General features: G+C 42.2%; 6 protein-coding genes across 8 annotated transcripts; 1 reads left to right on the top strand and 5 right to left on the bottom strand.

The window, feature by feature from the left end:
• Nucleotides 1-19,308: 19,308 nt before the first annotated feature.
• Nucleotides 19,309-22,245, bottom strand: LOC109206840. The gene is made up of 6 exons (XM_019369703.1): nt 21,325-22,245; nt 21,008-21,178; nt 20,578-20,703; nt 19,995-20,481; nt 19,878-19,937; nt 19,309-19,430 (listed from the first exon to the last, which is right to left on the bottom strand). Exons 1-6 carry the CDS (start codon nt 22,243-22,245, stop codon nt 19,309-19,311), a joined length of 1,887 nt encoding a protein of 628 aa, XP_019225248.1.
• Nucleotides 22,246-23,503: 1,258 nt separating this feature from the next.
• Nucleotides 23,504-40,191, bottom strand: LOC109206843 (ATP synthase mitochondrial F1 complex assembly factor 1). Of its 3 annotated transcripts, none has more exons than XM_019369705.1 (6): nt 40,085-40,191; nt 38,576-38,908; nt 37,710-37,789; nt 37,538-37,596; nt 23,957-24,721; nt 23,504-23,850 (listed from the first exon to the last, which is right to left on the bottom strand). In XM_019369705.1, the coding sequence occupies exons 2-5, from the start codon at nt 38,888-38,890 to the stop codon at nt 24,417-24,419; spliced, it is 759 nt and encodes a 252-aa protein (XP_019225250.1). In that variant the 5' UTR covers nt 38,891-38,908; nt 40,085-40,191; the 3' UTR covers nt 23,504-23,850; nt 23,957-24,416. The 3 variants fall into 3 exon arrangements, with proteins under 3 accessions (XP_019225250.1, XP_019225253.1, XP_019225251.1); XM_019369708.1 differs by having other exon boundaries at nt 38,576-38,897; nt 40,085-40,189; XM_019369706.1 differs by lacking the exon at nt 40,085-40,191 and adding an exon at nt 40,001-40,079.
• A 6,398-nt stretch (nt 40,192-46,589) lies between these two features.
• LOC109206839 lies at nt 46,590-47,099 on the top strand. Its single transcript, XM_019369702.1, has one exon. The coding sequence runs from the start codon at nt 46,590-46,592 to the stop codon at nt 47,097-47,099; it is 510 nt and encodes a 169-aa protein (XP_019225247.1).
• Nucleotides 47,100-51,875: 4,776 nt separating this feature from the next.
• Nucleotides 51,876-64,520, bottom strand: LOC109206838 (translation initiation factor IF-2-like). The gene is made up of 2 exons (XM_019369700.1): nt 64,205-64,520; nt 51,876-52,369 (listed from the first exon to the last, which is right to left on the bottom strand). The coding sequence occupies exons 1-2, from the start codon at nt 64,518-64,520 to the stop codon at nt 51,876-51,878; spliced, it is 810 nt and encodes a 269-aa protein (XP_019225245.1).
• Nucleotides 64,521-65,984: 1,464 nt separating this feature from the next.
• On the bottom strand, nt 65,985-66,794 carry LOC109206837 (ribosome-binding protein 1-like). Its single transcript, XM_019369699.1, has one exon. The coding sequence runs from the start codon at nt 66,792-66,794 to the stop codon at nt 65,985-65,987; it is 810 nt and encodes a 269-aa protein (XP_019225244.1).
• Nucleotides 66,795-66,810: 16 nt separating this feature from the next.
• LOC109206836 (octapeptide-repeat protein T2-like) lies at nt 66,811-67,827 on the bottom strand. The gene has a single exon (XM_019369698.1). The coding sequence runs from the start codon at nt 67,825-67,827 to the stop codon at nt 66,811-66,813; it is 1,017 nt and encodes a 338-aa protein (XP_019225243.1).
• Between the last annotated feature and the right edge of the window lie 3,142 nt (nt 67,828-70,969).

Here is a 70,969-nt window from a genome sequence, read left to right as displayed (position 1 = left end):
TTAATATAGTTTGTCTTAATTTTTTATTCCTGGTTAGGTGTTCAACCTTGACTCAATGTTGTTTAGAATAAATAGTGAAGGGATCGAATTCATTGTGGACTTAAAGAAGAGAACTTGTGACTGCCTGGAATTCCAACTTGATGAATTGCCCTGTCCACATGCAATTGCTGCTATTAATAAGAGATATTTGCAGAAATCTGATTACTGCTCAAATTGGTATTCAAGGGAAACATGGTTGAAAACATATGAAGGACATGTGAATACCGTGGGAGATCAAAAATCATGGAATATACCACAAAATGTACAATCTGAGATCACAAAACCTCCCGATGTAGAGATTTTACAAGGAAGAAGACAAAAGAAGAGGCATATACCTGCGACTGAATCATCAGTACCATTCAAGTCTACCAAATGCAGTCGATGTAAACAAGTTGGACATAACAGAACAACTTGCTTGTCTTCTCCAGCACCTCATCCATATTCCAAGAAACACACTGAAAAATACTCCAGCCTTCAATAATCCTTGGTCTGAATTTAGACTTTCTTTATTGTATGACATAATTGAAATGTGATTTTTTTTCATAGGAATAAAAAAAATAAGCTCTTGGACAATTTTATATACTGCTAAAGTACAAATCACTCATTTTTGTTGCGCAGGCTTACAGGTTTGGTTGCATTTTAAAAAAGTACGCAATGACTTCTGCGAGAAAAAACTTCAGGTTACAGTATGTGAAATACATATCCTTAAACAAACACACACACACACACATATACAAACACTCACACACGCACACACGCATACAGCACACAAAAAGAAACGCATGTACAAACAAAAGTTGCAGCATCTCTAAGCTGAAGTTGTAGAAAAAGAACTTAATAAAAACTAAGTACCATACTGCAACTAAGAAGTATAAAGCAAATACCAACAAATAACAAGGATAATGCAAATAGAAAGCTAAGAACAAAGAGGGTGACAATTACATTGATATAAAAAGAGGTCAGAACAACACACAAATTACAAACAAAACTTCAGCTCTATGAGCTGAAGTTATACAAAATGAACCTAAAAAACTTCAGCTCTATGGGCTGAAGTAAACAAAAAAGCATAGCATTGAAACATAAGAAAAAGATTACAAACACTAACAATCATCACCATCATTATCATCATCATCATCATCATCATCACAGTACTCCTCAATTTCTCTAAATATCTCATCATCATCACTATCGGAGATAACTATAGGGTAGTCGGGCAAAAGACCAAATTGAATCCAAGAAGATCAATCTTCAACTTGTTGAATTCATCACGCAGCTGACTTTGTTCGACAATTACTCTATCCATAAGAGAAAGAATAGTCTTCAGGTTGTTTTGCAGCTTGGAATAGTCGTTCCAGCTGGGAAACTGAAAACTATCAAACTGCTGCACAACCTTGTCGAACGAGGTTGAATAATCTCCACAACTACGTTCCATGTTAAGCCTGTTCTGGAATGATTGATTGGCACAGAGCTTTGGTCTGATTCTCTCCCAATCAGCCTTTATTTGATCCCACAAAATCATAAGATTAGCCACTGGTTTGTTATTGTACCACTCACACTTCAAAGCCTCCCACTTCTTCATAATTTCATCCATATTAGGCTTCCCACTTCCGCTTGCACCAGACATTATTTCTTTAACAAAAGCTGAAAGACTAAGGATAAATATAAATTTAAAGAAATATGATAGAAGTCTATAAATGACTATGAAATTTTCAAGTGAAGAGATTGTTAATATAGACAAAGAGTTCACCTAATCAATTTAATATCTATAAATGTAAAAGTAACTTTTCAGCTGTTTTTACTGTTTTACGTTCAGAGAAATTGAATGACACAAGATAAGTAGGTGGTAAAAACAAGTATGTGGTAAATGCAAAAAGAAATGTAACTTCAGCCCCACAGTTTTTCTATAGTAAAAAAATAACTTCAGCCTGAAAAATAACTTTTCGAATCATTTACTATATAGTCAAACAAATTTAAATGAAAGATGAAGTAGTTGACAAAAGACAAAAAGTAGATAGTAAATGCAAAAAAATAACTATCAACTTAAAAAAATACAAAAAACATGCTAAAGTTTTTCTCTTAAAGCTTTTTCAAAAAACTTCGGCCCAATGTGCTGACGTTTTTTAGTATATTTCCAAAAATTTCAACACTTGATAAGATGAAGTTTTTGTGTTGAATTCAATAGTTTTTGTCCTAAAGCTTTTTCAAAAAACTTCGGCCCAATGTGCTGAAGTTATTTAGTACATTTTTAAAAACTTCAGCACTCGATAAGCTAAAGTTTTTGTCCTGGATTCGATAGTTTTTGTCGTAAAGAATTTTCAAATAACTTACGCAGAAACTCCTGAAGTTATTTAGTGTATTTAGTCATGAGCTGAAGTTTTTGTCCTACATTTGACACTTTTGTTATGACTTTTAACCAAAACTTCAGCTTAAAAAGCAAAAGTTATTTACTTCATGCTCAAGTTTAGCATGCTGAATTTCAACAAAAATATACTTGAAATTCATGAAAAAATACACAAACATATTTGAATCAATCTAAGTCACATAATTCACACAAAACAATGTATATTCACAAAGTTCAATTTTGTTTTCTCTTACATCCTTGGAAAAAAAAGAAAAAATTAGTTCTTTGTTTACAAGTTATTCTCTATTCAAAAAATTCACAGAGTATCTTCATATTCTCCATAGTCATGTCCTAGTTGCTCTTCTTGGTTTTCTTAGCCACATTCCATGAACCTTCACTGTGTCTTCCACCAAAGCGTTTTCTGTCAGACACAGGTTGAAGAAGTTTAGTACTATAATTTTTTTAGCAACTACCGTCTTCTTTCATAAGAAAAAAAAAACAAGAAAATATTGGCCAAAGACATGCTTACTGGTGTGCATTGGGAATTCGTGGGAAGCAAAGATAGTGAAGGAGAAGTCCAAAATACTTCATATGTGACGGAAACTGGCCACATCAAAAACTCGAGCCCCGGGAAATTTGCTCTTTTTCCTAAAAGTTACATTTAGCAACTAGTAAAAAGAGCAAATTGTTCTGGTGCTCGAGTGTTTGATCTGGCCACTCTCTTTCACATATGAAGTATTTCGACTTCTCCTTCACTATCTATGCTTCCCACGAACTCCCTGCTACACCCAATAAGCATGTCTTAGCCAACATTTTCTTGTTTTTCTTGAATACAAATTTAAAGAAATATGATAGAAGTCTATGGATGACTATGAAATTTTCAAGTGAAGAGATTGTTAATATAGCCAAAAGAGTGAACCTAATCAATTTAATATCTATAAATGCTGAAGAGATTGTTAACTGTTTTTTATTCAGAGAAATTGAATGTAACAAGATAAGTATTTGTCAAAAGAAGTAAGTGGTAAATGCTAGTAGTTGGTAAATGCAATAAAAAAAAGTAAAAAATAAGCCAACAAAAAGTAGGTGATATAGGTGATAAATGACAAAAAGTAGCTAGAAAATGCAAAAAATATAAGTATCAAGTTAAAAAAATACCAAAACATGCTAAAGTGTTTGTCTCAAAGCTTTTTCAAAAAACTTCGGCCCAATGTGCTGAAGTTTTTTAGTATATTTCCAAAAACTTCAGCACATGAAAAGTTGAAGTTTTTGTGTTGGATTCAATAGTTTTTTCTTAAAGCTTTTTCAAAAAGCTTCGGCCCAATGTGCTGAAGATTTTTAGTATATTTCCAAAAATTTCAGTACCTGATAAGCTGAAGTTTTTGTGTTGGATTCAATAGTTTTTCTCTTAAAGCTTTTTCAAAAAACTTCGGCCCAATGTGCTGAAGTTTTTTAGTATATTTCCAAAAACTTCAACACATGATAAGCTAAAGTTTTTGTGGTGGATTCAATAGTTTTTGTCTCAAAGCTTTTTCAAAAAACTTCGGCCTAATGTGCTGAAGTTTTTTAGTATATTTCCAAACACTTCAGCACCTGATTAGCTGAAGTTTTTGTGGTGGATTCAATAGTTTTTATCTCAAAGCTTTTTCAAAAAACATCGGCCTAATGTGCTGAAGTTTTTTAGTATATTTCCAAAAACTTCAGCACCTGATAAGCTGAAGTTTTTGTGGTGGATTCAATAATTTTGTTATGACTTTTAACCAAAACTTCAGCTTAAAAAGCAGAAGTCATTTACTTCATGCTTAAGTTTTTTCAAACAAAAATATACTTAAAATTCATGATAAAAGACACAAACATATTTGTATAACACAAAAAGTGAATTAAAAAAATAATTAATGTATATTCACAAAATACAAATTATGTTCAATCAATCGTCTAATCAAAAAATTCACAGAGAGTCTCTTCAAAATCTCCATAATCATGTACTTGTTGTTCTTCAGGAGTTTCATAGCGCTATCTTTTTTCCACTTTCCATGAGCCCAAAGATTGGCAGCCAATTCTCTCCTTAATGTCAATGACCGACTTTGAGCGAAATTGAAGACATCTTCTTTGTTCAACCGCTAATCAATAAACTTAAGAGCAAATATACCACAATCAACACTGCAAAAAACACATGAAAAAGAAATTGAAGAATAGTTAACACAAGGGCAAAAAATAATAAACATAAGATGCATGGTAAAACAAATGCGAAACACGTACCTGTTAGTTTGTTGCTGGGTGTTTATCCACATAATATTGAATTTTTCCATAGGACTTTGCCCATAATATTTATTATGTTCCCCAAAATTCAAGCATTTGAGACAGTGTGGGATCAACCGGGCATAAATTTTGACATGTTCAATCGCACGATCGTATGTTACACTGGCCATGAAATCATACACCGATATAGTTTTATCTTCAAAGTCTAGAATTCCAAAAAAGTAGTGCGTAGATTTCTGGCCCGTCCTTGGCTTAAGTCGAAATGGAAAGAATACTTTTTTGGCAGATGCCCATGAAATACCGCAGGAAAGGTCGAGCCCCTTTTACGTAGTTGGCCACCTTTTCATTCGTTGATTCTTCATCATACCAACTAAAGTCCGTAAGTGGCTGTATAACCGCTTCTTCTTCTAATTCTTCTTCAAGTTGTTGTTTGGATATCCTCTTTCTCTTTGATTTGCTCTTTTTTTGATCCTCCATTCTCTTTTGCTTACTTTTGTTAATTATCTTCATCTTTTCTTCTGAAGGATGAATACCATCCAGAATAGTCATATACTGATCGAAAACTAAATCTGTTACTGCACATCTTGCTTTTGGATAACGTGGAAGGTGATAGCAATATTTTTTGCTTAAGTAATATATGCCACATCAATATGCTGCAAATGAACAACAACAAATGATAACATGTGAAATTACCAATATGAAGTTTATAAAAAATACATTACACAACTACAAACAGCATGACAAAAACTTAAGCATATTCAGTTTGAAGCGTTAGGCTGAAATTTTAGCAAATAAGCTAAAAAACTTCAGCAGTTTACTATGAATATAGCTTAAGTTTTCCAAATTACAGTGCAAAAACTTTACTATAAAAAATAAGCTGAACTTTTGGGAAATACAGTTCAAAAAACAAACTTAATAACTTACTTCATCCGAAAGATCAGAGTCAGGATCCATAAGCTCGGTAAAGAATGATTTTGTAATATCAACTCTAGCTAATCTGAATGGATTGGAATCATATTCACTGGCATCCATCTTCAACCACTCTTCAAATATTTGCATCAATCCACTATCTTGATTAACATAATGGAAGGGACACTTTCTTGTATTCTTTCTATGACGACTTGGCCGATCGTCTTAAGAATTAACGCCCCGATTCCCTATTAACTGCTTTCCCCAAGTTTATTTCTGCCATTTTGATTTGCCTGGACATTCGGTTTTGAGTTTCGAAGAGTTCTGGGACACTTAGTCCCTAAATGAGAGCTTAAGTGTTGGAAAATGGTCCATAGTCATAACAGGGTGAGGACGGCCTCGGAACGGAAATCTGATGGTTCCGTTAGCTTCGTTAGGTGATTTCAGGGTCGGGAGGTGTTCGGAACGTGTTTTGGCGGTTCGTAGCTAATTTAGGCTTGAAATGCCGAAAGTTTGAATTTTGAAGTTTCCGGTTCAATAGTGAGATTTTGATCCGAGGGTTGGAATGGAATTCCGGAAGTTGCAGTAGCTCCGTCATGTCATTTGGGATGTGTGTGTAGAATTTCAGGTCATTCGTACGTGGTTTGGTTAGGTTTTTTATCGAAAGAGTGTTTTGAGAGAAAATGAAGTTCTTAGGCTTAAATCAGTGATTAATTCGAGTTTCCGATGTTATTTTAGGTGTTTTAAGGATTGGTACAAGTTTGAATGGGTATCAGGTGATGTTGGTGCTTTGGGTTGAGGTCCCGGGGGCCTCGGGGTGATTTCGGATGGTTGACGGGAAGATTAGAGAAGTGTTGCAGCAGCTGAAGCATTGCTGCTTCTGGTATTTTGGCATCTGCGGCTTTCGAACCGCAGATGCGGTACCGCAGATGCAGCATGGAGGACCGCAGAAGCGGGGTTGGCCAGGCTCATCAAGCTCCGCAGATACGGTGGGATTTCCGCAGAAGTGGATCCGCATCTGCAAGATCAGGACCGCTGGTGCAGAATTTTGGATTTTTAATGAAACCACAGAAGCGACTTAAGTTCCGCAGAAGCGGGACCGTAGGCGCGGTCTCTTGACAGCAGAAGCGGAAATCACTGGACTGAAATATGAAATTCGAGGGTTTAGTTTCAAAAGTTAGAAAAAATCAAATTGGAGCTCGGGAGAGGGCGATTTTGAGAGGGATTTGAAGAGGAGATCAGTGAGTAACGTTTCTTTAACCCTTTCTAGTTATATTCCATCAATCTATAGTTAATTTTATCATTTAAATTCGGATTGGGGATCAAAAATTAGTAAAAATTGAAAGAAACTTCTTAGACCGAATTATTGAGTTTTGAGTGGGTGTTTGACCTCCAATTTGGGAGATTTTTGTATAGTTGGACTCGTGAGAGTGCGAGGGTTCAGAAAATGTAAAAATTATCCAATTCCGAGACGTTGGCCTGGGGGGCATTTTGGTCATTTTACCTAAATTCGCGTCTTAGCTTTAAATTTAATAGTAGAATCAGTTTCTTGAGATGTTATTTATGATATGTAATTGAATTGAATAGATTTGGGCCATTTGGAGTCAGATACTCGTGGCAAAGGTGTGGTTTCGAGTTGATTTTGGAGCCGGTTTGAGGTAAGTGCCTTGTCTAACCTTGTGTGGGGGGCCTTTCCCCTTAGGATATGATATTTGGTAATTGAATGCCTTGTACGTGAGGTGACGAGCGCGTACTTGAGCTAATTGTTGAAAACCCGGTTTTACTTAAGATATTGAGGCTGAGTTTCTTTCGTATTTGCTTTATTCTACTTGCAATTATAACCTGTGTTAGATTAGAAAAGCATGTTTAGTTGATTTAAATTGCCTATTTGATTAAGTTGCCTTGACTGTACTACGTGAAGCATGTTAGGATAGTACTACCAGTTGCTTGTATTTTTTTACTTCATTTCTGAATATCTTCTGGTTGTGGTTGCGCATTTACATTGGGACAACGGATGTGGGATTCCGGTAGCTCCCCCTTGTTTGTTTACTTTGGGAATACGGGTTAGATTCCGGGTAGATCCCCCTGCATTTTTACCTTGGGACTACGGGTTAGATTCCCGGTAGATCCCCCGCACATTGATAGTTGGACTACAGGACGGTATCCCGGGAGATCCTTCGGATATACTCATATGATGGACTACAGGACGGTATCCCGGGAGCTCCTCGGACAGTTGATGAAATGGACTACAGGACGGTATCTTGGGAGATCCTTGTTGTTGGTACTGATATTGAGCTGTTTTACTCTGTGTTACCTTATTCTCTGCGTGTTATTGTTACTTCGTATAACTTGTCTTACTTCATAGTTTTATTCATTATTTCTGTTTACTCCATACTGTTGCAAGGCTTATTATTATATTTTATCTCAGTAGGGCCCTGACTTTCCTCGTCACTACCCGACCGAGGTTAGCTTGGCACTTACTGAGTACCGTTGTGGTGTACTCATGCCCCTTCTGCGCATGTTTTCATGTGCAGATCCAGGTACTTCATCCCAGGCGTATCACTCTCGAGGCGGAGAGATCTAGCAGAGACTTCGAGGTACATCTGCCGCGTCCAGACCAGGAGTCTCTATCTTATTCTAGCTTTAGCAGTTAGCTTTTCCTTTCATACTTTTGGTTTAGACATTCTGGAGTTAGAGTCGTGTATTACTTCCCGTTAGCTTGTGTTCCCGTGAGTTTCCGGGTTTTGGGATGACATTGTAGACTTCCGCATTATTGGGTTGTATATGCTGAGCGGCATTTATATACAGTTACCCTTCTAGTTTGTTTAGTTTAATTATTTGTTTCCGCAATTTATGTTATTTCCGCATTGTTAGGCTTACATAGTCGTAGGGACTAGGTGCCATCACGACATGTTCACGGAGGGCGAACTGGAGTCGTGACACTTTCCTACTTTCCAATCTTGACCCCTTTGCTTTTTTATATGAACAACATAAGGAGATCTAAACTAAATACTCTCCATACGAATCATTTTCTCTTTTTTATCTGGTTTTCCTTTTGCTTGCTCTACCTGCTGTTCCTTCACAACTAACTGCTGCTGTTCAGCAGCAGGGGGAAAAACTACAGCCATAGTGGCAGATGCTTGATCAACTCCCTGCTTTTCACAACGTTCTTGTGTCTCTTGACGAACAACAACAGCAGCAGAATTACCTTCTGAATCAGCCCCTTTGTGTACTACCAAGTGAAAATGAACATAAATTGAAGTTGGGCATATCACTAGTGTCATGCATAGGAGAACTAGAAATCCTCCTTCTCTTAGGTTTCGGAAGAAGTTCCGATGCATCAGATGAGATCTGCAAAAGCAAGAAAAATATAAACATAAATAAAACTGATAGAGAACACACATTAGGCAAAAAAATAGCTTGTAATCGAATTGCAGAAAATAACTACCTGGTCTAAATGTTGCGACACAGATGGTGTTTGCATTCCAACAGATCATGTATCTTCATGCAAAAATAAATAAATAAATAAACAAATAATACTGACTAAATTTTATAAAATAATACCAACACACTTCACACCTGTCTGTGAGGCAACAGGTGTGAATATATGTATTTCTCCTTTTTCATATTGCTCTTTAAGCTCACCAAATTCTTTTTGAGCTGCCTTGAGTCTTTCTGAAAAATTATTCAAAAACATTAAAAAAAGAAAATAAAGTATGTAAAATTTCAAACTGTAAAAAATATACTTCGATCAAATATAATAAATTCATGATCTACACAATACCTTGACGTTTGTCTTCCGCTGTGGTTTCCCTAGGCTGCATGCCTTGGTTGATATGAGATTTCCAGCTTCATTCAATTCTGAACCAACGTCGATGATTGTCACACCTCCTTTTTTCACTACACCCGCAGAGAAGGGTATGATAAAGGGAGTTATTTCCAACTTGAAGTGACAATCGGAACGGGATTTATTATTAAGATTTCAGAGTCGCCACTTGGGAGATTAATGGTGTCCCAAGTCACCGGTTGAATCCCGACCCGAGGAAATTATGACTCTGTTAACAGTCCGCGAACCAGAAATCCGAGTAAGGAATTCTGTTAACCCGGGAGAAGGTGTTAGGCATTCCCGGGTTCCGTGGTTCTAGCACGGTCGCTCAACTGTTGTATTTGATTTTATCTGATTTCGAAACATGTTCTAGCCCATGTGCTTTTATTAGTAAACCGATTTTATTTCTATTTTTAATAAGAATTACAACGTCGTAGAAATGCGCCTCGAACCACGTCGCACCAGTGCACCCGTGATTGTTAACACATCTCGACTTTGTTGAGACTTGGATTTGGGTCACATAAATGTGCACCCGCATTTAGGAAGGTAAATTATTAAAATAACGCGCCTAAAATAACTACGCGTTTGCAACTTCGCGAGGGCCATGAAGATTCGCTAAATGGCACGCCTCGATTTCTAAGGATAAAATACTAATTAAATGACGGCCATGCGCTTGACCAATATTCAAAGAAGTAAAATTCGACCAAATGTCTATGAAATTAGCTCTTAGTCAAATATATATCCTGTAGGTTTTTCAAATGGTTCAATTAATCAGGGAAGAGGTCAATAATACTAGATCAAACAAAGAAAACTCGAAATGCAATCATTTTGATCAATTCACGTCCAAGCTCTTAATGCCGAATTCATTTTTAAAGGAAGGCATTCTGGACCTTCTTTAACCACTGGGCCAAATACCGCGTAGCCTAAATAATTACTTGACTTCTCAAACGGTCCAGAATAAATTGATTCCTACTACAAACCTTATGGCCCAAATATTTCCTTTATATTAATGTACAAAATCACAAACCAAATCAAGATAAACAAATCAACGAACCACCCTTTCGGCTAACATTTGGATCATTTTGTTCAAATTAGCTTCCCGTATCTTCCATTTCCGATTTCCAAACCAGGCCAACATAAAATTAAAATAAGAATGTAAACAAACTAGCATTTCATCCTAATTACGTCAAGCAGTGAGTTAGCTCCAACCAACTACGAGCAATTTTAATTGTGAACAGCATATCACAAACGAGGAATTTGGCTAAATATATCATTCCAACACCAAATATGATAGCAGTTGACAAAAAGTGAGATGGAACGAACCTTTCATATCAAAATAGACTAATAGAGTTTGACAGACTCAGCAACAAGGATCCGGAAAGAAACAGAACCAGAATTTGGCCTAAAAATTGCAGCGACTAGAGATGCCAACGAGAACGGAACTTCGAACAGAGCCAGAATTTCGATTGGAGAAGAAGAAGCAGCGGTGATGGGTGATCTCGCTGGTGGAGTCGTTGATTTTGTGCTGGAGAATGTCAAAGTCCGTTCAAAATGGTGGAGGCTAATGCTCTTCCCGTTTTTGGTGTTAGCTCTCTAGGGTCCTATGTTTCGTGTATTCACAGCTGATGGGGAGTCCTATGGTTGCTGCTGTGTGCTTCTACGTGAGGAAGATGAAGAAGCTTTTGTTCATGGGGGTCTGTGGCTTGGTTGAAGAACGGTGCTCCTTCGTCTCCCAGGCGTTATTTTTGTCCTTTGTTTTTCTAAAATTCGGCCAGCTTTTCAGAGTATGGGCGTTATTTTTTGTTCTCCTCCCTCTATATTTTAGAGTGTAGGTACTATTATATAGGGTAGGGATTAGGGTTATATTTTGTGTATTTTACCAATTAGTCCCTAGGTCCTTTTGTGTTAAGTCCTTAGGGTCTTTTTATTTATTTTTTGTCCTAAAGAAGAGTCTAGAAGGGTCCCTAGACTACACAATGCCTATTAAAATAAGATAGAAAATACTACATCATGTCAAAACTAATCCTAATCAATTAAACTAAACATGAAACTATTTTTTGTATTTTTAAAATTATATAAAGATAAAAATAGGGTACTAGTTTTTGCATTTTTTTTTCAAATTTATGACAAATACATAAACAAAAANAACGAAACAAGCAAACTAGACTAGAGTTACAACCCTTGAACAAACCTAAACAGCACTACACAAGCTACTACGACGAGACAAACAAGACAAAGTGAAAGGATAGAAGGGTTTGAGTAACAAGACAATATCCGGATTACAACCCTGAAATAATCCGGACAACAGAAATGACAACAAAATAAACCCCCAAAACTCCAAGAGATGGAGCGTCTTTCCAATTACCAAGCATGACGTCTTAGCCACTGAATTTCACACCAAGATTGCTGGAATTTTCACAAGTCTTCATCACGTTGTTCTGAGCAAACTGCTTCTGGGTTTCTTCTACCGACTCATTCTCATGACCAATCATACCCACCATATGCATCTCATTGTGCAAAGGAGATGGATTTTGGCCAGTATTTGTTGCATCTGGATTTTGCACGACGATGTCTCCTGCATCAATAAGCTTTTGAATTGCATTCTTCAGGTTCCAACATTTCTCTATGTTGTGCCCCAAGGCACCTGAGCAGTATGCGCACTGTTGAGAAGGATAGAACTTCTTTGGAGGAGGGTTTGGCACTTTTGCCTGAATCGGCTTCAACATGTCCAGTGTCCTTAACCGCTGAAACAGACTGGCGTATGATTCTCCCAACGGAGTGAAGTCTTTCTTCTTTCGTAACCTCTCATTCTTAAATGCCGGATTGGGCCGGAAACCTGAGCCGGGGTGTTTTTGGGAAGCTCGCGGGGGTAGATGGGCATTCTGAGGAGCTGGGTACTGAGAGTGTGAGGTGCAATTTTGGGATTTCTGTGGGGAGAAGTAGCATCGAGGAAGGTCATCTAATGCACAAGGATAACCACAGGGACGATGTCGAGGCCGGAAGTGTTGATCAGGAGAGCCTATCGGATCGTCTTTTCTGTTCCTCTTTCTTCCAACCAAGCTTATTGGTATGTTTTGACTAGCTTCCGAACGACTTACGATTTTGCCTGACTTGATTCCGTCTTCCACTAGCTCCCCCATTTTTAATACATCATCGAAAGGCTTACCCAAGGCCGGGATCAAATGTCTGTAATAGGCAGGTCCCTGGGCCTATAGAAAAAGCTTAACCATTTCTTCTTCGCTGATCGGGGGACTGACTCGAGCAACTTGCTCCCTCCATCTGAGCCCAAACTCATTGAAGCTTTCCTCCGGCCTCTTTTCCATCTTAGATAGCAAGGTGCGATCTTGGGTAACACTTGATTTGCATTGAAAGCATCGGACAAAGTCTCGAGCCATGTCACCCAATGTAAGCCACCCATCGACATTTTGACGACTATGCCAGTCCAAAGCTGCCCCAGTTAGGCTTTTACCGAAATATGCCATCATCACGTCATCGTTTCCTCCAACAATCCTCATTTCGTTGCAATAGACCCTCAGGTGGGCTACTGGGTCTCCACGCCCATCATACAAGTTGAAGTTGGGTACTTTGAATCCTGTGGGCAAGCGGGTGTCATGTGGCACAATCAGTTCTTTGCAAGTCATGCTACCCTGGCCTCCCACTCTTCGCTTGTCCCTTAAGGACAGTTCTATGCTTTTCAGCTTTTTGGGCGTCCCATCTCGTCCTTCTCTTCCTGTAACCTTTTCACTTCTATCATGGAGCTCATCTCGGGATATGACAGGAGGGCAATTTTGGGTAGTAGTAACTGAGGGATGAGCGGTAGAGCTACTAGGGTAGTTGGGACGAGTGTGATAAGCGGGTGTGTCTGGAGAATATGGAGGATCATCTGGTATTGTGTTGGGAGTTTGGGTAAGGGTAGCGTCCGAGAAATTTAGTGGTGGCGGAGGTGGCGCCTTCCCAGTCATCCAGGCTTGATACATGTCTGTCATGTGTTGTCTCAGCATCCGCACCTCTTCAGCCAACCCATTATCCTGTTCCAACAACTGTTGTCGAGCACCAGTATTAACCAACTCAGTTCTCTTGTTGTTTGCCATTGCCTTTTGTCCTTGTGTTGTAAAGAAGAGTTACCACTTTCAAACCACAAACCAACCACCTTTCTGGAAATGGAACAAAATGAAACCATCACGTTAGCGTTAGGACATCTAACACATTGGTAACAGCTTTTGATCGGTCACATGCGTCATCCCGGCTTTTCCTTATTTCCGATTGTAGACTCTTTCTTCTTATTCTTTCCTTCTTGTTTTTCACTCTTGCCTTTGTCTTCTCTCGTTCCTATTTCCTTCCTTTCTTGAGTTTTGTTTTTCCGCTCTTTTCTTTCCCTTTTTGCCTTTTTGTGGGTTTTTCCTCTCTTTTTCTCTTTTTTTTTCTTCTTCTTTTTTTTTTCTTCTCTTTTTTTTCTTTTTCTTTTGGTTATGGTCGAATCCTATGGAGATTGCCTACGTATCACGACCCCGCGTGAATCAGACCGAGCGTAGTTCTTGCAGAAGCAAAATATTTTTGGGATTTTCAATTTTATTGATAGAAAATACGTCTATTACAAAAATTCAAAACTGACAGATTAAACAACTAACAGACTCTAATGCAGAAAAGAACTACCGACTCCACCATCCCTATTCCATTTAAACGAAAATACAAACTCAATCAACTGACTGACTTTTAACGCAAAAGAGGAAATACAAACTCCAGTAGAAAAGGAAACACAGCCTCAAATGATCAACTCTAGTAGAAAAGGAACTACAGACTCAAAAGACAAACTCTGGAGAAAAGGAAACACAGACTCAAAAGACAACCATGAATACATTAAAGCTCCTGGTGCCCGCGGGACATCGTTCGGTCTCGCCGCGGGCCTATATGCAAGCTCCCCTTATGTTGAATCGTGCTCATCCTGCACATTTATTAAGGTGATTTTAATCACTTATTTTGACCTAAAAGAGAAAAATAGCGCAATCTCTGTTCAAATTTCTAAGTTAAACAAATAACCGGTTTTGCAGTTACGGCCTTCCAGCACTTCGGAGAGAAGACTTTAAGGCTGTACCCGTTGACCGTTGGGAAATGACTCAAGATGGCCGTTTTTGCACAAACAGCCTTCCGGCGCCCGTTTGGGGACATTCGGCTATTTTGACAAAACGGCATCCCCTGATTTATTTATGACAAAAATAAAATTGACATTTTTTGGCTATTTTTGCAAAAGGTGTGGTTGGACCCGATGAGGGTTGCCTACGTATCTCACATCCGGTGAGAATCAAACCTGCGTAGTTCGGGCAAATAAATCGAACTATTTCTAAAGACACTCCTAATTTGAAAATAAAACTCTTTTTTTTGGTTTTTGTTGTCAAATTCAAGACTCTTTTTATATTTTCTTTTTCCATGGCAAATAAACAAACTAATTTGAAAACCTTTTTTTTTCTTTTCTTTCAATTTCTAAAAAAAATCCGGCAGCATTTCGGCACAACTTGGCCATTGGTTTTTTTTTTTTTTTTTAGTATAGGTAATTAACTCTCCACACTGCTATTTTCTCTTTTCTCTCTCTTTTGTTTTTTCCAAACATTCAAAGTCGGTCAGCATGTGAGTCCAAAACAGATAAATGCACAAGTAGGATGCATCAGGATGGTCCATTATTCCAGGGTACACCTGTCCTAGACGGACCCAACCCCTGTGTTGAGTCCCTTAAGTCAAAATGCACGTGATGCAGATAAGCGTTCCTACTAGGGATCCGGCATGAAGTCAAGTTCTTCTAGGTTCAAAACCTGGGTATGTGTTCTAGACTGTGTACCCGAGCGGACAACTCGAGTCGAGGAGGGGGCTACGTACCGGGAACCAAAAGGCCATCCGGCTTAGTAACTTGTCCGGCCTCTTTCCTATTTCAGGGTATTGACACTAACAGAATAGGGAGTCTCAACCAGTAAGCACATCCCCGGAGGTGAGAAGAGAAGGGTTTCGGCACAGTTTATATACAATTCAGATAATATCAAAGCGGTAAACATTTAGCACATTAAGCATGAAACATGTAGGAAAATCAGATAAAGCCAAATACAACAATATATCTAAGCTCGAATTCTGAACCCTGAACCAGAGATTCTGGGTTCGTTCCCCAGCAGAGTCGCCAGAGCTGTCACACCTCCTTTTTTCACTACACCCGCGGAGAAGGGTATGATAAAGGGAGTTATTTCCAACTTGAAGTGACAATCGGAACGGGATTTATTATTAAGATTTCAGAGTCGCCACTTGGGAGATTAATGGTGTCCCAAGTCACCGGTTGAATCCCGACCCGAGGAAATTATGACTCTGTTAACAGTCCGCGAACCAGAAATCCGAGTAAGGAATTCTGTTAACCCGGGAGAAGGTGTTAGGCATTCCCGGGTTCCGTGGTTCTAGCACGGTCGCTCAACTGTTGTATTTGATTTTATCTGATTTCGAAACATGTTCTAGCCCATGTGCTTTTATTAGTAAACCGATTTTATTTCTATTTTTAATAAGAATTACAACGTCGTAGAAATGCGCCTCGAACCACGTCGCACCAGTGCACCCGTGATTGTTAACACATCTCGACTTTGTTGAGACTTGGATTTGGGTCACATAAATGTGCACCCGCATTTAGGAAGNATTTGTCTAGATTCGCCGCTCAGAGTTGGATAATCGCGGTAAAAGGCTTACTAGTGGATTGAGTTAGCGTATTTTGAGGTTAGTGTCTTGCCTAACTTTGTGTGGGGGAATTACCCCTTAGGATTGGTGTTGTTTTGTATTAATTATGGCACGTGAAGGTTGTGTACGCTAGATGACGAGTGGGTATACGGGCTAACTGTGGTAACTGACCGGTTAAAGTTATGTAGATTCTTTTCATGACTTTAATTAAATTGTCATAACATGTTATCTTCATCATCGTTAATCTATCCTTACATGATTTAATTGACACTATAAATACTTTTCTCATATCTTGTTATTTGCCTTTACATGCTTAGTTGAAGTTATTGTTCCTTCATTTCTTTGTTAATTATTTAATTGTTGAGTTACCTTACTTGAAGTTGTTATTTCTGGAATATCTTATTGTTGAATTATGGTGTTGAAGTTATAAAGGCCGTGATTCACATTGAGGCAAAGTTGTATATTATTGAAATACCATTCTTGTTGAGATATTCACTTCAGTGGCTATTGTTGAGACTCATGTACATATTGTGGTTGAGCCACGTGCTATTTATTGTAAAAACATTATTGTTATTGACTTCTTTGGCAAGTTGTAGTTTTGGACACTTGAGGTGCGATTTGTGATATGTTGTGATAATGATACGCATGCGGTGGTATAAGGATTAGGGTTGATACGCATGTGGTAAGATAAGGTGGCTAGATACACATGTTGCTAGGGGAAATACTTGAAGCCACGCAGTGTGATAAGGTGGGATAAAACTTGGGTAGCTATTTCGAAAAAATAATTTTCAAAACTAAAAGCAAGGCTCCCCCGGTGGTATAAAGAAAGACTGTGATTTGATTTGTGAAATGAGACTACAAGGCGGTACCTTGGTAGTAATTCTTGTTGATACCTTTCATTTACATCACTTGTTTTTGTTTGCATCATTTCCTTGACATTCTTATTACGTGTTTTCTTCTGTGATGTCTTAATTGCCTTAATTTCAGTGTAGCTATTTGTCACACCTCCTTTTTTACACACCTACCCCAAAGGATAAATGTATAATGGAGTTTTTCCATTTAAAGTGACATTATTCGAAATGGGATTATTTATTTATTTTTAGACTCGCCACTTGGGATAGCATTGGCTTTTGGTGTTCCAAGTCACCGATTTAATTTGAATCGCAAATCGAGAAAAATTTCGACTTCCCAGTTGGAGTCTGCGAACCAGAAATTCTGAATAAGGAATTCTGTTGACCTGAGGGAAGGTGTTAGGCACCCCCGGATCCCGTGGTTCTAGCACGGTCGCTTAAATTATTATATTTGGCCAAAATATGATTTTAATACATGTTTTAACGTATGTGCCTTTTAAATTTAAAACCGCTTTATTATTTTTTAAGGAGAATTGCGACGTCGTGAAAACGCGTCTCGAACCACGTCACATAAATGCACCCGCGGTTTTTGACACATTTCGACTTCGTTGGGATTTGGATTTGGGTCACATAAATGTGCACCCGAGTTTAGGAAGGTAAATTATTAAAATAACGCGCCTAAAGCAACTATGCGTTTGCAACTTTGCGAGGGCCATGAAGATTCGCTAAATGGCACGCCTCGATTTCTAAGGATAAAATACTAATTAAATGACGGCCATGCGCTTGACCAATATTCAAAGAAGTAAAATTCGACCAAATGTCTATGAAATTGGCTCTTAGTCAAATATATATCCTGTAGGTTTTTCAAATGGTTCAATTAATCAGGGAAGAGGTCAATAATACTAGATCAAACAAAGAAAACTCGAAATGCAATCATTTTGATCAATTCACGTCCAAGCTCTTAATGCCGAATTCATTTTTAAAGGAAGGCATTCTGGACCTTCTTTAACCACTGGGTCAAATACCGCGTAGCCTAAATAATTACTTGACTTCTCAAACGGTCCAGAATAAATTGATTCCTACTACAAACCTTATGACCCAAATATTTCCTTTATATTAATGTACAAAATCACAAACCAAATCAAGATAAACAAATCAACGAACCACCCTTTCGGCTAACATTTGGATCATTTTGTTCAAATTAGCTTCCCGTATCTTCCATTTCCGATTTCCAAACCAGGCCAACATAAAATTAAAATAAGAATGTAAACAAACTAGCATTTCATCCTAATTACGTCAAGCAGTGAGTTAGCTCCAACCAACTACGAGCAATTTTAATTGTGAACAGCATATCACAAACAAGGAATTTGGCTAAATATATCATTCCAACACCAAATATGATAGCAGTTGACAAAAAGTGAGATGGAACGAACCTTTCATATCAAAATAGACTAATAGAGTTTGACAGACTCAGCAACAAGGATCCGGAAAGAAACAGAACCAGAATTTGGCCTAAAAATTGCAGCGACTAGAGATGCCAACGAGAACGGAACTTCGAACAGAGCCAGAATTTCGATTGGAGAAGAAGAAGCAGCGGTGATGGGTGATCTCGCTGGTGGAGTCGTTGATTTTGTGCTGGAGAATGTCAAAGTCCGTTCAAAATGGTGGAGGCTAATGCTCTTCCTGTTTTTGGTGTTAGCTCTCTAGGGTCCTATGTTTCGTGTATTCACAGCTGATGGGGAGTCCTATGGTTGCTGCTGTGTGCTTCTAGGTGAGGAAGATGAAGAAGCTTTTGTTCATGGGGGTCTGTGGCTTGGTTGAAGAACGGTGCTCCTTCGTCTCCCAGGCCTTATTTTTGTCCTTTGTTTTTCTAAAATTCGGCCAGCTTTTCAGAGTATGGGCGTTATTTTTTGTTCTCCTCCTTGTATATTTTAGAGTGTAGGTACTATTATATAGGGGTAGGGATTAGGGTTATATTTTGTGTATTTTGCCAATTAGTCCCTAGGTCCTTTTGTGTTAAGTCCTTAGGGTCTTTTTATTTATTTTTTGTCCTAAAGAAGAGTCTAGAAGGGTCCCTAGACTACACAATGCCTATTAAAATAAGATAGAAAATACTAGATCATGTCAAAACTAATCCTAATTAATTAAACTAAACATGAAACTATTTTTTGTATTTTTGAAATTATATAAAGATAAAAATAGGGTACTAGTTTTTGCATTTTTTTTCAAATTTATGACAAATACATAAACAAAAAATATTTTTTGTAATTTTCATTTCTGGTAATAAAATAAAGTAAAGAAGTCAAAAATAGTTGAAATAGCTATATTAGACCTAAACTAAATATTTAAACGCTAAAAATGGGTAAAATTTCGGGGAGGGTCAAAAATCACATGTCAACAGCGATGACCATTGCAGTATTTTCTGGAAGGTTTTTCTCAACTCTACCTTCATTCAATTGAGCATCATTAGAGAGTTTTTGAGTTGAACTACAACTAGTTTCAACTTCCACTGCATATTCATAAAAGAGGGGGAATAGATCAACTAGTTTTTCTATATATAAAACATAGAAATAATTTATACCTATAGTGAAAATTTCACTACAGGATATTATAAAAAAATAGTTAAAACTTCAACTCTAAGAAGGCTGAAGTTAGCGAGTCACAAACAAAAACTTCGACAGTTACAAAAAACAACTTCAACTCTAGAGCTGAAGTTCGACAGTTATAAAAAAAACTTCAGCTGTAGAGCTGAAGTTCGACAGTTATAAAAAAAAATCAGCTCTGGAGCTGAAGTTTGATAGTTATAAAAAAAAAATCCAGCTCTATAGCTGATGTTTTTACAAAACATTCACCAAAAAATATGCTGTAGTTTTTACAAAAAACACAAACACATGAAACAAAACTCCAGCTCCTATCTAAGGTATAATTGAAATATTATAAACTTCACACTTTGTACCTGTAGTAACAATTTCATGTGTATCACCACCTACAAGTTCTTTGCAAATAGCTAATGCTCCTGTATATCAATCGTCTTTCCCAAAACATTCATGAACAGGTGCTTGATCTCCATTGCCTTTTCCAATATCACTTTCCAAAGCACAACTCGGTGCATGTTTTTCAGTGCCAACAACTTGATCATCTGCACCTTTCTTTCCACCTTTACTCTGTCTACAAACACTGGATTGTTCCTCTCCACCATGTTGTTGAACATGTTCAACGCCTTCAACAGCCGCTTCATTATGTGTAGCATTATCATCTGCGACTTTACACAATGCATCATGAGCAGTATGTTCTTCAGTCTCAACAACTTGATTATCTGCACCTTGCTTGCTTCCAATATTCTCAGTTGATAAATGTGCTTCATCATTTACATCTCTGCTCAATCTATCAGCAGTGGAACGTCGCTCCTCAAATTCTTCTTGAACATGTTGATCGCCTTCAAAAGCCGATGGATGTTCGTAACAGTCGTTCATCCTGTCATATTCTCGATGCTTACTCAAATCAAAATTGCCATCGCCCATTCCATTTGATTTGTTGACAATCGTAAACAACACTTCAAACTTCTCATCGAAATATTCTTAGAAAAAAATTACTAACAATGATTAATCTGAATAACATCAGCACAAATAAAAAGACTTCTCTATAAATTAGCTTACCTTCACTTTTACAAAAACCGTATCCACAATAGCAGTTCGCTCCTCCTTTTTAAACTTATCAAAAACTCCGTTCACGATCGTGCTTCTTTCTTTTTCTGCATGCCTTTGAACCTCCGTCGTTAATCTCTAGAATAGATACACAACAAAATTCAGATATAGAAGAAAACTTCACCTCAAAAAACAGGTTGTACTTTTACAAAAACAAACCCAAAAAACTTCAGATCAAAACTTACAGAGCATATTGTCTCAAGTAATTTATTGTCATCAAAGTCAGATGTAGATGAGGTAGAACGACTCTTGGTACGAGATGCTTTGCCAATAAAAGGAGTTGGATTCGGTTCTTTTGGTTGATTCCGACTACATGGTGATTCACCAATGACATGAGTTTGATTCGGTTCTTTTGATCGACTCGGAGTAGGTGGTGATTTACCAATGACAGGAGTTCGATTCGATTCAGAGTACGTGGTGATTCACCAGTTGAAGGAACTGCATTAACTACATTTGAACGAATCCGGCTGCACGATAATTTTCCAATTAAAGGCATTGAATTCAATTCCTCTTCTGTAGGAATTATATCCATTACCCTAAAGTCGCGATATCTCTGTTTAATATAAAAAAGTATATTATGAGGAGAAAAAAACTAATACATCAGCATATTAACACAAAGACAAAAAAAATAAAAGTAACTTACTTCATGAGTTTTGAACATATAATAATATTCGGGAAATTTAGGCTCTCCACGCATACATAACGTAACATCCTGGGGACCTGAGAGTTATCAAGATTCTCATCCTCTCTTATATACTTCTCCCGAACATCTGGGAAGCGCTCATAGAACCAAGCACATAACGGATATGGAAATCCACCAAGTTTATACTCAGTTGTATGGAATTTGTTCTGCTTGTACAATGCATGTTTCAGGGCATAAATGAGCTTCTCATAAGCCACATTACCCCAAGGATATTCAGCGCAAACCTTATCATCTTCAACAATAGATGCATACTCCTCCGCCACACATAACTCAGTATTTTTCCCAAACAGAATAGACTCTACAACAATAATTTCCATAAGCTTAACAGCATCATCATCACTCTCGCATACGTGTACATGATTCACAACATTCTTTGGAATTTCATTGCGAGTCATAAAACTTCGAATATCCTTCAAAGTCACACCCTTGGACTTACCAAAATACCGCTTCAGAAGATTGCTCTCTCGATTAATTGGTCTTTCAACATTGTGTGTTGTGATCCGCAAACCACACATAATGTGAAAGTCTTTAAGGGTGAAGGAAGCATCATGCCCAAAAATCTTGAAACTAATGGAGTCTCGATCATTCGTGAATATTCGAGAAAGACACAGACAATGCACCAACTTCATGATGCATTTAAAATTCTCCATAGCCATAATGTATCTAAATGTACCATTATTAAGCTTATCCTGTTGAGTAGGAGTCAAGAAAGTTGCAATTAATTTCTTCAAATCATGGTTCCCCTTCCAGTAACACTTAGAGTTAAGCCAATCTCCAAACTCATAATATCTTTGTCCTGGTTTTGTAGGTGGAGCAGAGAGGATATAAGGACCTTGGGGTATTACAGGTAGTCTAGGTGCTTTAGGGGCTTTGCCTTTTTTAGGTGCATTAGGATCTTTAGGTGCTTTAGGAGCCATTTGTTCAAAAAAAGTAAAAGATACAAAAAATAACATCAAGACATTATCAAAAAGATCAGTTAAAACTTCAATACCTAGGAAGGTTGAAGTTCGACAGGTATAAAATAAAAACTTCAGCTATAGAGCCGAAGTTCGACAGGTATAAAACAAAAACTTCAGCTATAGAGCTGAAGTTCTACAGGTATAAAATAAAAACTATAGAGCTGAAGTTCGACAGGTATAAAACAAAAACTTCAGCTATAGAGCTGAAGTTCGACGGGTATAAAACAAAAACTTCAGCTCTAGAGATGGACTTCACCAGTAACAAACACAAAAACTTCAGCTCCTAAAGCTGGACTTCACCAACTACAAACACAAAAATTTCAGCTCCTAAAGCAGAACTTCACCAGTTACAAGCACAAAAACTTCAGCTCCTAAAGCTGAACTTCACCAATTACAAGCACAAAACACGCTGTAATTTTTACAAAAAACAAAACACAAATTCAAATCCAAAAATAATGCCAAAACATGAAAAAAAAACTTCAGCTCATATCTAAGATATCATTAAACTATAGTATCATCTGTTTAACTCTCAAAAATTTTAAAAATTTGAACGTCTAATCACAGAAGAAATTATAGAATTTTCATTAACAACATAAACACTCGTTCAAAAAACCTAAAAAAAAACACAATCGTAAAAGTAAAACTAATGCACTTATCAAACTAAACCCTAAGAAAATATTTTATCATAAATACATGACTATCAAAACCAAAATCAGAAATTAAATCGTAAAATAAAACCCAGAAAGTTAATTCAATGTACCTGTGATTAAATCGTAATGTGGGAACACCGACGACTAGCAGTTGAAAAATCAAAAACAACGACAAAAACCGTTTGATTTCAGAGAAGAACTTCAAAAAATGCGAATAACGGGAGAGAGAGACAAAGAAAGTAGAGGACTAGCGAATACTTGGAGAGAAAGTAGTCTTTTTAATATGGAAGGGCAAAATGGTCTTTTCAAATGGCTTTTAACAAAAAAACGGGTACGGGTGCAAACAGAAAGGCTACAGGTTAAAAAGGGGCACCCAAATAGGGCGCCCCGTGCAATTTTTACCTGATATTGTTGTTGTCCCTGGAAGCCCTGCTCCCGAAATTACTATATCTGCTACTTTATCTCCATCTCAAGGCTAAATATTACATTTTTGTCTAATTCATCTATTATTTTAGGATCAGACTAATTCACTTGTCTATAAATCACGTATAGATTTAACTATACCGTTTTACGGAAACAACAACTTTTACCATTACATCACAGCTCTCTTTATAGTAGCTCAACAAAATCTCTCTAGACACAATCTTCAAGCTACCATCAACCTTATTAGAATGTAACACGGATTTTTGTTTTAAAAAAAAAAAAGGGAATCAGAACAAGAAAAGATTGTTAATAACATCCCGTTCAAATATTCTACTAGATAAACACAGGTTTTCCCTTGGAATGACGAAAAGAACTGCCAATTCCATTGTTGCTGATTGCTGTATGATCCTTCCTCATCAAAATTCCGTCTCTTCCGATTGCTCTTATGATATAATCAATTTAAGTAATTTCATCACAAAACATGCATCTCCTACATTAGAAATAGACGTGTAATCATATAAGATTAGAAATAATCGCATCAAACAGAAAGTACAACATCACACATAGGGGGGAAAAAGAAGAAGAGAAAACTTCACCTGAGACTGTTTGGCATTGTTTATGTATATCTCCAAATGCACAAGTTTACAGGTGAGAAACCATGGTAATTCAAGGTGTTATAAGAAGTTGAAAGACAGACCTAAAATCACATTATTGCAGATCTATGAAATTAGGAAGCTTTCTTTGAGAAATACAACACAGCTACCATCAGCCCTTTTCTCTTCTTTTTTTCCCTAAAAGAGTAATTGCTATTATTGAAAAGAAAGAAAGAAAAACAACACCATGAAGATACTTGACTTTTGCCTCAATGAATAATCAAAGCTAGAAAAGATTGTTTGCTAATGCAATACATTCATTATGCTTGGCAGACACAATTGCCTGTCAGAATGGCAGGAGAACAACAATTCTCTTGATGCTGATTTCTGAATGATCCATTTTGACCAAACTCCATATATTTGGATTTCTCTTATGCGAGAAGATCGATTTCAGATGTTTCAATCACAATATAGGCATCTCCAAAGTTTGTAAAACATCTTTGAACTCGAATTCCCTCGTTTCTCTATTGAAACGCTCCACTAGTTTGTACCTGACATCATTCAAGTAAAAAGATTGTGCAGTGTCCAAAAGCCATTTTGCCTCCAAGTCGGCGAGCTTGCTAGTAAAGACAATGTCCCCTCGAACAAGAACCAGATCCTTGCTTTCAGCAAATTCGGTGTAGTAAGAAACTGTGAAGTATGGAGAAGCTTGAGTTCCTCTTGCCTTGTAATCTTCAAGGCCTGTGATAAGCATGTGTGGCGCCTGCACTGCATGAAGATTCAATAAATGGTAATGAATGACTGCAAGTGATATAGGGCATTTCATGTAATTAAAGCAACCTATAACCCCAACTTTCTTGATGTTGCATTTAATACACAGCGCTAAAGCTGATGTCACACAGGACATTGGCCAACAAATGTTAAGCATAAACAATATTTTGATTTATGCAGACTAACCAGAAAAGTACAGGTTCAGTTGGAGAGAACTATGTTGCTCAGACTCTCCAAAACAGCTGTTGTACCCGTGTCGGATCCTCCAAAAATACATTACTTTTGGAGGATCCGACACGCACCCATCGATATTTTTGGAGAGTCCGAACAACATAGGGAGAGAACAGATATTCTGTGAAATTCATCTTTTCCTCGCAACTAATTTTTGCTTCAGTTTTGGGATGGGGAGGGGAGGTGGGAGGGGTTGATCTACAAGTGCAGCTTAAAATTGAAGAAGGATCAGATATCATATTCACAGTACAGATGCCCAAAGGAATGGCTGGCTAACTACATGTACAACCAGAACCATTTATGTTCAGCTGGTAGAAAGGTTAGAAACTAGGTGCAGCCCAAGCACTACGATACTACATCTTTTTTCTTTTTCCTTTCTAAAGTATATTTATGTGAGAAACGATATTGTTTACTTTTGATTACTTGAAACTTTTATAGGTAACTTATATTTAGTAGAAATTTGCCACATATCTTGGACCCAAAATTGGATGGTGTGCATGATGGCAGCCAAGGTTTACAAGTCTCAAGACCCTTCACAAGATCTGTCATGGGTGGCTTTCCAGCCATGCCCCATGACCCCTTGGGCGCGCCCCGTGGCGTCCTAGCAAGCCTCCCAATGCCTAGCGCCACGGACAGCCCCTTGGTCTTGGCCGCGCCAAGTGACAAGCGCACAGGTGCCTCTGTCGGCCCACCGATATCCCTCGCCAGCGCCAAGCCGCAGGCAGATTCAAACAACGTCGTGCGTGCAGATCGTGATGCCAAAGACAATGCTGCTGACAACGGACATGTTGTTGCCTTATAGAAAACTAAGTCATTTTCATTGTAAATATAGAGTAGTTTTATTTCAAGTACTTCCATTATGTTTCTCTAGCGTATTCAAGTCTAGTCTTGTAGTTTTGAATTATTTTTTTTTAAGCATTATTAGGGGGGATCAAGCAATCAAAACTTTCTAGCAAGCAAGCAATTCTCTGTACTGGTGTCTCTCCCCCTCGACACCGCATTGCTTTTCTGTAATAGCTTTCATTAATGCAATCAAGCTTTCTTTCATTCTCAATTCTCATTTCTGTTCTCTCAATTGCTCTTGACATTGGTTTTCCCGTACGGCACTGACAATCTCGTCTAGCGTACGAAGGGGACCTCAGTTGGCGAACACCGACTGCACTGACATCAGTTGCTTAGCCTTACGTCGCCCTTCCAAGGAATCTCAGGAAGGCGCCACGTAACAGTTGGTATCAGAGCCTATGCTCGACATTGGACGAGGGAACGTATTGATATTACCACCATTTCTAACCATGGTGAATCATGGGGACCGCATTGCGGCCCTCGAAGGGGCGGTTGAGGTATTACGGCCTATCATGGATACGGTGCCTGAACTAAGAACCAACCTAGTGCAAAGGTTGGACGACCTGGACCGCAGGGTGCTCCAGGCCGAAGTTGACATAGAAAACATCAGTCGCGACTCCGAGGGAGACCGGCAGACGGCAACCACAGAGGCAGCCGAAATTTTTGGGAAATTCGAGGGGCTCAACAGGAGCGCACCGAGGATTTAGCCTACAGGGCACAAAAGGCAGACAGGGTGACTGCCATGCAACAAACTATCGACAAATTGACAGACCAGCTCAATGTTGTCACCGCTGCTTTACAGGGCCTACTTCGAGGAGGTGGAAACCAAATCGAGGGCGCTGTGAACCCCGCTTCCGCGACACAGAAACTGAAAATTCCTGAGCCAAAGCCACACAGTGGAGCTAGGAATGCCAAGGAAGTGGAGAACTTCATCTTTGACGTCGAACAGTATTTCGATGCTATTACGGGCCTGGAGGAAGCTAAGAAGGTAGCAACTGCTGCCATGTATCTTCAGGGTGATGCTAAACTTTGGTGGCGGGTGAAGTACAAAGCCATCAGGGCCGGTGAAGATGCTCTCGAGACATAGGCAGAACTGAAGGCAAGGAGAAAGCTACGGGAGCTCCGCCAGACCAAATCAGTGCGAGACTACGTGCGAGAATTCTCCGCGCTCATGCTAAGCATACGCAACATGGGGGACAAAAACAAGCTCTTCACCTTCCTGGAAGGGTTGAAACCTTATGCCCGTGTGGAGCTCCAAAGACAAAGGGTAGATACCCTTCCCAAGGTGATCCAAGCAACTGAATGCCTTGGGGACTATCAAATAGAAGCTCGGAAGGACAGGCCTCAGCCGCCTGCCCGAGCGGGATTCAAAGGGGGCCAACCTAGCAATGGTGGTCCTAGCAGAAGCGGGGGAGATCAGAGCTCAACCAAATCTAAGGTTCCTTCCTCAGGCAGCAATAGTGCTGCATCAAACAACAATGACCGGGGGAGAAAGCCTCCTTCAGGGTGCCGTCATTGCGGCGGACCACATTGGAACAATGAGTGTCCACATGCACAGATGAACGCCCATCAGGCTATTGATGTTAGGACAGATGACGACTCAGACGATGCGGACCAGACTGAACCAGTAGGTGTCTTCAATGCAATTGTTGGTTCCATTTCTGAGGCATCAGCGGAGACCAGTGCTGGTATCCGTAAGAAGAAGGACCCATGTCCAGTCACCAAGAAAGGGAAAAAGAAGGCGAATGAGGAGACTCCTCTTAAACAAAAGAGGACTTTAATGTTCGTTGAGATGAAGGTGAATGGCAAGCCCATTTGGGCTATGATAGACATGGGTGCTACCCACAACTACTTAGCCTCGACTTAGGTGGAGCGCCTGGGTCTAGTTGTAGGGAAAGGTAGAGATAGTGTCAAGGCTATCAACTCACCTCCCCAGCCAGTGGGTGGAATAGCCAAAGAGGTACCGGTGAAGTTTGGCCCTTACGAAGGAAAATTCAACCTGCGAGTGGTGATCATAGATGACTTCGAGTTGATAGTTGGGTTGGAATTCTTAAGGCAAACCAACACCATGCTTGTACCATTTTGCAGACATGCTATTGATGATGGGAACCAACAAGGCCAAGCCCTGCATTATCCCGTGCATGCCCATGAAGATGGCCGATGAGAACATCTCGGCCTTGCAATTGAAGAAGGGGGTCAAAAGGAATGAACCTACGTTCCTGGCAACCCTCTGCATTGAAGATATAGAACGCTCCTCGGGTCCCATTCCTGAACCCGTGAAGGAGCTACTACTGGAGTTTGAAGATGTCATGCCACAAAACATGCCAAAGCGGCTCCCGCCTAGGCGCACTGTGGACCATGAAATTGAGTTGGTGCCGGGCGGGAAGCCACCTGCCCGGGCGCCTTACAGAATGTCACAACCCGAACTCACTGAGCTTCGGAGACAATTAACGGAAATGCTAGATACAGGGATCATTGTACCCTCCAAGTCCCTATACGGGTCCCCTGTTCTATTCCAAAAGAAACATGATGGCAGCCTGCGACTCTCTGTGGATTATCGAGCTCTAAACAAAATCACCGTGAAGAACAAGTACCCTATTCCTTAATGGCAGACTTGTTCGATAGACTAGGTGGTGCGACGGTGTTCACCAAGATAGACCTCAAGAGAGGTTACTGGCAAGTTCGGATCGCAGAGCGTGATGAACACAAGACGACATGTGTAACAAGATATGGGTCGTACAACTTCCTGGTCATGCCGTTCGGCTTGACTAATGCCCCGGCTACATTTTGCACTCTGATGAACCAAGTCTTCCAAGAGTACATTGACGAATTCGTGGTGGTCTACTTGGATGACATTGTGGGTATATAGCCAAACATTGGAAGAACACTTAGTGCATTTGCGGAAGGTCCTAGCTCGTTTGCGGGAGCATGAACTATATGCAAAGCTATCCAAATGCTCCTTTGCTCAGAAGCAAATTGACTTCCTCGGACATGTCATCGAGGAAGGACGCATCAAGATGGACCAACAGAAGATTCAGGCCATCACAGATTGGCCGCCGCCTAAGGATGTCCACGCCTTGAGGGCGTTCCTTGGCCTATGCAACTTCTACCGGCGGTTTGTGAAGAACTACTCCCTTATCGCAGTACCATTGACAGAACTCCTCAAGAAGGTCACACCCTGGGATTGGGGACCAAGGAGAGCGGAGGCCTTTAACGCATTAAAAGCGGCTATGTCTAGTAGCCCCGTCTTGGCCATCCTTGATTTGGCCAAGTCGTTCGAGGTACAAACGGATGTATCTGACTATGCCCTCGGCGGAGTCTTGCTACAAGAAGGGCACCTTGTAGCGTACGAGAGTCGGAAGCTGAAGGATGCAGAGCGGCGCTATGCCGCCCATGAGAAAGAATTATTGGATGTCGTCCACTGCTTGCGCCTTTGAAGGCACTATCTGCTGGGAACCCGTTCGGGGTCAAGACAGACAACACAGCTGTCAGCCATTTCATGACCCTGCTGAAGCTGAACGGTCGACAAACCAGGTGGCAGGAACTCCTAGCTGAATTCCGCTTCAACCTGGAGTACCGCAGGGGAAAGACCAATCATTTTGCTGATGCACTATAGTCGGAGAGCTGATCTAGCATCGGTGTGCCAACTCGCCACCCTAAAGGGGGAGCGAAGTAGCCACCTCCATCAAGGACCAGATACAGGATCTACTCACCAAGGATCCTGCTGCTCAGTATTTGGTTGATTTGGTAGGACGGGGCAAGACTCGCCAGTTCTACATGGAAGATGGTTTTCTGAAAGTCAAAGGAAACCGACTTTATGTTCCAAAAGGAGGAGATCTGCGGAGGACTCTTCTAGCGGAATGTCATGATACTCTGTGGGTCGGCCATCCCGGTGAAGAACGCACCATGGCGTTACTTTGTCGTGCCTATTATTGGCCTCAAGTGGCCGATGATGTCGCTCAGCTTGTCTAGTATGCCAGAAGGACAAGTCGGACCGCTTGACACAAGCGGGACTCTTGGAACCACTAGCTGTCCCAAAGAGACCTTGGGAAAGCGTTTCCCTGGATTTTATCACCGGATTGCCCAAGGTCGGAGATCTCACAACTATCTCGGTTGTGGTGGACCGGTTTTACAAGTATGTCACATTTATTGCAGCCCCACAATATATATCAGCAGAAGATACAGCTCGACTCTTCTTCTCTCATGTCGTCAAATATTGGGGCTTACCCAAAGACATTGTTAGTGATCGCGACTCACGCTTCAGTAGCAACTTTTGGACCCAACTCTTTAAGTGCCTGAGGTCAAAATTGAGTCACATCACAAGTTTTCATCCGCATTCTGATGGCCAGACGGAGCGGTTCAATGGTATGTTGGAGGAATATCTCCGCCACTTTGTAACCGGATCGCAGAAGAATTGGGTGAAGCTTCTGGATGCTGCTCAACTGTGTTTCAATTCACAAAAGAGCTCTAGTACGAACAAAAGCGCTTTTGAAATTGTTACCGAACAACAACCGCTACTCCCACACACTGTGAATGCACCAAACATGGCTAAGTCTCCTCGAGCTACTAGCTTCTCAAAAGAATGGAAGCGGAATCTGGAAATAGCACGGAGCTATCTTGTCAAAGCTCAAAAGCGGATGAAGAGGCATGCTGATCACAATCGTCGCTTTGTTGAATATCAGGTAGGAGATAAGGTGATGGTCAAAATCCCAAAGCGGTACTTATTTGCGGGGTCCATGACCCTCGCCTATTGCAAATATACATTGTACCCTTGTCCATTGAAAGGCGCATTGGGAAAGTTGCATATCGAGTGGATACACCAGCTTGGTGAAAAATTCATCCTGTTTTCCATGTCAGTCTCCTGAAACCTTTTCGGGAAGACACGGAGGATCCTTCAAGGAGCCAGCTCACAATACCCAGTATTCGAGGTCCCAATTTAACCGGGAAAAGGTGTGTTGAAGCTATCCTTGATGACAGAGTGATTCATGCCTCAAGGAAAGATCACCAAGAGTTCTTGGTGAAATGGCAGGGCTGTGATGCAGAGGAGAATACTTGGGAGAGGGGAACAAACCTCAAAGCCTACAAGAGCCTCATTGAAGATTATTTTGCAAGTAAGGCGTCGAGGACGTCGCCAACTCAGGTAGGGAAGAATGTCATTGGCAGCTTTCCAGCCATGCCCCATGACCCCTTAGGCGCGCCCCGTGGCGTCCTAGCAAGCCTCCCAATGCCTAGCGCCACGGACGGCCCCGTGGTCTTGGCCGCGCCAGTGACAAGCGCGCAGGTGCCTCTGTCGCCCCACCGATATCCGTCGCCAGCGCCAAACCGCAGGCAGATTCCAACAGCGTCGCACGCACAAACAACGCCGCGCACGCAGACCATGATGCCAAAGACAATGTTGCTGACAACGGACCTGTTGCTGCCTTATAGAAAACTAAGTCATTTTCATTGTAAATATAGAGTAGTTTATTTCAAGTACTTCCATTATGTTTCTCTAGCATATTCAAGTCTAGTCTTGTATTATTTTTTTAAGCATTATTATGGGGGATCAAGCAATCAAAACTTTCTAGCAAGCAAGCAATTCTCTATACTGGTGTCTCTCCCCCTCGACACCGCATTGCTTTTCTGTAATAGCTTTCATTAATGCAATCAAGCTTTCTTTCATTCTCAATTCTCATTTCTGTTCTTTCAATTGCTCTTGACATTGATTTTCCCGTACGGCACTAACAATCTCGTCTAGCGTGCGGAGGGGACCTCAGTTGGCGGACAGCAACTGCACTGACATCAGTTGCCAAGGAATCTCAGGAAGGCGCCGCGTAACAGATTATATGCCAAGAAATTACAAGACTTACAAACTCTTGCATGAGGATAGAAACTGTTAGTTCCATTGTCTAAATAGTAGTAAATAACCCTAATCGCATATGTATTAGGAGTAGTACATGTATTGCATATATAGGGCTCATTGTATCATTGTCAATATTAGTCAATAATATATTTTCTCCCGTGCTTTCTCACATAAACCATGGAGGAGGGGTGTTGGTGGAAACCTACAAAGTTGAACAACTTCATACAACTCATAGGAGATGACGAGGTTCAAGTATCAAAGGGAGAAAGCACCAAAGAGGCCAAAAACTGAAGTTGCAGGCTGCAGTTTCTATGCAGAACACAGACAGCCGTTATTGCGCGAAGATGGCCCAAGATGAAGGAAGCGTGATCACGAGGTTTCAGGCTGCAATCGCGAGAAGGGTGATCCTGAAGAAGTCCGCGATCACGGGGTCCCAGAATGCGTTCACGAGAAGGGTCAACCTGATAAGTCCACTATCGCGGAGTCCCAGACTGCGATGCATGGGAGGCCGATTCACTGAAGACGCAATTGCAGGGTCCCAGACCGGGATTGAAATGAAGGCCTACCAGGCTGATTTTCCAATTTCGGTCCATTTCCTTTTTAGGCCAAATTAGGGACTATTAAATCATTTCGGTGTAATAATTAGTTCAGGCAGACATCAAGGTGACTGGTGGTGGAACGATGTAGTCCAAGGAAAAGTGGAGGCGAAGAAGGCGGCGTTTGCTAAGTTGGCAGGGAGCTCAAGCGAAGAAGAAAAGAGAGTCAACAGGGAGAACTACAAGGTGGCGAGGAAGGAAGCGAAGCTGGCGGTCTCGGAAGCAAAAAATGCGGCGTTTGGTCGCATGTACGAGGAATTAGGGGGAGAAAGGCGGGGACAGGAAGTTATTCAGGCTGGCTAAAGTGAGGGAGAGGAAGGCGCGGGATCTAGACCAAGTTAGGTGCATCAAGGACGAGGATGGTAGAGTTCTGATGGGGGAGTCTCAAGTCAAGCAGAGGTGGCAGGCGTACATTCGAGACCTGCTTAACGAGGAGGGGGATCGAGACGTAGAGCTAGGGGAGTTGGGGAATTTAGAGCGTCAAAGGGACCTTGGGTACTGCAGGCGCATTAGGGTGGAGGAGGTCATGGGGGCTTTGCGTAGGATGAGTAGGGGTCGAGCGACCGGGCCAGACGAAATCCCGGTGGAGTTCTGGATATGCATAGGTAGGCCAGGAGTAGAGTGGCTGTCCAGGTTGTTCAATGTGATCTTCAGGACTAAGAGGATGTCGGAGGAGTGGAGGTGGAGTACAGTGGTGCCCGTGTATAAGAACAAAGGGATATCCAGTGTTGTAACAACTATAGGGTATCAAATTACTAAGCCATACCATGGAAGTCTGGGAGCGGGTGGTTGAGGGTGAGGGAGATGACGTCTATATCCGTGAACCAGTTCGGTTTCATGCCGGGCCGCTCCACTACAGAAGCTATCCACCTTGTCAGGAGATTGGTGGAACACTTCAGGGATAAGAAGAAGGACCCATGGTGTTTATCGACTTGGAGAAGGCCTACGACAAGGTCCCAAGGGAGGTGCTATGGAGGTGTCTGGAGGCGAAGAGCGTGCCGGAAGCCTACATCAGAGTGATCAAGGACATGTACGATGGAGCTAAGACTAGGGTTAGGACGGTGGGTGGCGACTCAGACCATTTCCCGGTGGTAATGGGGCTTCATCAAGGATCTGCACTTAGCCCTCTCTTATTTGCTTTGGTGATGGATGCTATAACACGCCATATTCAAGGGGATGTGCCATGGTGTATGCTATTTGCTGATGACATAGTCCTGATAGACGAGGCGAGGGTCGGTGTTAACGAGAGGTTGGAGGTCTGGAGGCAGACTCTCGAGTCCAAGGGTTTCAAACTAAGCAGGGCTAAGACAGAGTACCTGGAGTGCAAGTTTAGCACCGAGCCGAGCGAAGTAGGCAGAGAAGTCAAGCTTGGATCTCAGGTCATCGCCAAGAGGGACAGTTTCAGATATCTTGGGTCGGTGATTCAGGGGGACGGAGGGATCGACGGGGATGTCACTCACCGTATAGGGGCGGGGTGGTCGAAATGGAGGCTTGCATCAGGAGTCTTGTGTGACAAGAAAGTGCCTCAGAAACTCAAAAGGGAAGTTTTATAGAGCTGTGGTTAGACCTGTCATGTTGTATGGGGCTGAGTGATGGCCGGTGAAGAACTCCCATGTCCAGAGAATGAAGGTTGCGGAGATGAGGATGCTCGGGTGGATGTGTGGGCTCACCAGGTTAGATAGGATTAGGAATGAAGTTATTCGGGAGAAGGTGGGGGTGGCCCCAGTAGATGAGAAGATGCGGGAAGCAAGGCTCAGGTTGTACGGGCATGTGCGGAGGAGAAGCCCCGATGCCCCGGTGAGGAGTTGTGAGCGGCTGGCGGTGGTTGGCGCGAGTCGAGGCAGAGGGAGGCCCAAGAGGTATTGGGGAGAGGTGATTAGGCAGGACATGGCTAGAATGCGGATTTCCGAGGACATGGCCCTGGATAGAAAGTCTGGAGGTCTGGTATCAGGATTGCAGGATAGGGGCGTCTAGAATTTTTCGTACTTCTGTCCCGGCGCTTGGGGGGGGGTTTGGTAGGGCTCNGGGGGGGTTGTTTGGTAGGGCTGGCTCTCCATAGATGATTTGTGTATTGTATTGTGCCCCCTTATGGTAGTTATTGGTCGATATATTTGCATGCCATTTTATTTATGGTTTATGTTTAGATAATTATTTATGTGATTTCTGCTGAAGTCACTAATGCTCTTTTGCTTTTTGTTTTTTGTTTTTGTTTTCCTTTTCCTTTTCTTGAGCCGAGGGTCGATTGGAAACAGCCTCTCTGCCCTTTCGGGTAGGGGTAAGGCCTATGTACGTATTACCCTCCCTAGACACCACCTCGTGGGACTATACTGGGTAGTTGTTGTTGTTGTTGTTGTATATATACTATCTTTCCTAGAATAGTAGGGTTTAGCATACTTTGATGGTAGACAACTTTGAGAATGTTTGGATGGTATCCAATTGTTGCTACAAACCTTGCAAACGGGAGTTCAAGTTGATCACTTAAACTTGAGGGTTTCTTATAGGATTGGTACACTTTAATTTGCTGAATTAAGGTATTTGATTGTTATTGAATATTCTGGTTTATGCCTTAAAGTTGTGTCTCTTCTAAATCTTTATTTGCTTCCCTGTAATTCTTGTTTATGTAGTTTGATTCCTATCAGTGTACTAATGAGAACGGAACTCCATACTAGAAGTACTGAGAAAATAACAAACATATCATTAACTGCAGTCTTCAAAAAGCACAGGGTATTTTACCTTTAAAAGAAGCCTCAGAAACGACTAAGGATTCCATATGTGGGTAAACCAGGCAAGTAACAGAAAACAGATCAAAATAGTAAGATATAAAACTCAAGCGGGGAAGTTTTGTTTTTGATTCTGGCAATCTGCAGTCTCTTTCCCTCAAAGCATGCTTTATTTCACTCTAGCCATAGTGTCCACATTATGCAGTTGGGAATAGTTTTTCATATTAGCTTTAAGCTCCTTTTTACTCTCTGGGATTGCCACATTTCCAGCAAGCTACTAATCTTCTGAGGTAGCACCAAAGATATGCCCATTATGTTCAAGAAAAATTCCCAGCATTGTCTTGAAATTTGCAATGCAAGAAGAGATGCTCAACTGTTTCCTCCTCTGCGTTGCAAAAATAACATCTACTGCACAGAGAAAACCCTCTCCTCTGTAACTTATGCTGAGTTTGGCAGGCATCCCTAGCTGCTAGCCAACCAAAAAAAAAAAGCTGCTTTCATAGGTGCTTTAGTTCTCCAAATCATCTTCCAAGGCCAGTTTAGAATTCCCTGACTAGTTTGTTGTTGCAACGTTTTGTAGCAATTATTCACTGCGAATATATTATCCCTGCTTCCGATCCAAATTAGCCTATCTGTTTTGTGTTGATCTATTGAACATGAATTCAGAAGTTGAAGCAGTTCACAGAAACTATCCACTTCCCAGTCATTCAGATTTCTTCTGAAAATAACATTCCATCCTGATTCTTCTTTAAAACCTGCGACATAACCCTCTTTATTCAACGCACAGTTAAATAGATCTGGAAATCTGCTTTTGAGGCTCTCATTACCACACCAAATATCCAGCCAAAATTTAATCCTACCACCATTTCCCACCTCCAAACTAGTCTGCTGTAAAAATTCATCCCACCAGCCACCAATCGTTTTCCGAATCCCGCCACAGCTTCTCAGTTGAGAAGGAATTTGTTTCCACCCAATCTTTGCACCATAAATGGCATCTATTATTTTCTGCCAAATTTCCTCTCCCTCTCTACTGTATCTCCATAGCCATTTAAATAGTAAGCTTTTATTGTGCAATTTCAGATTCCTCACTCCTAGTCCACCTCTCTTTTTATCTTCAATAACCATTTGCTATTTAACCAGATGTGTCTTCTTCTTGTCTGAGCTTCCATCCCACAAAAAGTTCCTTCTTATAGAATCTAATTTCTTTTCTACTGCTTTAGGCATACTGAATAAGGACATGGTGTATGTGGGTATCCCATCCAAGACACTATTCATTAGAGTCAGCCTGCCCCCAAAAGATAAGTATTGCTTCTTCCATGGAGTAAGTTTATTACTTGTTATATCTTTACTCGAATATTTATCCTCAAGTACAGAATATTTCTGGCATAGGATTAGCAGTCCAATGGACCACTAATTGTTCTTGTCCCACTTTCCTCGGTTTGAGGCTGGGTGTACCATTTGCGTGTGGATATGATCATGATTCAAAAATTTGTTTCAAGGTTAAATTGAGGATGAATTTTATGATAAGACAAGAGTCAACGCGTCACTTTTGGTTCCCCTGCAGACATCAGTACTAAACTGTGCCTGGAAAAATTGATCTAGAAATGAGGAACTCATTGTCACAGGCTAATTTCTAAGCACTAGTCACTAGATTGAAATGCAAAGTATCAAATACTGCAGCAGTTTAGACCAAGGTAACCTTGAAATTCAACTCCTTTCAGGTTCATCAGCATTGCCTTGCTCTTTGCCTTTGATGGTTTCTTTTACATAGAACTTAGTCTAATTAACCATTATTTTCTTTTTTACTTGAAAATTATTACAAGAAACATACAAATAAGTATTATACAATCAGGCAATAAGCAGATATTCACATTGCATATGGTTACTGCTCAAAGTAGATCCAATATAAAACAAGTAGTGCAGCATCTACTACGTATATTAAATCGACTAAAGAAAGAAGAAGATTCCACAGATTTGTTTAAGTTACATTCAGTAGACTTTAAACTATATTAACTTTACATATTTTGATGTTGTATTTGAGTTTATGAGTTGGTGTTCTATTTGGTTGAAATTGTAAAGATTCCACATATTTGTTTAATAGGTGGGGGCCCTGCTTTGTTGTTAAATATTATTTATGGTATGGATGGTAAGTGGTTTTATATTAAAAACCTTTTCAAGTCAATTTTAAAGTGGTGTTCCAGCCATTGTCACTTTGTAAGATATGTGTATGAGTTTGAGTGGCTTTATTGGGACAAAAAAAGATAAATGACCTTACTACTAGGTAATTCCATTAAGTTGAGTGACCATTTGAGGAAACTCTATATATCTGACTGCGAATCGTAATATTATATCTAAATAACAAGTTCATTGTAAAATGAACCTTAAAAAGATGGAAGGCGTTTCGCTTTTCTGAGAATAAGCTGAGCTCCTGTCAGTGATAGCATAAGAAGTAGAGAAAGAGCAACTCTTAGAATAGTTTTTTGATAGACTCTTAGGGATAGTGTCTACAACATGATAATAGGTTTTACAATGCATATCAACAGAGATTGTTAAATCATAAAAGGAGCAAGATGAGTCTGACCTTGCACAAACATGGTTGTATAACCACTTCCCCTCCACAGTGGAATCACAAAATATCGGCTACACAAGAAAACAGAAGTAAAATGTCAAAGATAAGGAAGGAAGTGGCATTAAACAAAGCAACTTATTAGAGTCCGAGAAAACAAATGAATAAGAAGAAGAAGCACATTTACCAACTTGAAGATCTTTGCTCGAAGAGCTTATATAACTTAGCTTTCATTGATGCTGCAATATGACCTCTTCCCAAGTGATACTGAGATGACATAATCATGCAACAAAAGGGAAAAAAGGGAGAAAGAAAAGGATCATTCCAGAAATCATTAACACGTTAGGAAAGCAAAAGTTACTGAATCAAACAGCAAGTTGTGTCATAGACTGCAGACTATGATCAAAATGTATATCCAACTTAATAAAATAAAGACATGCAAAGGTACATGGATGTTCATAGCTAAAATTACTTCAATGGCAGAAATCTGGTGGAAGAGCAGCTTCCTAAGGGAAACATGAGAAGGCAATCCACAATCCAAGCATCTCTGAAGCATTACATCATAGGATCGATTGGCTTAAAAACACTAAGTTTCACAAGAAAATCTGTCGGCGGGGTACATTTAGACCAAAGATCAAAAGAATTGGGTCTCTAATCCCTCCTGCAAATCCTCATCCCATTTGCAGCATAAAATGCTATTAATAGCCGTCATCTAAAGAAGATTTTAATGCAATCATAAAACAAGCATGGACAGGTAAGACTAGAAAACCAGACAACATATATTTTTGGCTACCTGAATCACTTTTACAAGTTTATCATAATGATCAGATAAACCTCGAGACTTCAAATTTCTAGTGTAGTAAGAGAAACTGGCTAACCTACTCATTTCTATAACAAAAGCTTGGTCGAGTTGTGAATTGTTCATCATATTGAATGACTAATGTAACTTACAACAGTCCACAATCAGAACTCAAGGCTGAAAACTATCTCAAGAAAGACAACAATGCATTTGAAAACTATCAAAATAACAAAAAAGAAAGGTTGAAAGATTACATCATCCCAAACGTCAGCAAGCTCTTCAGCTGATTTGTTTTTCGCCCTCTCCATGTCAATAATAGAGTCCAAGGGCTTTGGCTTCAACGGGCTGAAGCCAGAAGCAAATTTTGATGTCCTAATGGAACCAAGCGAACCCCATTTCAAGAAATCACAAGGAATAGCATTTCGTTGTGACTTATAAAATATCTGTCGCAGAGTTGAACTTCTGTATGGTTGTCTTAAGACCATAGAGAAAGAAGAAGCATTTCCATAGCAAGGAATAACAGAAGAGAGTATTCTCTTTGATGCGCGACTTGACAAAGAGCGTATCATGGTTTATCTGCAATAACACTGAAAATCCGGAACATCAAAATCTCATCTTATGCCACAAACAAAACCTAGAGATAGAACATGTACATTCATATAACCATTTCCCAAATAGACTGCACATATGACCAATGAAACCTCTGTATACGTTGCGAGCCTGTAGTAAATCAAATAGGGAGTAGTAAATATAATGGAAACTAGGGAGTAACAACCTGAAAATGCTAGGTGTGAATTACATCTACAACACTTAGTATGAGCCCACATGCTCTAACTTTTATGGGCAAGTTCAGTCGTCACCTAAGCTTGTAGGATGCACAGGCTAGACAGTGATTAATCGAGGTGCGCTCAAGCAGACACAGACACCGCAGGCATAAAAGAAAAAAAATAATGACAACTAAGGAGTGTTAAATATGTTAATCCAACTTCAGTGGGCAAAATTTATGGTCAGTTTGGTACTTTTCTACACTGATATAGGTCAGGTGGTAGATAACGGGATCCCAAACCTAGCAATTATGAGAGCAACAGAACAGCTAATGTTTTGTGCCCCTAGGACTTTGTTCTAGTGGTAGGAGTGTAGCATGTGATGTGTGGTTTAGGTGCAAGTCACAGGTTTGAACCCTGTTGCAGACACAAGTTTGACATTTAAGTGGATAAGAGTAGAGTGTGGGGCCCATCATCAACCAAGTTTCGACCCTTGCACCAATGACCCTCGGGATTTCTCGATTACCAAAAATATAAGAAATGGTAATGTTTTGCTAGAACAGAAAAGTTGAGGTTCCAAGATCCTATAAGTCTTGGAATTTACTCTCATATGTTAACTTTTACTGGTTGAAAAATGTGCACGTCGCCTTAACTATGGTATTTATTTGGAGTTAATTCAAACAATTTGTGAACCCGAATAGTTGGTTTACTTCTACATTCATTTCTTCAGTAGAAATTAAGGAAAGGGGTAAGATTATCAACCAAATTAGATGGGAGAAAAATTTAATTTTTTTAAAGTTATAAATTAGAAGCAGGAATTCAGTCAAGAACAACAAAGATTGCATTTTTCATGGACAATTGCGAGCTAAATCTAAGAATCATCAATTAAAATTTAATTGAGACAGTTAAACAGACCCAAAAAGAAAGGAAAAGGAACTAAGTTAACATAAGCTGCTTCTACATTTTCCCAACCCAAATGAGAAGAAAGAATACAAGTACCTGATTAAAAGAAGATTGGAGTCGCCGGAGAAGAGAGAGTAGAGATTCGGAGTCTATAAAGAAAGCCTGAGTTTCTGAGAAATATGACAAAATAATACCTTATGTTTGAGTATAGGTTTATGATGGTCCTTTAAATATGCATTTAACAGTTATAGTCCTTTAAGTTTACCAAAACTTAACAATTTGTCTTTGTCCACTTTTTAAGTTAACTTTTGGGACTTTTGGTAAACTTTTGATAGTGTTAGTTGAAATGTAATCGCCGGACTATGCGTTTGGTAGTGTATTCTTATATTTAAGAAAATAACCGATAAATAATCGAAAAAACTGAAAACCCGACAAAAATCGAATCCATAAAAAACCGACTTAATTGGTTTGGTTTGGTTCCAATATTTGAAAAAATCGACTTACTTGGTTTGGTTTCTTTTTAGGAAAAAATCGACCCAAACCGAACCATGAACACCCCTACTACTGAGTTTGTTGTTGTTGTTGTTGATGATCATCATAAACCTACACTCGAACATAAGGGATCATTCTTTTTATCATTTCTCTTTATTTTTTTTTCAGGACTAATATATGTGGGTTAATTATACTACATACCCCTATAATATAATTTTGAATACACCCTATAATTTAAAATTATTTATAGTTCCTACACTATAAAAAAGTCTACACCTATACCCTCTATGAGGTAATTTTGTGCTATATTAAATTACAATTATTAAGAAGACGAATTAATTTTATAAGTGAACGTATTTGTTTGTTTGTTGAGATTTATTATAATTTTTTTGAAATATGTACTTTGAAACTCATCAATGGAAAATAAACACAAATTTAATAAGATAAACGAACTATTAGTAATAACTTTCTTGCACTTTAAATATGTCAGTTATTTGTATATTTATTTAATTATAATATTTTATTATAAAAAGTTTTTTATTTTTAATTTATTTTTTTATTATTCTTCCACTTTTTTATCTTAAGTAAACTTAGTTAGATGAGGTTTCATTTTTATAGGATTTCCATTATAGAAGAGGTTCAAATATTTGTATAGAAAAATATGGATAACATCATAATATTAAGAGTTTCGAAATATAATTTTTTGTTTCAAATACTTAAAAATTCTACTCATGCTATTAAGTATTCGGGATTATTTTTTATTTAAGATTTTCAAAAATTAGTATTTTAATTATTTGTTCTCTTATTTAATCAATGGCATGAATAAAGATTTTCAACAAAAATATTGTTACTCTTTTTTAAGTTCCATTAGAAGATCTTTTTATTTATAATTTAAACTATCTTCTAATAATTATATTTTAATATTATTTAGTTTTAGATATATCTTCTAGGGAGTGTAAGTGTTGTATAAATTTTACAATGTATAGGTGTAAATATTTAATTAAATTCAAAAAATGTATTTGAAATTCAGTCATAGTACAAGGGTATTTAATATAAGTAATTTAAGTATAAAATTTTCATAAATGCTCGACAAGTCGCTACATTAGCGGCGCATAAACTATTTCCATCAACTAAATTTGTTCAGTAGTCATAAGCTTATTAATCTGACCCATTTTTTATTTTAGTACACACCAAACTGTTCCATTTCGACAGATTAAAAAAGCTATCAATTATTATGATCTCTTTCTTAAGAAAATTGTATAATTTTTTTCTTTTAACTAGTCTTAGGGTACACGCTTTGCGTGTGTACCCCGTATTAATGAGTATATAATTTTAAAAGTTATATGAATATTATTGTATAATGTGTTTGAAATATAAAATAAAAATTTAAAAAGTGTAAGTTTCTAAAAACTAATGAACGTTGATCTATTTATATATCTTACTAAAGGAAGAAATCATGTCCCAATTGCGATTTTTGAGGATTTCTACATGAATATCTTATGAAATAGTTATTATCTTTGGGACATAATACGGAAAATAAATAAGTAACACAAAAATACTTTTTATCACGATTCTTCATGATTTGTCAAATAATACAAATTAAAAAAACTAAATATTTTGGTCTTTAGAGATTTGCGAATGAAGTGGTTGACCCTATAGCTAAAAAAAATTTGGCAATTGACAATGTAGATTCTAAGAATAACTAATGTTGAGTTAATATTTTACAATAATGACTTAGTATATTAAAAAATATCGGGAGCAAAAAATCATAAAACTCTCTCTCTCTTTTCTCTCTCGGCGCAAGTTAAGCGTGAATTGCTAAACTGCGCTCGCCGGAAAGGGGGAGGGCTAGAGGTCGGCCATCGAAGGCAACAAAGCAAGTGATAGAGGAAGAAAGCAAGCTTGTAGAGGAAAGTAAAGCAGAAGGTCTTCGTATTGTAACACCAAAAAATATAGTAACGAAAGTTGCAAACACTATTCTATCAATAAAAACAGGGACAAGTGGGAGCAATTTCATCGTTAATGGAAGGAGAATGACTGAGGAAGTAGCAAGAACCAAAGGGAAGGAACATGCAACAAATAGCCCAGAAATTTGGCCAAATCTCCCTGTTCGTAGTGAAGGCACCAAAACTCCAGCGCCTACAAGGACAGATCTGATGCACATACAAGTGGTACAAAGTTCAACGGATACGGGACAGATGCAGATTCAAGGCACAGATCTGCAGCAGAAGCAAGTTCAAGGTGATAAGACTAATTGAACAGTAACTCAAAATGGGGGAGCACAACGGAAATTGCAACTGGAATCAGGAAAAACAGGAGGAAAAACATGGGCGACGTTATTTGAAGAGAACAAAATGGCAGCAAGAGGTATGGATTTAACATTTATACCACCAGCAATTGTTGAGGGAGAGGTGGTTGTAGAAATAGAACATGAAGATATAGATAGTGAGATTGAGAAATGGAAGTACGCAGCAATAGCATATGTTATTGGGGGGTCTCCTACAATTGGAGCTATAGAGAGGTTTGTAGCAGGTCAAGGAGAATACTCAATAAAGCCAAAGGTATTTTATTATAATGTTGGGTATTTTGTAATCAATTTCTCAAGTATGGAAGAAATGAATCAAGTGATGTACTCAGGGCCCATATGTTAAACAATAGGCCAGTGATAATTAAAGCATGGACAATGGATTTTGATTTTGATGCTGAAGATTTGAAAAACAATCCCAATTTGGGTCAAGTTGCCAAATCTGCCGTTGGTATGCTGGAGTGCAAATGCATTAAGCAAGATTGGGAGTGGGCTGGGACAACCTATCTATGCTGATGCATGTACAACGAATGCAAGTAGAATTTCATATGCACGAATCCTTATTGAGATAGATGTGACAAATGAGCTGCCAAATATGATCAAGATAAGGGACCCAAAGGGCAGAATGATTGATCAGGAAGTATGGTATGATTGGAAACCTACATATTGTCCAAAGTGTATGCAGATTGGACATAATTGCCAAAAACAATAGGTTCAAGCAGGAATGGTGGAGAAGAAGATAGGATAGCAGCAACAGCCCACAGGCAAAAGACAAAAAATAGAATGGAAACCGGTAAATGGAGCTAACAATGTGCAGAGTGGAAATCAAAAGGAAATTCCAGAGAAGAACATAGAACAACAGAATACAGAGAATTCAATGATGGAAGCAGGAGCGACATGGCATCAATTCAAGAATAAATCAGCTGCAAAAGGGCAGAAAGTGGTAAATCCTGGGTAGCATATCACTGTGCTGAACTATTTCAATACCTTAATGGATGGAAGGCAAGAACAAAGAACTAAGGAGGCAGAATGTAGTTCAAGTGGAGGAGGGAAAGCAGAGATGATATCACAAAATCCTTCCAAACAACAAATATGATAGTAGCATGGAATGTGAGGGGACTAAAGAAGATGTTTAAGCACAAGGAGCTAAAGGAGTTCTTGAAGGAAAATAAGATGAAGATGATAGCAATAAGTGAACAGAAAGTTCATGAAGCAAAAGCTGACCAAATCATAAATAAAATAATGTCGGGTTGGAGTTGGTGTCACAATGTCACAAATTCCTGTAAAGGCAGCTATGGGTAGTATGGAATCCAAAGTTTATTAGCTTCACAGTCATAGAGAGTTCTGGTCAAATTATTCATGGACAAGTCCAAATGGTGCATAGTAATAAAGAATTCCAATTCACTGCAGTGTATGGTTTGCATACAGTGCAAGACAAGAAAGATATGTGGAGTTCACTCAGGAACATAGAGAAACAAATCAGAGGAGCCTGGTTGATGATGGGGGATTTCAATACAGTTCTAGGGGTGGATGATAGAATGAATGGCAGAGAAGTGCAAGATCATGAAACAAAAGATTTTAGAGAGTTATTGGAAGATTGCGGCCTAACAGAATTACCAACTGTTGGGAAGTCATTTACATGGACAAATAGCCATGTCTTCATCAGAATAGATAGGGCAATCGTGAATGATCAATGGATAACTAGTATACCTCCTTTACAAGCACATGTAATGGAGTCTCTTTTCTCTGATCACTCTCCAATAAGCATAGAAGTTGAAGATTACTGTGATAGTAAAAAGAGGCCTTTCAAGTTTTATAATTGCATGGTGGATCATCCTGAGTTTGAAAAGCTAATAAAGGAAAATTGGTACTTGCATGAAGGGAAAATGACAGCTGTATGGCAGAGTTTGAAGAATGTTAAAGCAGCTTTGAAGAGGCTGAATAGAACTGAGTACATGAATGTAACAGGGAAGATAAAAACTAGCTGAGGACAACTGAAAGACATACAAAAGAAAATGAACCATGCAGACAGATCAAGTAGTCTATTTGAAGAAGAGAAAAAACTGCTAGTGCAACTGAAAAAATGGAGTATGATAAAAGAATCAATATACAAACAGAAATCTCGAGTGCAATGGCTAAAAGAGGGGGATACTAATAATGCATATTTCTTTTCTACTATGAAGGGAAGGAAAATGCAGAATCAGATAACAAAGCTAGTGGATAGCAAAGGATGTGTATTGACAAAGCCTAAAAGTATTGAAGAGGAAATAACTGGTTTCTATAAACAGCTTCTAGGGACTGCTGCTCAGAGTATTCCTGCAATTCACTCTGGGTGGATAAAGAATGGACCAGTGCTTTCAAGGGAGCAACAGTTGTAGCTTGTAAGACCTTTTACTAAAGAGGAGGTCTTACAAGCATTAAAGGGGATTGATGATATGAAAGCACCAGGAGGAGATGGTTTCAATTCATACTTTTTCAAAAAAATATGGCATATTACTGGTGATGAAATAACTGAAGTTGTTCTGGATTTCTTTAGCACAGGGAAGATGCATAAGGCAATTAATACTACAGCAATCACTCTAATTCCCAAGGTTAAGAATCCTGCTTCTATAAGAGAATACAGGCCAATCTCATGCTGCACCACTTTATACAAGATTATATCCAAGATGTTAACATGTAGGCTGACACAAGTGATGAACACCTTGGTGGATGAGAGCCAAGCAGCTTTTATACCTGGAAGAGTGCTAACAGACAACATTTTACCTAGCCATGAGATAGTAAAAGGATATGGTAGGAAAGGTACTTCTCCAATATATATGCTAAAGATAGATATACAAAAAGCATATGATTCTCTTGAGTGGAGCTTTTTGGAACAAGTACTCACAGGACTATGCTTTCCCAAGCAATTTGTGGAGTGGATCATGGAGTGCGTAAAGACAGTATCTTATTCAATAACTATCAATGGGAGTCCCACTGCTCCATTTGCAGCTAAGAGAGGAGTGAGACAAGGAGATCCAATGTCTCCACTACTCTTTGTGTTAGCAATGGAATATCTAACAAGGATACTGAAAAACTTGAGGGAGCAGCCAAATTTTAATTTTCATCCCAGGTGTGAAAAGTTACAGATTATCCAACTCAGTTTTGCAGATGATTTGCTTTTGTTTTGTAGAGGAGATGTGGTTTCTGTGCAGATGCTATATGAATGCTTTCAAAGCTTCTCAAAAGCATCAGGTTTACTTGCAAACCAAAGTAAAAGTTGTGTATACTTTGGGGGAGTAACAGAAGTTGGAAAACGGGAGATATTGGATTCACAGCAGGAGAACTCCCGTTTAGATATCTGGGAGTGCCATTGAGCTCCAAGAGACTATCAATAAACCAGTGTCAGCATCTTTTGGATAAAATGTTAGGAAGAATAAAGCAATGGAATGTGAAATTCCTAACCTATGCAGGAAGATTGCAGTTGGTTAGAAGTGTGTTGATTGCCATACAATCCTTTTGGTCTCAGATCTTCCCTCTGCCAAAGAAGATCATTCGAGCAGTGGAGACTATATGCAGAAAGTTTTTGTGGACAGGCGATGCAAATGCAAGTAAAAAAGGTTTGGTGGCATGGGACAAGCTATGCAAACCAAAATCAAAAGGGGGCCTAAATATCATTGACATGACTACATGGAACAAGGCTGCTTTGCTGAAGCATTTATGGAATATATGTAAGAAGAATGATAATTTGTGGGTCAATGGGTTCATGTGTACTATACCAAAGGGAGAGAGCATTGGACAGTGGAAGCAAATCAAGCATCGTGGATAATGAAGAAGATTTTACATGCAGCAAAGTGTATAACTGAAGCAGGATTAGAGATAGAAAAGATTCTGATGGTTGAAACATATTCTATTAGCAGCATGTATAATCAATTACGAGGAGACTTTACAAATAAAAGCTGGAAAAGATTGATTTGTAACAGTAAAGGGTGCCCAAAGTGGATCTTCATTATGTATCTAGCACTACAGGAGAGACTATCTACCAAAGACAGAATGAGCAAATGGGGGATACAAGTGGAGCAAACCTGTCCATTGTGTGAGCAAGAGATGGAGAGTCATCAACATCTCTTCTTCTCCTGCAAGTACTCGACAGAGATATGGAGTAAGATACTGACATGGCTGGGAATAACAAGACAAGTGTATAGCTGGAAAGATGAAGTTGAATGGGCTACAAGAAATATAACTGGGAAGGGAGCTAAAACAGAACTATACAGGTTAAGCGTGGCTGGTGCAATATATCATGTATGGATTGAAAGAAACTGCAAAATTTTTCAATAAGTAAAGAGAGGCGGTGGGGATATCACAAGGCAGATTATACGTGAAGTCCATTGTCGAGGAAGTATACATAGCAGATTGAAGAAAGCGCTATAGCATAGAAATTTTTATCCATAGCTTAGTTGATGAGATAGATAGATGTTTAGAAATGATGTACTAAGTTTGGGGCCATATGTCCAAACTTAGAGTTTTGCTTCTGATTATACATATAAATATTGCAAGTAGTAATAAAAAGTTTCTTAATTACCAAAAAAAATAAAAAATATCGGGAGCTTTCATTTATTGGAATGAATGGAAAAACAACAACAACAACAACAACAACAACAATAATAATAATAATAATAATAATAATAATAATAATAATAATAATAATAATAATAATTGTGACAACTCATTTAGGATACATCATCTTCTACTAATTTATCTTTATTGCTATAAATTTGCATCCTTGTTGCTACAAATTTGCATATAGAATACATTTGTCTTCTATTAATTCATTCTTATTGCTATAAGCATTGCATATTTATATTTTTAACTCTTAATAGTTAATACTCCCCCCATATGATGAATTCTTACATAGTTTAAATGAACAAATATTTAATAACCCAAACTTTAGTTAATTTTAAAATTTAAAACATTAGGGAAATAATTAAAATATAAATTATGTCTAATGTGAAACCAATTTTTTTACCCTCTGAAAATAAATTTTTGTTGGTTAAAACTATAACTACATTTAATTATTTAGAATTTGGAGTACCTAATATTAAGAGTTTAAATTAACAAAAAATAAATTATTTAATTTAATTTTTAGAACAACTAATTATTATTTTTTCAATTAACTAAAGTTTGAGTTAATTAATTTGTGTGTAGTTTAATTCAGTTCCAATTCATTATGTTGTTAAATGAAAATACTCTTGAAGTTCTATAGTCATAAACGGTTCCATAGACTTCTGTTACAACCGGATTCCAATTAATCATATTTTATTTGCTTAATTTTAATGTTAGAAAACTTATATAGATTAATTTATACTTCTAAAGTTAGTGATTGTTACTTAATTCAATTAAGAAAATAATTTTATGAGATAAAAATCTTAACCAATTATGAAGTCTTAAATGTTATTAGGGCTTCCTAGTTTCTACGTAATTCAAATAAGGAAAAATGTAGTAATCGAATTTTTAAGTGTAGGAATTTTGTGTTTTTAAAATAGTATAGTTATAGATAGATATAAGAAATAGATAAATATGGAAAGTTGTTTGTTGATTAATTTATATTTAAAAATATCTAATTGAACTGCTAAAGAATTAATTCGTTGTACATCTATAAATTTATAAACTCCATTCAATGTTTACTTATTTATCATCCTTTCTATATCTACTAGATGGTCGATACCCGCTCTTCGCACGGGCTTTTTTGCCCGAAACAGTTATTTCTCTCATTCGTATAGCTACAAGATGACATTAAAAAAATCAACACCGAGAAGATAATTACCATAGACAAATGCGTTTACATCCAATTGCAGAACAAAAAGGAAAATAAAAAAATCCAAGCCTTTAATAGAATCTCAAAAGATAGAAGCAGTTTCTTCAAGTGCGTGAATGTCCATAACATATGAACTGTTTCAAAAGAAAATATTAAATTGTTTCTCTTAACTGGTCTTCTGTTACTATAAAGCACTTATATACCAATAGTAATAGCAAGTAACTTCACATGAAAGCAAAAGAATTCTTGTCCTGCAATAGTCATGCATAGACGTGAGTTCAAAGAAAAGATGAGCCATATATCAAAATCTACATATATCTTTAGCTCAAGCCCTAAGAAGAGATGGGTCTTATATCAAAATTTACATATACCAGTGATTAGAATATATGAGTCCATCAAACTATATAGAGACCAGGTCCTCTATGAGTTTCTACTGAGAAGCTAATAGAACAGTAAGTAAATAAGACAGGGAGTTTTTACGTGGAAAAATTCCTGCTCAAGGGGATAAAAAAACCACGACCTATACTGGTAGGATTTCAACTTCACTATAAGCAACTTTTAGATTACAACCTATGCAATCTAGGAATTAAACNAATCCCTCACTAACTTGTAATGCACCTATTAAAAGCCACTTTGTAATACACCTATTACAAAGACTTCAACTCATGACTAACTCTAGTCAAGACACAAACACTAGGGGTTTATGATTTTACAAGGGGGTTCCTGAGCAGCGCTTCTAGATAAGCAAATTAGGAATTACAATGAAGAACAATTACAAAGTTACAACTCAACTAAGGACAACAAGATATTAGATTTAGGAACTGGTCCGTAGTAGTGTTAAACTTTGTTCTTGATGCACTTGAGAATTGAATGCTTGATCTGTGAACGGTTGGAGTGCTTGAATGCTCAAGTTGATTCTCAAGTGTTCAAGTAATATTTTGTTGTAATACTCTTTGTTAATACAACATGGATGACATCACTTGAGTGATGTAATCACTTGGTAGGTCAAATGAGAAGTGACTGCAGAACCTGTGCTGCATTATTTCTGTGTACAGTGCAGGCGGTCACTTTCCAACTATAGATAGTTGACTTCTTACTGTTGTCAGGGAAACACAAGGGTATCAGGTCCCTGTGTTGATTCTCTATCTTCTGAAGTCTTAGCAGTTCTCATTAGCTGGAATCCGTTGATTTGAGTTGTGTACCAAATGAGTCAGGGTCCTTATCTGGTTCTTTGACAGTAAGTTTGTTAGATCATCAAAACACAAAGCTAAGGCAAACCATCAATTTCCTCCTTTTTGATGATGGCAAACATAGAAATTGATAACGCATGTTTAGAGCAAAATTAACCAGATAAAGTAACAGTTCACAAGTTCCCCCTGACTTTATACTTCCCCCCTAAACAGATCCCTGTTTTCTAAATTATACACATGAAGTAACAGGAACTAGTTCCCCCTGACGTTATACTTCCCCCTTTTGGCATCATTAAAAATATATAAACAGGCAATCAACATAAAGAAGTCTAGCCTAGCTAACTAATGCCACATATGTGCACATAATATGATAGAAAAGAGAAGCAGAGACATAAAAGCATTAAACAACAAAAAAAGAGGATAGTTTTTGATAAAACATATGCCTTTGCTATATAGCAAAGGCAAAAATTGGACTGATTTCAGCGGGAGCAGTACAGGTACTTCCCATCCATACCAAAAAAAAAAACAAAAACAAACTGCCAATGTCAACAAAACAAGAACAGAATTAATCCAGAAACTGGTCACTGAAGGGTTGCCTAAGGGACACTAGGAGGAGAGGGCTTGGAGGCTGCACAAGGGTGTTGAGAACCAGATCTATTCGGGCATTTGCCGACGTTTGCTCGGTGAGCAGTTTATCCTTCAGGTTCTCCACCTGTGCCCTGAGATCAGCATTTTCCTTGGTTAGACGAGCTATCTACTCATTTGACCCTGGACCCCCTTGGGCCTGCTGACCTTCCAGTATAGCATTCCTTGCCTTCAGCCTTCGAATCTCCTTAGTTGCACTATTTTGAGCATTGATGAGCTGACAGGTTATCGAAGTGCTGCCAATTCCTCCATTCTTTTCGATACACTCACATTCCTCCAAAGTTGTTTGAGAGAAGGTCTGCTTCTTGGTCCCTACTTTGAACTTTCCCAATGGCACTTTGAAGAACTTAAAGACGGGCGTAAGAAGAAACCCATATGGAAGACCATGGTTGCCATCCTTGAAGGTCGCCACCTTCTGCATATGCTCAATCATGATGCCAGGCAAGTTTACAGCTTTAAATTCATCCAGTGCTTCCATCAGATATAGGTCAGATTTAGAAGTAATGGACCTTCTCTCAGCACGGGGTAGAAGAACATTGTTCACCAGCTCGAACAATAACTGATAAACGGGAAGCAAGGCTTTCTTGTGAACCCGTTCCCCCTGCTGGGCTACACCTTCCTTCACAATAGCATTCCTGAAATTTGACACGCAGACGTTTTTCACAGAAGATTTACCAGCGGCAGGGACCTTAAGAATGTCCCCAAGCAAGGAAGCATCCAGCACAATATCCACTCCATTAACCAAGGCACAAATATGGTCAGTATTAACAGGAAAAAGGTCGGCATAGAAGCTTTGGACCTCATTCTCATAGACCTTGGGCACATCCACTTGGAACAGATGCCCCCACCGTTGAAACTCAACCATCTCAATTATTTGTCTCATGCCAGCCATTTCAAAAATTGCTGGGTCAAAAGTGCGACCCCACAAGACCTTTTGGTGCCTCAATCATTCTGTAGCAGACATACTTTCACCCTTCACTCTCTTGGAAGAATCAGGTTGCCTCACAGTTTCCAACTTTCTCTTACCAGACTTCACACTCGATTTTCCTTTTCCGCTAGACTTGTCCAACACATTCTCATCAGAAAATGATTGTTCACTCACAACATCTTTCAACTTTCCATCACTTTTTGCTGATCTTGAACTAGGCGTAGTAACACATTCCTCTGAAGTAGATTGCTTCTTCTTCTGGGACCTTTTAACCAAGGAATTGGGTTCCTCTGTTGCTTCCTCATCAACTTCTACCACAGGAATGTCCTTGTCACATACTACTACATTTTTCACCAACCTCTTCTTTTTCTTTTTACTGCTCCTTTTGCCTTTTTGTAGTGCAGACTCATAAGCCTCTTTTGCTTGCAACCTAGTGGTAGGTCGCTTAGCAGATGACTCAAGAGTGGCTACTGCCCTTCTTCTGACAATAAAAGAATCTAGAGGAACATTATCTTGATCATCTTCATCACTAGACCTCATCTCAGGCAACAAGATTCCAAGGGCTCAACAGCAAAGTGTGGAGAGGGAGCAGGGGCGAACCTGACCTGGGAAGAGGATCCTTGATCTTTTTCCTCTGGAGAGGGATCAAGTCCTTCACAAACAATCCCAGTAGTTCCTGCCGGTGCTGAGTTTTCAAAAAGCACCAGAGCTCCTTCTTCCATTAACCCTTGTGTCTCATTCTTCTGAGACTCAGGCACACTAGAGATCACCTCATACACTATTCCATCAGCAGATATGACCAGTACATTTTTGACGGCCTCTTTCTCTAGAGACTCCATGGTTACCACAAACTTAAAAGTAGGAACAACTGTAGATTGATCAATACTCACCTCTGAGACTTCAACTGACTGCGGAATCTTATCCTGTTCTCCACCCTTGCTTTGGTCGGTGAGAATCTTAGACGATAGGAACGAAGGATTATCGAAGGTTGGGGTTTCTGAGTTCTCAACTTTTTGAAGGGGAGAGAGGTCTGAAAGAGTCGAACTAGAGGGATTCTAAGAATCGGGGTTGGAAGTGTCTTCACCAATGGTGGTTGAGACATGGATGATGAGAGACGGCTTTTCAGATACGAATGAATCAAGGGTTTTCTCTGGAGTTTTCTCAACTAAGGAGGGAATCATTGATTGATTTTCAGCCATGGCAATGATGAAGTAGGGAATTTTGGAGAAGGACTGAAAAGAGAGATGTGGTCGTTCAAAAAGAAGAGAGGGTTTTAATGGGAGAAGAGACAATTATGAGGGAGAGAGAAAGGAACTGGTTCAGAAATGGCGGAAAATATGTGGGGAGTTGCAACGTTTCAGAGGGAGATGAAAGGATTTGAAATGAAAAGACGTGACATACAGGGTCTGAAAAGGTAGGTGACATGGCAATCATTTTTTGCATCTTTTTAAGATATGTATGAGAATGCACAAGACTGCAAACCTATGGTACAAGAACCAGGTTCTTGACCTATCTTTGAAAATTTTCAATCCTCTTTTACTATCCATGCAGTGCATCTACAGCTTCTATAATCACCATGCGTGTCTACCTGCAATAGTATTGAAGTGAGTTAAACTTGGCCGGAAAACACTCTAGCTAATGTTACCTGAAAGTGACTTTCATAGCCAACTGATAGGAACAAGGTTCTCAATTTGGCTTTATTAGCCCCAGCTCCAGCCTATTTGTCTCAAAATGTTCTCTGCTCAATGTTTTGGTGAAGATATCTGCAATTTGGTCTTCTGTATTACAGAACTTGTCACGACCCTAACCCCAAACCCGGTCGTGATGGCGTCTCTCGTGAAGACAAGGCCAGCCAGTTTAATCCAATTTCCTCTTTTAAAGCAGTTAAACAACACAAAATAGTCTAAACATGATTTAATAATTCTAAGTAGCGGAAATATCAAGAATAATGCGGAAATCCAACCCAACACAGCCCTAACCGGGGTCTCACAAGTCAAGAGCATCTACGAATCACAGTACAACCTACTAAAGTCATAAACTACTACAAGTGTTTGTAGGAAACAGAGATGATAGAAGAGTAGAGACACGGGGATGCGGACGCCAACATCTACCTCGTAATCTCCGAAAAAGCCCGCTTGGAACTGGAGGAAAATCAACACTCCGGAGGGGAACCAGCTACGCCCTAATCTGCACACAGGGTGTAGGGAGTAAAGTGAGTACTCCAACTCAGTGAGTAATGAATATAAATAATGACCGAAAGCAAGAAAACATGTAAAGCATATGGCAGTCCATAATGAAGTAGTAAAATCATTTATAATTAGGAAAACCAGTAAGAATCATGAAAAATGCTCTTTAAACCAGTAAACAGGTAATTGACAGATAATCAGGATAAAGTAAATAAATAAAAGTTCGCCCCTCGGGCAAAATAACACCACAACCGCCCCTCGGGCAACATCTCACAACAGTAACAGCCCCTCGGGCTCAATCTCACATCACACTTGGTACCCGTGCTCACTGGGGGTGTGCAGACTCCTGGAGGGGCCCCTTAGGGCCCAAGCGCAATAACAAGCCATCTCGTGGCATCACAACTAGGTCCTCGGCCTCATATCAAGCAAGCCACCTCGTGGCGTACATATCTCAGGCCCTCGGCCTCAAATCAGTATCAGTGTCTCATCACAACACAGGCCCTCGGCCTTACTCAGTCAAAAATACTCACAAGCCCCTCGAGCAATAGTAAAACAGTGTGTCTCAGCCCAAAACATCATTTCAAAGATCATTTAAGTCTCAAAAACTGAGTAAAAACCGACTGAGTAGTAAAACAGTGGAAAATACATGACTGAGTTCAAGTAGTAATTCAAAGCAGTGAGGAAATATCAAGAAAAAGCCCCGAAGGGTTCAAATAATTGGCACGAAGCCCAAATATGGCATTCAGCCCAAATCATAGTGATAACAAATAAGTTTCAGTCAAATACGCGGTAAAATCATCAACCGGGACGGACCAAGTCACAATGCCCAATAGTGTACGACCCCACGCTCGTCAACAAGCGTGTGTCTCACCTCAACATAGCACTACGATGTGCAATCCGGGGTTTCAAACCCTCAGAACATCATTTACAAGCATTACTCACCTCGAACCGGCTAAATCCCTAGCTCACGACGCCTTTGACCTTCGAATTGGCCTCCACGCACGTCGAATCTATCCAAAATCAGAACGAATACGTCACAATATGCTAAGGGAACAAAGCCCAAGCGAAAACAATCAAAAAATACCAAAAATCCCGAAATCAGAAAACCCGAGCCCCGGGCCCACTTCTCGAAACTCAGAAATTTTTTACACCAATAGGTTCCTTATCTCCCCACGAGTTCATACATACCAAAAACATCAAAATCCGTCCACAAATGACCCTTCAAATCCCAAATTAAAGGTCCAAAATTTCAAGCCCTAGTTCTTCCATTTTTAGCTTAAGTTTCCATGATTTTCTAGGTAGATTTCACAATAGAATCGAGTTTTAAGTCCAAAAATCTTACCTCAAGTCGTTCCCCCTTGAATCACTCTTTAATCTCCTTCAAAAAGCTCTCAAAATGATCAACAACGGGTGAAAATAGACCCAAAATCGCGGACAAGACGACTTAAAAACATTCTGCCCAGGCCTGACTTTCCTTCTTCGCGAACGCGGTCAAACCCTCGCGTTTGCGTAGTACAAACTTACGTTGACCACATTTTGATCTTCGCAAACGCAGTACACCCATCGCGAACGCGATGCTTTCTCCTCCTACACCTTCACGAATGCGACACCCCTTACGCGAACGCGTAGAACAAAAGACCTTGGGCCCCTCAGACCCCAAATTACTCTACGCGATCGCGAGTTCCCTCTCGCGAACGCGATGCACTGCATCCCAGCCTTCTGCGAACGCGAAGCCCATCTCGCGAACGCGAAGGCTAAATCCTGGCCTTCCTCAATTCCTTCTTCGCGAACACGAGTCTCCTCTCGCGAACGCGAATAGATAAATCTCTGCAACACTGAACCTTAAATTTCTGCAACTTTCAAACTCCTAAAATGCTCCGAATGACCATCCGAAACTCACCTGAGGCCCCCGGGACCTCAACCAAAGGCACCAACACATCTTAAAACCTTATTCAAACTTGCTCCAATCATCAAAACACCTCAAACAACATCAATTTATCCAAAACACATCGAATTCAAGCCTAAGTTTCTAGAAATCTTCCGAAATACGCTTTCGATCAAAAACCCAACCAAACCACGTCCGAATGACCTGAAATTTTGCACACACATCCCAAATGACACAATGAAGCTACTGCAACTCTCGGGATTCCATTCCGACACCTGGATCAAAATCTCGCCTACCAACTGGAAGTCGCCAAAATATCAACTTTGCCAATTCAAGCCTAAATCTACTCCAAGCCTCTAAAACCCATTCCGATCACACTCCTAAGTCATAAATCACCTCCCGAAGCTAACCGAACCATCGGAACTCACCTCCGAGCCCTCTAACACATAAGTCAACATCCGGTTGACTTTTTGCAAATTAACTTCCTTAAAAGAGACTAAGTGTCTCAAACTTCACCAAAACCATTCCGGATTCAATCCAACCAACCCGATACCTCGAAACACGGATAAACAATACATAAAGAAGCAGAAATGGGGAAAACGGAGCGGTAACTCATGAGACGACCGGCCGGGTCGTCACATCCTCCCCAACTTAAATAAACGTTCGTCCTCGAACGAGTCAAGAAACATACCTGAAGCCTCAAATAGGTGAGGATATCTGCTCCGCATCGCTCGCTCGGTCTCCCAGGTAGCCTCCTCCACGGGCCGACCTCTCCACTGCACCTTCATCGAAGCTATATCTTTTGATCTCAACTTTCGAACCTGACGCTCCAAAATAGCTGCTGGCTCCACATCATAAGTCAAATCACCCTCCAACTGAACCGTGCTGAAGTCCAGAACATGAGACGGATCCCCAATATACTTACGTAGCATAGAAACATGGAAAACCAGATGCACACTCGACAAGCTGGGTGGCAAGGCAAGCTCATAAGCCACCTCCCCGATCCTCCGAAGTACCTCAAAAGGCCTAATGAACCGCGGACTCAACTTCCCTTTCTTTCCGAATCTCATAACACCCTTCGTGGGCGAAACCTTCAACAAGACCTTCTCACCAACCATGTAGGACACATCTCGAACCTTCCTGTCAGCATAACTCTTTTGCCTCGACTGCGCCGTACAAAATCTCTCCTGAATTACCTTCACTTTATCTAAAGCATCCTGAACCAACTCGGTCCCCAATAACCTAGCCTCACCGGGCTCAAACCAACCAACCAGAGATCTACACCGCCTCCCGTACAAAGCCTCATATGGAGCCATCTGGATACTCGACTGGTAGCTGTTGTTGTAAGCAAACTCTGCAAGCGGTAGAAACTGATCCCATCACCCTCCGAAATCAATAACACAAGCGCGTAACATATCCTCCAATATCTGAATAGTGCGCTCGGACTGCCCGTCCGTCTGAGGGTGAAAAGCTGTGCTCAACTGTACCTGAGTACCCAACTCTCACTGAACCGACTTCTAGAACTGGGAAGTAAACTAAGTGCCCCGATCCGAAATGATGGAAACTGGGACACCATGCAACCGAACAATCTCCCGAATGTATATCTCTGCCAACCGCTCTGAAGAATAAGTAGTACAAATAGGAATGAAGTGCGCGGACTTGGTCAGCCTATCCACAATTACCCAAATAGCATCGAACTTCTTCAAAGTACGAGGGAGTCCAACTACAAAATCCATAGTGATCCGCTCCCACTTCCACTCTGGAATATCCATCCTCTGAAGCAAGCCACCCAGTCTCTGATGCTCATATTTCACCTGCTGACAATTGAGACACCAAGCTACAAATCCCACAATATCTTTCTTCATTCTCCGCCACCAGTAATGCTGTCTCAGATCCTGATACAACTTCGCGGCTCCTGGATGAATAGAATACCGCGAGCTATGGGCCTCCTCCAGAATCAACTCACGAAGCCCATCCACATTGGGCACACAAATCCCGCCCTGCATCCTCAATACCCCATCATCTCCAATAGACACATCTCTGGCATCATCATGCTGAAATCTATCCCTAAGAACAAGCAAGTGTGGATCATCATACTGGCGCTCTCTGATGCGCTCATATAGGGATGACCGAGAAATCACACAAGCCAATACCCGACTGGGATCCGAAATATCCAACCTCACGAACCAATTGGCCAAGGCCTGAACATCAACCGCAAGAGGTCTCTCCCCAACTGGAATATATGCCAAACTCCCCATACTCACTGCCTTTCGGCTCAAAGCATCGGCCACTACATTGGCCTTCCCCGGATGGTACAATATGGTGATATCATAATCCTTAAGCAACTTCAACCATCTCCGCTGCCTCAAATTAAGGTCCTTTTGCTTGAACAAATGCTGAAGACTGTGATGATCAGTGAATACCTCACAAGATACGCCATACAAGTAATGCCTCCAAATCTTTAACGCATGAACTATGGCAGCCAACTCCAAATCATGAACGGGGTAGTTCTTCTCATGGGGCTTCAACTGACGAGAAGCATAAGCAATAACTCTACCCTCCTGCATCAACACACAACCAATCCCTACTCTCGAAGCATCACAATATACGGTATATGAACCTGAAGCTGATGGAAAAAATAACACTGGAGCTGTGGTCAATGCTGTCTGAAAGCTTTCCTTACACTCGTCCGACCATACAAATGAAACAGCCTTTTGAGTCAACTTGGTCAAGGGCGATGCGATAGATGAGAATCCCTGAACAAACCGGCGATAATAGCCTGCCAAACCAAGAAAACTACGAATCTCTGTGGCTGAGGACGGTCTGGGCCAACTCTGCACCGTCTCTATCTTCTTTGGATCAACCTGAATACCCTCACTGGACACCATGTGTCCCAAGAATGCCACTGAACTGAGCCAAAACTCACACTTGGAGAACTTTGCATAAAGTTTCTCCTCCCTCAATCTCTACAACACAACCCTCAAATGCTCCGCGTGCTCTTCCTGACTACGCGAATATACCAGGATATCATCAATGAAAACTATAACAAGTGAATCAAGATAAGGCTGGAGCACGCTGTTCATCAGATGCATGAACGCAACTGGGGCATTGGTCAGCCCAAAAGACATGACCGGGAACTCATAATGACCATATCTGGTCCTGAAGGCCGTCTTAAGAATATCCGAATCCCTGATCTTCAACTGGTGATAACCCGAACGGAGATCAATCTTGGAGAATACCCTCGCTCCCTAAAGCTGGTCGAATAAATCATCAATGTGAGGCAAAGGATACTTGTTCTTCACTATTACCTTGTTCAATTGCTTATAATCGATGCGCATTCTCATAGTGCCATCCTTTTTCTTCACAAACAGGACCGGCGCACCCCAAGGTGACACACTAGGCCGAATGAACCCCTTATCTAGGAGTTCCTGAAGTTGCTCCTTTAACTCCTTCAGCTCCGCCAGTGCCATACGATATAGCGGAATAGAAATGGGCTGAGTGCCCGGCACCAAGACAATACCAAAATTAATATCCCTGTCCGGGGGCATGCCCGGCAGGTCTACAGGAAATACATCAGGGAAATCCCTCACAACTGGGACAGAATCAATACTGGGAGTCTCAGCTCCAACATCCCTCACGAAGGCAAGATACGATAGAAAACCCTTCCTAACCATACGCTGGATATTCAAGAAAGAGATCACTTTACTAGGAACATAATCAGTCACACCATGCCACTCGATCCGTGGCACACCCGGTATAGCCAATGTGACTGTCTTGACATGACAATCTAGAATGGCGCGGCGCAGAGATAGCCAATCCATGCCTAGAATGACATCGAAATCCACCATACTCAATAATAAAAGATCGACTCGGGTCTCCATACCCCCAATAGTCACCATACACGACCGGTACACACGGTCTACAATAACAGTATCACCCACCGGGGTAGATACATGAACAGGTAAAGCAAGAAACTCACGAGGAGTACCCAAATAGTGAGCAAAGTATGATGACACATAAGAATAGGTAGAACCGAGATCAAATAGTACAGAGGCATCTCTGTGGCAAACTGAAATAATACCTGTAATGACAACATCAGAAGAAATGACATCGGGTCTGCCTGGAAGAGCATAGAAACGGGCCTGACCGCCCCCAGATCGACCTCCCCCTCTGGGGCGACCCCTGGCTGACTGATCCCCTCCCCTAGCTAGCTGGGCGGGTGGTGGTGGAGCAACTGGCACTACAGCTGATGACTGACCCCTCTGCTGGGATGAACTAGCAACACGGCGGGGACACTGCCTCCACATGTGGCCCATTTCGCCACACTCGTAACAAATCCTAGGTGCTGGAGAAGGGGACTGATGGGAACCCCTCGCACCGGAGTGACCAGCAGATGCACTCGGCATAGAAGCCCTGAACAGATGGAGCACGGGATGAGCTCTGAGCTGGGAGGGCACTAAGTGAAGAATGGCCCTGGTGTGAACTGTGGGAACCATGATCCGATGATGCTCCTCGATAACCCGAGCGATCAGACTGACCCTGGCGGAACTTTCGGCCTTTGCCGTGCTGGAACTGGCCCCTCGAAGGACCACCACTATAGCTACCAGATCCTCGAGGCCTCTTGGACTCCCTCTCCTCTCGCTCTTGGCGACGGACAAACTCAATCTCCCTGGAAATATCCACAACCTCCTCGAATGTAGCACCAGTCACCCTCTCCCTGGTCATAAGGATACGGAGCTGATAAGTAAGACCATCGACAAACCTCCTGATCCTCTCTCGATCTGTTGGGACCAACCAGATGGCATGACGAGCCAACTCAGAGAATCTCAACTCATACTATGACACGGTCATGTCTCCCTGACACAACCACTCAAACTGTCTACGCAACTCCTCTCTGCGAGACTGCGGTACATACTTCTTCAAAAAGAGAACAGAGAACTGCTGCCAGGAAAGAGGTGCTGCACCAGCAGGCCTACGCCTCTCAAAATCCTCCCACCAGGTGAATGCAGGTCCTGAAAACTAATAAGTAGTGAAAGCGACCCCGCTGGTCTCCAAGATACCGGCTGTACGAAGCATCCTCTAACACTTGTCTAGAAAGCCCTGGGCACCTCGCCCTCTGCTCTGCTGAAGGTCGGAGGCTGAAGTCTCCCAAATCTCTCCAGCCTACGCTGCTCATCCTCTAGCATAACAGGAACTACATAGTCCTGAGCAGCTGCGACCGGCTGGGCTGGATGTGCCCCCAGCGTCTGAAGTCCCTGCACGACCTGCTCAGGTGTGCGGGCGGCGGGAGTCTGACTGCCTCTCCCAGCCTGTGAAGTAGCTGCGGCTGTAGTGGCTGAAACCGCCTGAGCTAGGCCAGTGCAAATTGATAATATCTGAGCCAAGGCCTCCTGAAGACCCGGAATCACAATAGGTACAGCTGGTGCCTGAGCTGGTGCTGCTGGAGGGTCCACAGCTGAGACCTGGTCCTGAACTGGGGCAGCTGGTGGATCTGCAGGTGCTGCCCTCGCTGCTCTGGCTCTGCCACGACCACGACCACGTCTTCGGCCTTTGGTGACCGCAGCTGGTGGCACTGGTGGCCGTCCATCCTATCCGGTAGCGCGTGTCCTCACCATCTGTGAGAGAATGGAACAACAGAAGTTTAGTACTCGGATCAACAAACTCGCACGATAAGAATTTCAAGAATGTGAAGTTTTTTCCTAAAGGTTCTGCAGCCTCTCGAGGATAAATACAAACGTCTCCGTACCGATCCGCGAGACTCTACTAAACCTGCTCATGACTCGTGAGACCTATGTAACCTAGGCTCTGATACCAAATTGTCACGACCCTAACCCCGAACCCGGTCGTGATGGCGCCTCTCGTGAAGACAAGGCCAGCTAGTTTAATCCAATTTCCTCTTTTAAGGCAGTTAAATAACACAAAATAGTCTAAGCATGATTTGATAATTCTAAGTAGCGGAAATATCAAGAATAATGCGGAAATCCAACCCAATACAGCCCTAACAGAGGTGTCACAAGTCAAGAGCATCTACGAATCACAGTACAACCTACTAAAGTCATAAACTACTACAAGTGTTTGTAGGAAACATAGATGATAGAAGAGTAGTGACACGGGGCTGCGGACGCCAACATCTACCTCGTAATCTCTGAAAAAGCCCGCCTGGAACTGGAGGAAAATCAACACTCCGGAGCGAAACCAGCTACGCCTGAATCTGCACACAGGGTGCAGGGAGTAAAGTGAGTACTCCAACTCAGTGAGTAATGAATATAAATAATGACTGAAAGCAAGAAAACACGTAAAGCATATGGCAGTCCTTAATGAAGCAGTAAAATCATTTATAATCAGGACAACCAGTAAGAATCAGGAAACATGCTCTTTAAACCAATAAACAGGTAATTGGCAGATAATCAGGATAAAGTAAACAAATAAAAGTTTGCCCCTCGGGCACACTAACACCACAGCCGCCCCTCGGGAAACATCTCACAACAGTAACAGCCCCTCGGGCTCAATCTCACATCACACTGGGTACCCGCGCTCACTGGGGGTGTGCAGACTCCTGGAGGGGCCCCTTACGACCCAAGCGCAATAACAAGCCATCTCGTGGCATCACAACTAGGCCCTCGGCCTCAAATCAGTATTAATGTCTCCTCACAACACAGGCCCTCGGCCTTACTCGGTCAAAAATACTCACAAGCCCCTCGGGCAATAGTAAAACAGTGTGTCTCAGCCCAAAACGTCATTTAAAAGATCACTTAAGTCTCAAAAACTGAGTAAAAACCGGCTGAGTAGTAAAACAGTGGAAAATACATGACTGAGTTCAAGTAGTAATTCAAAGCAGTGAGGAAATATCAAGAAAAAGCCCCGAAGGGTTCAAATAATATGCACGAACCCCAAATATGGCATTCAGCCCAAATCATAGTGATAACAAATATGTTTCAGTCAAATACGCGGTAAAATCATCAACCGGGACGGACCAAGTCACAATCCCCAATAGTGTACGACCCCACGCTCGTCAACAAGCGTGTGCCTTACCTCAACATAGCACTACGATGTGCAATCTGGGGTTTCAAACCCTCAGAACATCATTTACAAGCATTACTCACCTAGAACCGACTAAATCCCTAGCTCGCGACGCCTTTGCCCTTTGAATTGGCCTCCACGCGCGTCGAATCTATCCAAAATCAGTATGAATACGTCACAATATGCTAAGGGAACAAAGCTCAAGCGAAAACAATCGAAAAATACCAAAAATCCCGAAATTAGAAAACCCGAGCCCCGGGCCCACTTCTTGAAACTTAGAAATTTTTACACCAACAGGTTCCTTATCTCTTCACAAGTTCATACATACCAAAAACATCAAAATCCGTCCACAAATGACCCTTCAAATCCCAAATTAAAGGTCCAAAATTTCAAGCCCTAGTTCTTCCATTTTTAGCTTAAGTTTCCATGATTTTCTAGGTAAATTTCACAATAGAATTGAGTTTTAAGTCCAAAAATCTTACCTCAAGTCGTTTCTCCTTGAATCCCTCTTTAATCTCCTTCAAAAAGCTCTCAAAATGATCAACAATGGGTGAAAATAGACCCAAAATCGCTGACAAGACGACTTAAAAATATTCTGCCCAGGCCTGACTTTCCTTCTTCGCGAACGCGGTCAAAACCTCGCGTTCGCGTAGCACAAACTTACGTCGACCATATTTTACTCTTTGCGAACGCGGTACACCCATCGCGAGCGCAATGCTTTCTCCTCCTACACCTTCGCGAACACGACACCCCTTACGCGAACGCGTAGAACAAAAGACCTTGGGCCCCTCGGACCCCGAATTACTCTACGCGATCGCGAGTTCCCTCTCGCGAACGCGATGCACTGCATCCCAGCCTTCCGCGAATGCGAAGCCCATTGATAATAGGTGAATTTGACTATAATCACGCACCAAATAATCACCTTCTTGTGAACTTTTAATGTGGAAAAATGACAACAAAATGCTCTTATTAGTGCTTTTCATGATTTGCAGGTGATATAGGTGTAAGGAAGGCTAAGGAGCGGTTTTGGAGTCAACTATTGATGAAAAAAGGCTAATTGTTGAATTTCCCAAGTAACCCATTCAAAACAGGCCAAAATGCCCGGGTACAAGTTCCACCGCGGTTCTACCGCGACCGCGGTGGAAGGCAGTTTCTTAAGATTGAAGATTCCGCAAGGGCGTTTGACCGCGGTTCTACCGCGACCGCGGTAGAACCGCGGTGGGCACAGTAAACTTCAGGGACTTAAGTGTAAAACACGGGATTTTTAGACCAAAACCCTATTTAAAATGCTAGACTTCGCCCAAGAGAGGCATGTATTGATTTCTTAGGTTTCTTAGCAAGGAAAACAATTGTGAGCAAGTACTCTAAACATCTTTCTTCTTTCTTTTGATTTTTATGATGAATTCTAAGCGTAGTTTATTCTCCCATATCTATGAGTAGCTAAATTCCTTGTCTAAGGCTTTGATGGAACCTATTGGGTGATGAACTTCTTGTTTATGTGAATACAAATTGCTAGTTAAATCTTTATTTGTTCAACTTCGTGTTCGTTGTAGTTAATTGACAGGATCCTCAATTAGCTGTGCCAATTTAGTGTGCATAACTTGGAAAAGAGTGCATATTTAGGGTATTGTTGAACAACACCACTCCTAGATTATTAGAGGAATCTATAATTGCGGGTTTAAAGGCGGGATTAGGAATAACGAAGCCTTGGGTGCAATCTAAATTTGAATGTGCTAAATAAAGCAAGCTAGTGTATCTCGGGCCCCTCGGTTGCCCCTCCGTGCCCCGCCCCTCCGTCTGCCCTCCCTGTCCCTCGGCCCTGTCCTGCTCGTCGTCCCCGTCGCTGGTGGCCTGGCGGCCCCTCCCCCACCCGGCGCCTTGTTGGCCTCTGCGCCCTGCCCCCGTCCCCCCGCCCCCTCCCCTTTCCCTCCCCCTTCCCTAGGGCCCGTTTGCCTCCCTTCCCGCCCTCCCCCTCTTGTTGCCCGGTCCGGGTCCGCCCCAGCGGCCCTCCCTTTCCCGCCGCCGGCTCTCTTTCCTCCCTCTCCCCTTTTCCCCTCGGCGGCCGCCGCTCCATCGGGCCTTTCCTGCATGCCCGTTTTCTTCGCTTTGGCCCGGCCGTCCTCCTCCGCCTGTTTCCGCTTGGCCTCTCGCTTCCTCCTCCGCCGGTCGGTGCCGGCCGCCGCGCGCCTGTGCCTTTTGGGCGCCCTTACTTCCTGCCCCCCGTTCCCCCCCCCTCCCCCCCTTGCTTCGCTTCCTGCCCCTCCGGTGGTTTCCTCGCTTCCCCCCCCTGCCCCCCGCTCTCCCCTCCCCCGCTCCCTTTTCCGTCCTCCCTTCCGGACCCCTCCCCCCCCTTCTTCCCGTCCTCTTCTCCCCGCTCTCCCCCACCCCCCCCCGCCCCCTCCCCTTCTCCCCCTTCCTCTGCTCCCCCCCTCGCCCCCCCCTTCTCCTTTCCCCCCCCCGTTCCCCCTCCCCCCCTCCTGTCCCCCCCCCCCTCCGTAGGGCTTAGCCCCCCCCCACAATCTCCCCCCTCGTGCCCTTCCTTCTTGGGCCCCCCCTGCCCCCTCCCCTCTTCCACCCTCCACCTCGTTTTCGGTCTCCCCCCCCCTTTCCCCCTTTCTATTCTCCTGGCGCCCCCCCTCCTGTGACCCCCCCCCCCCCCCCTCCCCTCCCCCACCCTCTCCCCCTCCTCCTCCTCCCCGCCTCGCCCCCCCTTTGCCCTTCCTCTCCTGCTCCTCTCGGGTTTCCCTCCCTTCGTCCCCCTTCCCCCCTTCCCCTCCTTCGACCACTCCCGCCCTCGAGCGCGCGCGGCGCCGCACTTCCTTGAGTTGGCGCGCGGCGCCCCCTGGCGGTCTGGGCGTGGCGGTTGGGGCTTGCTCTGGTGTTGGCGCCGCCGCCGCAGCCGCCCGCCGCAGCGCGAGTGGGTTTGTGCCGCGCTCGACGCCCGCCAGCGGGGCCTGGGGGGTTTTTGGGCGGCCTGCTGGGGTCTTTCGGGTGGGGGGGGGGGGGGGTGTTGTCGGGGGTTTTCCCCTTACGGCCCCGCCCGCCCACGCCCCTTCCCCTCACCTCCGCCCCTGCCCGGCGTCTGGCCCTGCCGTGTTCTCGCTTTCGCGGTGGCCCCGCGGCCCGTGCGGTTCAGGCGGGTGTGTTCTCCCGCGGTTTCCCCCGCGGTCCGCAGGTGGCCCGCGGTCGCACCGCCTGTTCTGCTTCTCCCGCCTCCCTTTTTTTTTTTCTCCGCTCGCTTCCCCAGGTTCCCCTTCCACCCCCTTGTCCCTGGGTTGCCTCCCCCGTCGCGCCTGCTTTCACGTCGCGGCCCGCCTCCTGTGCCGCGCCGTTCCGGTTCGCTCGCCCTCTGGGGTTCCTTCCCGCTGCCCGCTCGTCCCTCTCCTTCGGCCTCGTTCCTGCCCCATCCCCTTCCCTCGCTGCCCACTTGCCTCTCCCCTGTACCGCACGTCCTTCCGTCGCCCTTCCCCGCTCCGGCCGGCCCCCTTCCCCCCCGCGCCCTTGGTCCGCCCCCCTTGCCTTTTCGCTTCCCTCGGCCTCCGCGTCTTGCGTTCTCACGTCGTCCCCGGTTTGCCCTTTCGTTCCCTCCTTTCTGCTCGTGCCGCTTTTCCTCTTCTCTTTCTCTCCGCCTTGTGCTTCTCGCCCGCCCGCCTCCCGGCACTCCTCTCGCTCCTGTCCTTCCGTGCCTCTCGCCGTGCCCCCCGCTTCCCCGTCTCCCTCCGTCTGTTTCCGTGCCCCCCAGCTTTCTGTTCCCGTTCTCCCCGGTCGGTGCCCCGCCTTCCACCCCCCCCCTTCTCTGGTGCCTCCCCTTGTGTCTTGCCCTGCTGTCTGTCCGCCCCCTCGCGCCTCCTCCCGCTTCCTTGCCCCGTCCAGTTTCTTGTCCCTTTCCCGTTTTTGTCCCTCCCCTTCTTGACTCTCGTCTGTTGCCTCCTCCCCTGTCCCCTGTCGTGGTGGTCCGGCGTCGCCCCCTTGTGGCGCCCCTCACTCTTTCGCCCCCCCTTCTCGACGGCCCGGTTTGCCGCCATGCGTTCCCTCCCTCGCTGCCCTTGCCCCGTGGTGTCCCCCCGCCGGGTGCCTCTGTTCTTCTTTAGCCCCCCGCCTCCCCCCTTCGCCTCATTGGTCGGTTCATGCAGCCGCTTCCCCCCCCTTGGACCACGTCCTCTCCCAGCCCCCGCCTGTCTTTTATTGCCCCTCCGGCGCTCCTGCGCCCACCTGACATCTCTCCCCCCCCCTCCCCCCCTTCCCCTTCTTGCCCCCTGGTTCCTGGGCCTCTCGTGCCGCCGGGCCCTGTTCCCGGTGCCTTGACATTCCTTGCCGCTCTTGCCCACTAAGTGCGCCTCCTTCCCTCCCGTTGGCCCGCCCATCCGGCCTCTCCCCCTATCAGCTCCCGTTCTGCTGCCTCCACGTGCCCGCCATATCGCCGCCGCGTGCCCCGCCTGCCGACCGCCGCTTGTTAGCTCTCGGGCCGCCTCTCGGCTCTGTTCTCCCGGCCTCTTCCTCCCCCAGTCGGGCCTCCTCCCCGTCCTCCCCCTGCTTTCTGCGCCCGCCTCTCTTCCTCTGGCCCCGCTCCCCGGTCCGTGCGCCCCCCTCCCCCTGGCCCGGTCCTTCGCCTCGTCTGGCCTCCCCGGCGCTTCCTGCTGCGTGGTCCCGCGCCGCTGCTCCTTCCTGGCCCCGTTTCCGCCCTTTCCTCCACTTCTCCTCCCTTCTCAGCTCCTTCACGTCGTGCTCGGTGCTCCGGCGCCTTGCTTTTCCGTGCCCTTGCGGTCCCGCCTTTCCCCGCTCGGCCCTCTTGCCGTCGCCCCCCCCCCGCCTCCGGCGTGGTTCGCGTCCCTTCTTTCGCTTCAGTCTCTCAGCTTGCCTGGTCCGAGTACCTCCGATTCCCCTTGGCTCCCTCTTCGCTCCGGACCGCACTTCTCCCACGCCCTCCCCCCGCTCGCCTTCTTTCTCTGTCCCTGTGTGTTCCGCTGGGCTCCCCTTCCGCGTCCTCCTCGCCTCGTCCCTTGGGTCGCTCCGTTTTTGTCCTTCCGCTGGCACCCGCCCTGCCCCCGCCTCGTCCCTGGCCTCCCCTCCTTCGCCGGTTGCTCCCCGCGGGGCCCCGCTTCTGGGTGTTGTCCCCCCCTTTGCTTCCCTCTCCCACGCACCCCTGCCTTCACTCCGCCACTCCCCCCGGGTGCCTCTTTCTCTACCCTTCCCGCGCGGGTTGGCAATTTTGGCGCAGTCTTCTCTGCCCTCGGTCGCATCCGGCCTGTCCCGCCCGTTCCCTTGTGGCTTTGCCTGCAGTTGGCGGCGGCACGCTTTGCTCTGCCCTCCCCCTTTTGCTCTCTCCCCCTCCTTCCTTTTCTTGACACTCGGTGCCCCAAGACTATGCCTCCTGTACATGAAATGCACCTTTTCCATTCAGACCAAGTTTTAGTCTCATGCACCGTTTTCACACACCGTCAAATTCCACTAGGCAGTCCTCAAAATGGGGAGTTCCCCACCACTGAAAGTCATCCATGAAACAACTCCATTATATCTTACTACCATGTCAGTGAATATGGCCATCATGGCACCGTTGGAATGTGGCGGGTGCATTGCATAGACAAAGGGCATCCTCCTGAAGCATAAATCCATACGGGCATGTGAATGAGGTCTTTTCCTCTATCCTCCAGGGGCAATAGAGATCTGATTGTACGCCTGAGTACCCAATCCAAAAGCAAAAGTGTGACCTCACCTGCCAAATCTATCCAGCATTTGATCATGAAGGAAGTGGGAAGTGGTCTTTTTCTGGTGGCCAGATTCAATTTCTATAATCCATGCAGATTTCCCCTCCTGTGACGGTTTCTTGTTGATATAAGTTCATTGTTGTCAATACTTTACCACCGTCCTGCCACCACTTTTTAAGCACACATTGAACTGGGCTAACCGGCTACTGTCAAAATTGGGAAAATGATTCCAAGCATCCAACCATTTTATCACTTCCTTCTTCACCATACTATCCTTTCAATATTCGGATTTAGCCGCCCGTGATGGTTCTCTCTGGAAGGTTTGTGCCGCATCTTCCAGCAGAATCTGGCAATGGCGAGTAGGCGGGGCTGATATGCCCCTTGATGTCTGCGATGGTCCCACCCAATGGCAGTTTGCACCCGTAGTACCTGTAAGAAGCTGTTGAAGCCAGTGGCACATCTAAAAAAACCCCCGAGATGAGGAGTAGATAAGCAAGTAATGTGGAGATGCAGGCCGGCCAGAAATGTGCATGGACCTTGAGGTGGGTCTTGGCAAAGGCTTTCAAATTCCAAGGGTGTAGGGGGGTTCTCGATGGAATGGTTTAGGCTGGAGGGGTCTCTCTTGCTCGTTTTCTAAAGTGAAGGGGCTCAGGAACTGCCAGATTGTCTCTCCCAGAACCCTGTACGCTTCTAGTGCCAAACTCCATTCCAGCCAAAGTCCTCAACCATTCACTTCATCCAAATTTGTCAAACATGCAGCAAGGGATCCTGCGATCCGTGCGGAACGCCGGGCGTCGTCATCTCTGGCCCGGTAAATTAAGGGTCGTACTGCATCAGACAAGGGAACAATGTTCAAACTCACTGGGTCGGCTCATCGATTTCTGCACATTGAATATAATTTCCTCATCATGTGAGCCTCATTTAAGCTCCCGGTCTCGCAATCAATCAAAGCTCTTCCGTGGCAAGAAGGGTCGTTCCTAGGAATTATGAGAATTCTTCATCCACTTTGTGCAATCCAAGATTACAAATCTGGCAGGGGAACACGAATTTCCCACCTGAATAACACATCATCAAGAATCCCAAATGGACGCTTAACAGTCCTGTCAGCCAGCTGCAATAACATAGAAGTAGGTCGAGCCTGCCAATGGCCTAACCTCTTATAAATGACCAGGGGCATGAGATTAATGTTGGCCCCTAAATCAAAAGTGCCTTGCAAATGCATAGTTCCCAATGGTGGCATGGAATTGTAAAACTATACCTGGATCAGATAGCTTTCAGCAAACAGGTCTAGATACCATGCACTACATAACTGAGTAAGGAATCACAGTCGATAGGTCCTTGAAAGCCAAAACTTCCGAGACATCAAGTCCTTCATCATTTTAGCATATCCTGGCATCTCCTTTAAGAGCTTCAATCAGTGGAATGTTTATCTGGATTTGTTTGAGCATCTCTAGGAACTTTTTGTACTGCTCCTCCTTTTCATGCTTGGCCAACCTTTGCGGGAATGGTGCAAGAGGTCTTTTCTTCCCAATAACGTGAGGTTTCTCCTTCTCAGCTACTGTCTCAACTATTTGTTCCGCTGTGCTGTCTAATTACTGGCTCAATTACTGTCTCAGTCTCTTGCTGGCATATTCTTTTCTTCAGGGGCAGGCTGAACCGTTACCTCTGTCAATCTCGTAGAGTCATCCAGTTCAATGGGTACTGGAATTAGTGTCTCAGCCTGTTTATGTTTTCTCGAGCTCTCTCTGCTCACAATCTAGATCCCTGCCATTTTCGTAGACTCACCGCCATCAGCTGCTTTGGGCCTTGATCTTTTGGATTGATTGGGTATCTGCAGGTAATGTTCCTTGAGGAATTGTTAAGTGACATTGAAAATCTGGCCCACTTTGTACCTCAATATTTCTTGATAGCTGCATCATGTGCATCCACCCTTTCATTTATTTTAGCATGGACCCAATAACCTGCTGCATAATCGCTTCAAGCCTTGCAAACCCGTCTTCTATCTTCCACCTCTGCTGTTGTTTGCGGTGGGTGGTACCTTGGCTGCTGATTGTTGTACCTTATGTGGTCTAGGATACGGTGCAATGTTGTTGGGGGGTCTCATGCCTCCCATGTTTCCCGGCGTTATATACTGTGGCTGCGGTGGCCTGTACTGCTGCTGAGTCTGCTGACCCCAAGTTCTGATTACCGTTGCCTCTACCCCCATAGTTAGCCACATAGTTCATATCTTCAGGGTGCTGGTGAGAGTGATCATGCTCTGTATTCCATGGATTACCAAGTGGCTGGCTAATGCAGATGTGCACAAGCCCCGTTGGGTAGTATCCTACTATGTGAACCTATTGGCTTCTGCCCTGATTCCCTCCACCTTTTGGTGAGAATGCTCATTTGCGTCAAAGAGTTGCCATGTTTTCAGCCATTGTATTAGAAGGATCAAGAGGCACAGAGTGCACCACTGAGTGATAGGTGCATTTCGAAGAAGTCAACCCGAATTCTACGCCATCTTGTCGAGCAAATTTCTGACCTTCCTCTCCAAGTCTTGCTCAAGAATGTCCCACCAGCCGAGGATCAACTATATTTTTTCAAGCTGTCTGACAATCCCATGTAAAACCGTTTGTCCCAACATCTGCTTCTGGAACACCATGGTGGGGACACATAACCAAACATCCGTTAAACCTGCCCCACGTCTCGTGTAGTAATCTCCATTGGTTTCTATTTGAAAGCTCACAAGCTCATCAATTTGTTGAGCGGTCTTGTTGGGAGGATGGAACTTGTGTTGAAATTGCTTGACACTCACATCCCAAGTTGCTATAGAGTTTATGGGAAGTGAGTTTAGA

Source organism: Nicotiana attenuata, unplaced genomic scaffold (genome assembly GCF_001879085.1).
Source record: "Nicotiana attenuata strain UT unplaced genomic scaffold, NIATTr2, whole genome shotgun sequence".
Classification (NCBI taxonomy): domain Eukaryota; kingdom Viridiplantae; phylum Streptophyta; class Magnoliopsida; order Solanales; family Solanaceae; genus Nicotiana; species Nicotiana attenuata.
The sequence above is the reverse complement of the archived record's forward strand: the minus strand, read 5'-3'. Positions and strand labels throughout refer to the sequence as shown.

What these genes read in the sequence shown, in the direction of transcription:
- LOC109206840 (XM_019369703.1), bottom strand. Translation starts at nt 22,245, where the DNA reads ATGGCTCCTAAAGCACCTAAAGATCCTAATGCACCTAAAAAAGGCAAA. An exon ending in TCCCCAGGATGTTACGTTAT is followed by an intron (nt 21,179 to 21,324) that starts GTATGCGTGGAG and finishes TATATTAAACAG; the next exon opens with AGATATCGCGACTTTAGGGT. An exon ending in GGAAAGTGATATTGGAAAAG is followed by an intron (nt 19,938 to 19,994) that starts GCAATGGAGATC and finishes ATTGATATACAG; the next exon opens with GAGCATTAGCTATTTGCAAA.
- LOC109206837 (XM_019369699.1), bottom strand. Translation starts at nt 66,794, where the DNA reads ATGGGCGGGCCAACGGGAGGGAAGGAGGCGCACTTAGTGGGCAAGAGC.
- LOC109206839 (XM_019369702.1), top strand. Translation starts at nt 46,590, where the DNA reads ATGAAGAAGATTTTACATGCAGCAAAGTGTATAACTGAAGCAGGATTA.
- LOC109206836 (XM_019369698.1), bottom strand. Translation starts at nt 67,827, where the DNA reads ATGGAAAAGGTGCATTTCATGTACAGGAGGCATAGTCTTGGGGCACCG.
- LOC109206838 (XM_019369700.1), bottom strand. Translation starts at nt 64,520, where the DNA reads ATGCAGGAAAGGCCCGATGGAGCGGCGGCCGCCGAGGGGAAAAGGGGA. An exon ending in GAGGGGCGGGGCACGGAGGG is followed by an intron (nt 52,370 to 64,204) that starts GCAACCGAGGGG and finishes CGACTCTTTCAG; the next exon opens with ACCTCTCTCCCCTTCAAAAA.
- LOC109206843 (XM_019369705.1), bottom strand. Translation starts at nt 38,890, where the DNA reads ATGATACGCTCTTTGTCAAGTCGCGCATCAAAGAGAATACTCTCTTCT. An exon ending in TTGCTGACGTTTGGGATGAT is followed by an intron (nt 37,790 to 38,575) that starts GTAATCTTTCAA and finishes ATGTCATCTCAG; the next exon opens with TATCACTTGGGAAGAGGTCA. An exon ending in GAGCAAAGATCTTCAAGTTG is followed by an intron (nt 37,597 to 37,709) that starts GTAAATGTGCTT and finishes TTTCTTGTGTAG; the next exon opens with CCGATATTTTGTGATTCCAC.